Source organism: Podarcis muralis, chromosome 6 (genome assembly GCF_964188315.1).
Source record: "Podarcis muralis chromosome 6, rPodMur119.hap1.1, whole genome shotgun sequence".
In the NCBI taxonomy this organism is placed as follows: domain Eukaryota; kingdom Metazoa; phylum Chordata; class Lepidosauria; order Squamata; family Lacertidae; genus Podarcis; species Podarcis muralis.
Genome location: NC_135660.1, coordinates 60,697,275 through 60,769,363, shown reverse-complemented (window position 1 = coordinate 60,769,363; position 72,089 = coordinate 60,697,275). Strand labels below are relative to the sequence as shown.

The following is a 72,089-nucleotide window of genomic DNA, read 5'->3' as shown; positions in this document are numbered from 1 at the left end:
AGGTATAGGAGTGTATTGTGCATAAACCTTTGCTCCATATTCGGCAATGGAGTTTGGCTAACTTTTTTTCTTTTTTGAGACACTTTCTTTTTTTGTTCAGCTCAGCAAACTGCACTCTGACAAAAAAAGTGCTTACTGACTTCCTCTCTGCTCTTCCACAGACAGTTCTCAGAGCAGATACTACTGCTCAAAGACTTGGGTGAGGCGGATTTTTTTAAAAAACAAACTGTGAGAGGCAGGATTTTTCACATTCTTTCCTTCTTCTGCATGCTTAAATTTGGAAAGAGGCAGATCTTGATAAACATAAAATACGCCACATGCTAGGAGTGACCTGGAAATATAATTTGTGAAAAATGCAAGGCATGAGCAATCTCCTTGGAACTCACAGAAGGGGGGAGGGAACCTAACTTGGCTGTATACTAGAATTATTCATCAAACACAATGTTTGAACTGTGCTAAGCTTTCAGCAGGAAATACACAAAGTCTTGTTATCTTCAAGGGAAATAAAAGAACTTGCTAGCAATAAGCTCATCTTGCTTAAATCTTTTTTTCCCAGGGTAAAAATACTTTTCGTACATGATTTCTATCTGCTGCTGAAAGTGAGCAAGACAACTTGAAGAGAACCGCGTGTGTGTGTGTGCAAGAAAAGGAAATGGAAGCACTCAAGCCCCATTTTCACTTTCAAAGCAATGTCGTCTCATGTTAAACCAGTGGTTCTCAAAGGCTAAGGCATGCCACACTCATGTGGCAAGAGAGGATGGCAAGTGTGACAGAAAGATTCAAGGACAATCAAAGAAACATTTAATCATTTCAGTCTAATATAGTATGTTGTTGTTGGCATCTGCCTGTCTCGAGAGAGAGAATGGAGTGCGCCTCCAGGGGTGAAGTCTGCATTAGTAGCACCAAAGTGACCTTTCTGGGGCACAAGCTGGGGCAGTGTGGATGGAGAGCCTGGGCTGCCCAGACATCAAGACGCCCATCTTGGCATCACTGAAATGCTCCAAAGGAAAGCAGAGCAATGTTTGGCACCAGCTTGGCTGCAGGAGTTGCCGGAAGGAGGCGCACAAGGCCAGGAGCGGAGCAGGCCTCTCAGGCACCTGGGGAGGTGTGCCCAGGGGTGGGGCGAACTGCCCATATGGACGGGACGTGGTGCCCATAGGGGTGTGGCGCGTGGCGCACATAGGTGCCGGGCACGCAGCGGGGCCTCAGCCACCCTACAGTTGGGGGGAGGCATGAGCGGACAGTGTGAGCCTGTGGGCGCTGAGACGTGTTGCTTGTGCACGCTGCAGGCCCCACAGTGACGAGTGCCGCCCACCATTTTGTCACCCCCCGTCAGGGTGACACCCAGGGCAGACCACGCCCCTGCACCTCCCTGTACAAGGCACCATCAAACCATTTTAGGGACTCCACTCTGGATTTGTGTGCGGTTTACACAGTTACCTCAGTTTTTTCTTCTCAGGAAATGTTTTTTTACTCAAGAAATGAAAGTAAGATTGTTCTCCACTTACATTTGTATTGTAAAATTGATGTTGCGTCTTTTTTTAACTTTTTTTTTTAAAAAAACAACACATAAGGTACACTTGATTGGGTTTTTTAAAATATAGTTTTATTGATTTCCTATATACTGTATAACAATTACAAAAAAAGAGAAAAAGATACAAAAGCAAAATCCCAACTCGCCCACTCCCCTTTCCAGGACAGATCAATCTAGTTAAGTTTGCCAAAGTCCAATCTGTGATTTCGTTAGTTGCCATTCTTCAGAGTTATCAGTAAAGTATTTTATAGAAGGATGGCATGTTTCAACAAAATTGTCTACATCACTTGTATTATTCTATGCATGTAATCTCTTCGTTAATTTTTCTGATACAGCAATAGACCATACATTGTTTCCAGTGAGAAATCCACAGATGTTCCAATTTTGTGCCACTACTAGAAGAAAAACATTTAGTTCTTTATAACAAAGGTCAGGTGTCCCTTCTTTAAAAATAGTTAACAATCCCAAACTTGGGGTACATTCCACATGTTGACCCATAATATAGCTTATTTCTATAAACACCTTCTGCCAGAAGGGCTTTATACGTTCTCACGTCCACCACATGTGAAATGTTGAGGTACACTTGATGGTTATGCAGACACAAGACGGTCCATGCATTATCCCAGCAGCAGAAGCCCAGTGCAGGTGTCCAGCCACACTGTCAGCTGCTGGTGCGAAGGATCACCCATTGGGTGTGAGCTGGCAGGAACCATGCCAGAGAAGCCATTCATTACTGATCAGGAAAGAGGGAGTGCTTCTGGGATAGGTCTTTTGGCCATTTGGCAGTGTGAGCCACCCACCTCAGGCTGCTGATCTGGAGCGTCATAAAAGGGCAGCAAAAATATTGTTGGTTCATTATATTACTATAGTATTGCTGCTGCTTACAGGATTTTCTGCCTCAGGCACCAGAATGACTTCACCTAACTTTGGGTGCTATACTATGTGCCTTGACTGGGGCGGTGGATTTCTTTGGTCAGCCAGCAAGAATGTATTGGGCTGGCCAATTGCCTAATCATCTGGTGACCAATGGAAACCCAGACACTTCCTCCTTTGCCTCCTGCAATCCATGTATAAACTCCACCCTTGTGATTAGATTATCTTTGTTAAGGCATAACTGGTTAGCAGGTTATGAAATTGCCTGGCTTCTGAGTAGGACATACCAAAGCCGGCCAATTGTGTTTTATACTGCACACTTGTGGAGTGAACGAAATATGTAGTGTGGACATGGAGGGAGCTGCTTAAACTAACACACTCCAGTGCACAGGCAGACTCCTCCTCCATCCAGTGTCAGGCTATCAGCAGCAACAAGGAGCTTCTCCTGTTTCTTCTGCTGCTCTGGGAGGCCACCCCTGAATGCCAGGCAGGGTGATCAGCATTCCTCCCTCTGATTGCTTAGCAACAGTGATTAAGCATCCTTATCAAGAGTCGCTTCTCTGTATCTGCCTTAGAATGCTGCCTCCATGTTTTGCTTTGTTCGTTTGATGTCTGATTGTCCAACTGACCTGCTTTTTAAAAATACAAAAGCTCAGAGTCCAGGCTCCCTGTTGGCTCATACTTCCTGTCAGCTTCTTTGGTCATGGTCTTCACCACTACAGGGAGAGGTACTGCATTTCTAATTAAGTTACCAACATTATTTCTAAATTTGCACGGATACATAGAAATTAGCACATCCAAAAAGTTATGCAAATTGGTGACTTCCTTTTTTGGTGATGCTTTTTTTTTGGGCAGTGCTATTACAGGCACAGGACAAAGGTCATAAAAAAGGCTGGTGTCTCTTTGTAAAATACATGATTTGTTTATTTATTTTTAAAACCCAGCATGTATCTCTATTACCAGTAAGCTGCTAAGTACAAGCATGCTTAAGATCTGAGATTATAACGATGGACTGTAAAACTTTTCAGGCAGATTTTAAACTTCCACTATTCATTTTCGGAAATGTAAGCAATGGTGTGTTGTATATTTTACGAGTACTCCATTAATCAGTGCAGAATGCTGCCTGTGTGTCATCCAAATGCTGGTCTTTATTTGCTATATGGTGATGTAAGCATCCTTTTTTAAAACAACAACAACAGCACCTTTTCTTTCTAGCCGTGAGGTCAGCAGAGGAAAATTAGCAAAACACAGACATGTGTAACTTAAAATGTTCCAGACTTCAGGAGAGAGGTAGCTGAAATTATTATGCAGCCGTTGCATTAATTGGGCAACGGATGTGGGGCTGGAATGAACACATTCCTCTTGAGCATTTAGTGCAGCAGTGGGGTACCTGTGGTCCTCCAGCTGTTGTTGGCCTCCAACTCCCATCAGCCCCAGCAAATATAGACAATGGTCAGGGATTATGGCTCCATCATCTCTAGCAACACCTGAAAGATCACAGGTTTCCTATCACACTTAGTGCCTCAAGCCCTGTTGCTAGCCTCTTACTAGGTAAGCAAAGGATATTTTTGCTCTCTGTTACAAAAGAGGGTGATGTGTGGGGAGGAACAGGGGGAGATTTCAGCACAGATGCTATGTTGGTTTTGTTTTAAATACTGAAGGTGCATATTCCTACGTACTGGTTATGTACCTTTCCACACTGCAGAATAAAGCAAACATTGCTGGCTGTTTTGGAAGCCAGCAGTTTGTGAACAGGGACAAGGTAATATCTGAGCCATAAATGGAAATATTTATGGCATCTCATGAGGTGATGTCCATAAATGAAGACGACTTTTCTAGGACAGAGTGCATAAGAGTGTGGTGTTTGGAAATTGTGACATGCTTGATGCTGTTGCAATTGCTGACGGCATCGCTGGGAGAGCGTTCTTGGCTAGGTGACAATAATATGATGAAGATGGAATGGTGGCTAAGAAAATAAATCTCTAAAGATTTAAACTGGTTTCACAGGAATTCCCTCTCCCCAAGGAATCTTGGGGAGAATCAGCCAGTATGGCCAATGACCAGGTCTGATGAGAACTGTAGTCTAATAGTATCAGGAGTTCCCCACACATGGCAGTCAAACAAGTATAAAAGCGATATAACTATTTCAGGACCATAGAACACCAGTCCTGAAAGACCTACATCGGCTCCCAGTACGTTTCCAAGCACAATTCAAAGTGTTGGTGCTGACCTTTAAAGCCCTAACTGGCTTTTGGCCCTGCATACCTGAAGGAGCATTTCCAACCCCATCATTCAGCCCAGACACTGAGGACCAGCTCCAAGGGCCTTCTGGCTGTTCCCTCACTGCAAGAAGGGAAGTTACAGGGAACCAGGCACAGAGCCTTCTCAGTGGTGGCACCCTCCCTGTGGAATGCTCTCCTGTCATATGCCAAGGAGTTAAGTAACAATACAATCTTCAGAAGACGTTGGAAGGCAGCCCTGTATGGGGAAGTTTTTTTGGAAAAAAATGTTTTATTATGTTTATATATGTGTTGGAAGCCACCCAGAGTAGCTGGGGCAACCCAGTTAGATGGGTGGGGTACAAATAATAAAATATTATTACTATTACTATTATTGTTGTTATTATTATTATTCTTGGTACCGTTTGACGAGAAGCACCGTTTGCCACCACCAGGTGGTGTTGGACTACAACTCCCATTGGGGGGCTAGAACCTCATCCAACGGTTTCCAACCAGATCAGCCAATTTCCCTACCCCCAGTGCCTTCACCTTGTCTGGATTAAGATCCAGCTTCTTTGCCCTCATCCATCCCAAAACTGCCTCAAGGCATCTGGAGGGAGCAGCTGGGGAATGGATCAAAATGTCAGAATGGCCACATGTGAATATCAAGTGCACAGCATGCAGAGGATGTCCGAGGCGCTTTGCAAAACACACGTTTCATAATAACACCTGAATAGCCTCTGGTTACAAAGAGGCACGTGCGTATGTGGTCACTTTCTGACCACATCACTTTCTTCTTTTGCATCCTGTCAGGAAGGGGTTGATGATAGAGACACAGCTGCTTAAATGCAGAAGCCCCAAGCTTCAATCCCTGGGATCTCCAGGCAAGGCTGGGAGACACCCCTGTTGGAAATCCTGGAAGAGAGGCTGCCAGTCAGTGCAGACAGTGCTAAGCTAGGTGGGCCTATGATCTGACTTGGTATAAGGCAGCCTTCTTTATTCCTGTTGAATGACCATAGTGCCCTTGAGTGACAGACTATCAAGCATGTCTCAAGCATCTCATTTTCCCCCAGGGGTTCTTCATCAGCTCTTCCAGCTCCTTCATTTATTCCATTTCAATCTGTCAACACTAGATCCATTTTTTTTTTTTTTTTAAAAATCTATATGTGAAGGAACAGAACCAGGAGCTGGCGTTTTCTTTATTGTTGCTAGAGCAGCAGGTTTTTACCTTGGAAAATACAAATTGCTATTTATACTGTATGCCAGTTTCTCTCTGTTGCCAGTGAGATTTGTATATCAGCACTGCCAATATACAAATTAAGGCATGAGTGATTCTTCCTCCTCTGCACATATTATCTGGATCCTGGGCAAAGGGAACGTGACAACCAAATTTCGGTTGTCTCTTCACAGAACAGCATGTGCTAACCAAACTTTAAGACATGTTTTAAGCTCTGGGCCCAAAATGCCAGATCATACCCCAAACTATTGTGTGATTTCCTAACCCAAAAACACTAAGCTCATTTTATGATTTGAGCCTTATAACATTGACAGCTTTTATGCTATTTGGTACATGCTGCCGCAGTGATATTGCTTTGCGCTGCGTTTTTAAATTGAGATTTGAGTCACGGAAAATCAAACATGACTATGTAAGTTTAGTTGTGTTTATTTTAGCTTCACAGCTCAAGGCAGGGCCGAACTGGACCCTGGCTATCCAGAAATGTTTATTGAGCTTCACAAGCCCATTTTCTATTTACAAAAATGTCTTCGGAATGAAATGAGAGTCAGGACTCCCCTGGCTACAAGTGATAAACATATACACACAAAAGAGTATGAATAAGGGGGCAGGGAGCTGGAGCTGCTTGGCATTTTGATGCAGTAATATGGCTACTGATCAATGAAATGGCTTGAGAAATTAGATGCTGGCTCTGTTGAGATGCCCACTGTCGAAACCGATTCAGCAGAACGGTGCCTTTTCTGGGATGCCCCTGTCTCAATGGGATTCACATTTGAGTGAATATGGGATAGTGTAGATAATCTGCCCCCCCCCCAATCCTCTATTTTAAAAGTAGTCAGGCAGGGGTCATTCCCAAACATATGGAATTAAAGATACAGTGATTTATGGCTCCGGGCCAGTCACCGCCTCTCAGCCTAACCTACCTCACAGGGTTGTTGTTAGGATTAAATGAAGATGGGTAGAACCATGTACACCACCTTGGGCTCCTGGGAGAAAAAGGTGAGATATAAATGCAATAGAAATATACAGCACTTTTTCCCCCAGCGGGAACTGGCCAGAACTCAGTTCCAGCACCTCTCAGGTGGGCACCATTGGCATTGTAAGAAAACAAGGGAGATGTTCGTGTTGGGTTCCAGCACTGGAGATTAATATAATATAATATAGAACTTAATCCATTCCGAGAGTCCGTTTGACTCCCGAAACCATTCAAAAACCAAGGTGCGGCTTCTGATTGGCTGCAGGAGCTTTCTGTACTCCCAAGCCGCATCGGACATTGAGCTTCCAAAAAGCATTCACAAAACGGAACACTTACTTCCGGGTTTGTGGCATTTGGGAGCCAATTTGTTTGGGAGCCAAAACATTCAAGGTACCACTGTATAATATAGGCAGTCATAATGATGACATGGAACTTCCAGGTTAAGAAGGAGTAGTGTTCTGAATGGGCATTGCTGAGGAACATCAAGAGAAGGCTGTTGGGTTCATGCTTGTACAAGGTATGTGCACCTAGATGCAAGAGATTCAGTTTCAAATGGTGACAAGGACCTGGTGTCCTGACACAGCAGTTCAAACTACTGGCACCAGGTATGGGGACAGTGGGTAGATGGCAAAGGATAACAAGCATCATGTGGACCATTCTGTGGGGGCAGCAGCTGCCCCGCTGATATCCAGTTCCCTGACTTTCATTGTAAGCAGATTGCATGTTTGAATCTGAGATCCAAACTGCCTTGGTGGTGATCTCACCCAAAGTTTTGTACACAGCCTTGAGATGAGTACTTCGCTGCAAACTATGCCCAGGACATGAAAACGAGATGCTCTTTGTGGAGGCTTTTTGCACAGTATGGAACTGCAAAGTCTGCAGCACTAGAACAGGCCAGATGTGCCTCAGTACCACTAAAATAATGAGACTTGAGCACACCCGACTCTCTGTGAGCTGCGCTGGTGTTATTTGGAGGAACTGCGGTGGAAGAGATATTTTAGGTTTGCAACTGCAGCCAAGTTAGCACTGCTGATGCCATTCTTAGCCAATTTCCACATAACTCTGAAGTGCAAATGAGCCATGCAGGAGTTAAACGGTGCCAAAGACAGAGGCACTTCCTATGGCAATACAAAGCTGTCTTAGTAATCTCATGGCAACAGCTGCTTTTTTAAAAAAAACCAAACTGTGACATGAAACTTCCATTCTAATATTAGATAGGATGGAGCTGAGAGCTCCCTTGATCCACTCTAATTACTTGATATCAAGACAAAGGGGGATTAGCACTTATTAAAATTGATAGGCTGTGCTGCACAATGTTGGTGCCATCCTGTCTCAGCCACCCCCCAGTGAGCCCTGGAAAGCTGTGGTCTTGCATCTTAAAATCAGGAGCCAGGAAACAGACCTAACTGCCAGTAATAACGACATGAGAAGAGTCCTGCTGGATCAGGCCCATCTAGTCAGACATCCAGTGCTCACAGTGGCCAACTGGATACCTGTGAGAAGCCCACAAGCAGGGGCCGAGTGCAGCAGTGTTTCCCCCACTCCTCTTCATCAGCAGCTGGCATTCAGGAACCGACTACCTCTGAATAAGGCCTAGAACAGAGGGATGGAAGTAGATCTGGCTAGTGGTCTAAGCCCTGATCTTCTCCATCCTCCTCAGGCCAAGTGGGTGGGGTCACCTACCTGCCAATCACCTGATATCAGGTGACCACTTCAAAGGGCGCAAGCTCCCCAGAAAGCACTTCAGCCTTCATGAAGTCTTCAACCAGGAGTGGAGAACCTGCGACCCTCCAGGTACTGTGGGGCTTCAGCTCCCATCAGAGGCGCCATCTTGTGCCCAAGATTGAGGGGTGGGGCGGTGCGTGGAGCATGTGTGTGATGTCATGCACCCAGTGCTTGTCATGTGTGTGTGATGTTGTGTAAACACTAACTCAGCCTGTGCTCAGTCTTCTCCATTTCCTCAACATCGAGGGGGTCTGGCCCCCTGCCAGCAGATACTGAGGGGGCCAAAGACACCTTTGCCCCTAGGAGTTGGCATGCCTGGCTCCCATCATCCCTGCCCTGCCCTGGCCAGTGCCCATGCTGACTGGGGCTGATGGGATTTGGAGTCCAACAACATGCGAAAGGCCAAAGGTTCCCCACTTTGGGCTCAGAGTATTCCCAAGCTGTGTACTGGAGAAAAACGGAATCTGAGTTGTGAATGAGCTGCTGCTGTACCATAAGGAGTAAGATCAACGTTCCTCTGAGACTCTGATCACAACTCTTTCCGGTTAGTCTCTTAAAAAGGCAGCAGATTTTGCCATGTCTCTGCGCTGGGAAGGATGGAATGATTCCACCACACTTGATACAAAGAGGTGCTTTAATGGCTCTGCTCTTTTATTCAGCATGCTTTAGTTTGGCTGCTGTTATTTGTTTTTTGATTAACGTGTTTACAGGGTGTTTTGACGATACTAAGCCACCTTGAGCGCAATTTGCAGGAAGGGGGCAGATGAGCTTTAAAAACAAATAAAGGAAAGAAATGTGTCATAATGACCTGGCCTCAGAGAAGGTCACAGTTGCTTGCTCTCAGAAACCCTCTTGGGGCTTTGGCCATAAAACACAGAGTGGGAAGGGGGGAGATGCAAGACCTGCCCCAAACACCCCCAGAAATGCATGCATCATGTGTAGGACCAAAGAGGGTTTCCAAGCACGTTCTATGGAACATGCTTAGAAATCATCTACAGACCTTGGGCTACACATGCTAAAGTGTTCCAGTTACAGATAGGTAGCCGTGTTGGTCTGCCATAGTCAAAACAAAAAAAATTCCTTCCAGTAGCACCTTAAAGACCAACTAAGTTAGTTCTTGGTATGAGCTTTCGTGTGCATGCACACTTCTTCAGATAAGTGTGCATGCACACGAAAGCTCATACCAAGAACTAACTTAGTTGATCTTTAAGGTGCTACTGGAAGGAATTTTTTTTGTTTATGCTAAAGTGTGAAGATGAACCTGCAAACCTGAGGATATGGAGGGGGCAATGGTTTGCATTTGGGCCTCTGCCCCACTCCTCTTGCCAGTGCCTCCAACTGAAGGCAAAACCAGCATTCTGCTTCAATCGGAAGCCCCTCCAAGTTTCCAGCTGTCGCTGTAAATCTCATTGGCTGGCGGCACATATTTTCTCTTATGTTGGGATCTATTTTAAGATCACCTAGTATCCATGACAGGTTCACACTTCACTTTGTTAGGGCCAAGCCAGACATTACATGGCAGATGCAGGTAAGAGTTTCCTGGGTTGCTTTTTTTAAAATGGAAAGCAGCCGCAGGACACTGTCAACTTAAGTGGAGGGACAGCGGGTGGGGAAGACTGTGCCTTCACTCTTCCTGGCTGCGTTTCTATCCTGGGGACGGAAATATGAGTAAGGAGGGCAATTTTAATTAGAGAAGTGGCTGGAATGAAAGGAGTGAAGCAGTCCCCTCACCCCAGTTGCCCTGGCTTCCAGTTGCTGAAAGCTTCGAACTCAGAGTTGGAAGGGACCATGAGGGTCATCTAGTCCAACCCCCTTCAGCGCAGGAATCTTTTCCCCAACATGGGGCTCGAACCCATAACCCTGAAATTAAGAGGCCACTGCTCTATCGACTGAACTATCCAGGCCCTAAAGCTTTTAATGCTTAAATCAGTGAGACATATGCAAAATGCTAGTATAGAAGGTACAGAAGGTGAAACCTGCTCCATCTGGTCACACCTCCAGTGGTATCTCTGGGCCCTAAGTAACAAAGGAGATGTCTCTGCCTCCTGAGAGGTGGACAAGGCAGGTGCAACATCCCCCTCTGGAGAGGTAGGGCTAGGCCCACTACCTGACAGGTGGGCAGTCACTATGGGTGTGTCAGAAATGGACTCCATCAGCTCTGGAGAGGGAGGTGGGGCTTGTGACTATCCCCACGGTGATTGGTTGAGTGAGAAAGCTGGTTGTGGCAAATCACCACCACCACTTGGTCCTTCCCTAGTATCAGGTTTCTCAATGTCCTTGGCAAGCCACCCAACTTCATAATCCTGACTCAGCCAGCTCATGATACCTGTGTCTCTTAACTCAACAGGGTAGCATCTTGTGACTGCTTTTTTACTTTAAAATACTACAAATAATACTAGGAGATTAATACTAGATTAATTGCTTATGGTGCTGGAGGAGACTCTTGAAAGTCCCATGGACTGCAAGAAGATCAAACCTATCCATTCTGAAGGAAATCAGCACTGAATGCTCACTGGAAGGACAGATCCTGAAGCTGAGGCTCCAGTACTTTGGCCACCTCGTGAGAAGAGAAGACGCCCTGGAGAAGACACTGATGCTGGGAAAGATGGAGGGCACAAGGAGAAGGGGACGACAGAGGACGAGATGGTTGGATAGTGTTCTCGAAGCTACCAACAATTGTTTGACCAAACTGCGAGAGGCAGTGGAAGACAGGTGTGCCTGGCGTGCTCTGGTCCATGGGGTCACGAAGAGTCGGACACGACTAAACAAACACAATTGCCATGCAATTTCTAGCTTGGCCCTTTCTCTAAAGTGAAGGTATAGCCAACCAGTTGAAAATCAATGCTGACAGAAAAATCTGTTTCCTGGATTACTGGGGAAAGCTCAGGTGGAGAGCGCGCTGTCATGTTCTGGTTCTGCTTACGGGTTTTCCATGGGCATCTGGCTGGTGTCGGTGTGCTGGACTAGACATCCCTTTGGTTTGATCCAGCAAGGCACTTCTTATGTTCTTTTTAAAATGTTTATTAAATTTTCTAATTTACATTATATTCATATTATATTTAATATTCATTTAAACAACCTTAAATCAAGGACTTCCGTTCTTCTCTTTCCGTGCTTCATTTTGCATACCACACATCCCTGCATATTTTACATGAACTAAACCATTCGGGAATCCATTGTTACATCCATCAAAACTTATTTACACTGTTGAATTAATCTTAATGCTACCAGCATTTTTAAACACAATTTTCACCCACAATTTTCAGTAAACGTTTTCCAGTCTTCTTTAATATTCTTCTTGTTCTCTTATTCTATATGTTAAATCTGCAACCTGTGTGTATTCCATCAGTTTAAGTTGCCATTCTTCTTTGGTTGGGACCTTGCTCGTTTTCCATTTTTGGGCTAACAAGACACGGGCTGCTGCAGTAGCATACATAGTCTTTTTTTGACACCTGGGAATTTCCCTCTGAATTATCCCCAACAAAAAGGACTCTGGTTTTTTGGTTTTTTTGAAAGGTACTTTTAAACATTTTTTTCAATTTGTTATAGATCATTTCCCAAAACTCTTTTACCCTTTTACATGTCCACCACATAGGATAAAACTTACCTCATTACAGCTCCAGAACTTATCTGATTTGGACTTATACACTTCTTATGTTCTCATACCCTCCAACATTTCTTGAAAATAGGGATGTCCAGTACTATTTTTCCAGAAAAAGAGGTGCCGGAACTTACAGGGAACGCCTGCCTCGTTCTCTTAGAATGGCAATGTTGCCCACCTAAGAGGTGCCAGAACTGAGTTCCAGCGAGTTCTGACTGAAAAAAAAGCCCTGGGAATGACCTATCCCATAGCTTTCAACATATTTCAGATGAAAACAGGGACATCCTAAGGAAAAGCAGGACCATCTGGGATCAAATCAGAAACCGGAATGGCTTCTGTAAATCGGGGGCTGTCCCTGGAAATAGGGAAACTTGGAGGGTCTGCATTCTTATTTGTGGTGGTGCCCAGAAGTCTCCAACGAGGAAAATGGGCAGCCACTATCTGGTCACGCCCACAATTACAAAGGTGGCGGTAGGCAAAATCTTTTCAATTCCATGGGAATGTTGTCATCATGGAGCGCAAAGCGAAGCAAGTGTGTCTGGAGCCAATTGCAGGTGACCTCCTCCCCACCCCAGAAATCAGTCTGTTCTAAAGCCCAAGTAGTAATCTCTGCCAGCCCCAGGTTTCCATCTCCTACTTGTCAACATGCCCTTTAATCCTTTCATCCTCTTATATGTGACAATGAATCAGGCAATAGAATAAACTGTAGCTCTGAATGCAGTCTTTCAAACACATAAAATAAAAAAATCTAGTAGGATCAGGTTTTGGGGTCTATTTTTGTTTTGTTTTTTTTAAGACTCGTTATTATAAATTGATAATATCTCGTAGAAGGGAGCTTTAATATTACATGAAAGGAGGGAGCAGAACCACAGGGAGACAGGAAACCCATGAGACAGGCACACAAAGAAGATGACCGAGTCTGACCACACTCTCCAAAGGAACAATGGGCTTCATTTTTGGTGTCTGAGAAGCAGGCTGAAACTATGCACGCTGTGGCTTTGCTGAATAATAATAATAATAACAAATCTTCCTTTTGAAAAGCAAACAATAAGCTGCTGGACGGACTCCTTGAACAAACGTTAGTGTTGCTAATGTTCTGATTTATTAACTTTATTTTTAGACCTGTGGAATGCAGTTGTCTCTTACTCTCTAGGTAGGGAGGGAGAGAGAGAAAAAAAAACAAACAAATCACAAGGAGCAAAAGACAGCCCAGCGAGCAGCCCCCTTAGGGCTATTTTGCACTTTGCGTCTGCCAGTGTACCCTGGATTGTGAGTCCTGCAAGTGACATCCATCCCATAATATGAGTGGGTTAAACAAAAGGCTTGTTTCTTTACCAAACCATACACCGCAGCACCCTGACAATAACTTGGCACTCCTTCTCCAATAGGTACATAAACACACACGGTTTTTGCGGAAACATTGTTCCTTAGATGAAATACCCAACTCTTACTCTGTCTTGGTATTGGTAACTAGAAGTAGCCTGCTATACCACAAGCTTCTAGGAATCCAGGGCCTACACAGATTCTGCATTAAGACAATAAATAGCTGGATGTTTTGAAAGCACAATCTATGGAACTGCCTCGGCTCAGTGACACAGCATCAACTTTTGCATGCAAAAAGTTTGCAGGTTCAATCCCTGGCATTTCCAGGTAGGGCTGGGGTAGACCCATGCCTGAAATCCTGGAGAGCCACATCTGTGGGACAGGGTAGACCCTGTCAGGAGCTCAGCCTACACTCGAGTAGGACCCTGGCAGAGACACATGCCCGACTGGCATGTTCTCTCCCTCCTGGTCAATCGTTCGGGAGCTTCAAAAGCTTTCTTCAGCCCGAACATCACAGCGACCAATGCCAACAGACACCAGCACACTTAGGGATCTGCAGAGTTTGCGCACCTTGCATAACAGACCTCAGCAACTCAGCATTTTGGCTAATCTACTTTATTTACATATAAACACACATGGATCACTGCAACATGGCTCCCTCTCTCTCTAGCATCAGACAGCAAAGGGAAAAAGAACAAAGAACAATAGTCCCACTTCACAGAACACAGTAACATAAACATCCTGTCTTTGTCACTTCCCACTCTGTGGAGTCAAAACACACCCCGTCATGTGATAGACAAAAATCCCATGACTGCAATCATGGAGCAGGAATTCTAACAGACCCTACTGAGCTAGAAGGACCAATGGTCTAACTCATATGGCAATTTCCTATGTCTGAGTGGCCAAATAGATGCAAAAAGGAGCAAGGCTTCAATGGTTCTGTAAAACATTCAGTTCATGCAATTTGTCATGTAAAGCACACCTGCTGAAACACATTCCAAGCTCTTAAAAGAGCAGGAAGCCTGTCCTCTTTTATACAGGACTATCCTAACACAAGCTGTGACGGGGTCTTGCTGAATGCCTATAAAACAGCATGACCATGCTGAAAATGCAGCATGAACCCTCCTACACTAGTGGCCAAAACAACCAGAAAAAGGAAGCCAAACTTGCTTAGGCTGACATGAAGCAGCTTTCCTTCATTTGAACGTCGCCAATGAGCATGAGTGTTCAGAGAGCCAATCGGGTGCTATGAGCCATCTAACCTCGGAAACACACTTTTTCCGAAAGGCTTCTACAGTTTTGGCCACTAGTGTATGTTCTTCCATTCCTATAACTGCTGCCCCCAACTATAGCTTTGCTATTGAAATACTTTATTGTCACTAGTACAACTTGTATACAGTGAGATTACACTGTATTATCCCAAGAGCGCCATGAAAAAAAGAAGTGGTCTGCACCCCTTCTGCCCACCCAGGCTTTAAAATCCTATACAGTGGTACCTCAGGTTAAGTACTTAATTCGTTCCGGAGGTCCGTTCTTAACCTGAAACTGTTCTTAACCTGAAGTACCACTTTAGCTAAGGGGGCCTCCTGCTGCTGACACGCCGCTGGAGCACGATATCTGTTCTTATCCTGAAGCAAAGTTCTTAACCCGAGGTACTACTTCTGGGTTAGCGGAGTCTGTAACTTGAAGCATATGTAAACTGAAGCGTATGTAACCTGAGGTACCACTGTACTTTATAGCAGGAGTTGCCAAAGTGCTGCCCACTGACACAATGGCACTTTTGAGGTCATAGAATCATAGAATCATAGAATCATAGAGTTGGAAGAGACCACAAGGGCCATCGAGTCCAACCCCCTGCCAAGCAGGAAACACCATCAGAGCACTCCTGACATATGGTTGTCAAGCCTCTGCTTAAAGACCTCCAAAGAAGGAGACTCCACCACACTCCTTGGCAGCAAATTCCACTGTCGAACAGCTCTTACTGTCAGGAAGTTCTTCCTAATGTTTAGGTGGAATCTTCTTTCTTGTAGTTTGGATCCATTGCTCCGTGTCCCTGGCACCCACAGTGGAGCACTGCTGTGTCGCTTAGACAACAATAAATGGCCTGGCTGCTTGCAGAGGCCTCATACTGCCCACCAATTGCAGGGGCCAATGCGACACACCCCTTTTTCTCCTTTTGCATCAGAAAAGGATTCTGGGACCGGAACATACATGGCTCCAGGTAGCGAACAATGCTAATTTCCAAACTTGTACCATAAGGTTGCTGGCTCAAACACCAGAATCCTTGTCACATCATCACTGGAGTGGTGGGGGAGAGAAAGAGAATACCCACATGCAGACTAGGTGCCTGCCCATTCTACCTCAAAACAGAGCAGCACTGTGACAAATTCTGCCCTCACTGTCAGCTAGAGGGAGAAAGCACACTTGGACACAGCCCAGGCTGGCACCTGCTCCCACAGTGCTATTTGCACAATGCAGGTCCTTTCTAGGTGTTTGATGAACAGCAGCAAAACTCTGCACAATAACCCTTGAACCATGAGCAATATTGCAGTGCTGATATTTCAGATGAGGTTTGGAGACGAGTCATGTTTCCAGCTTTTAAGCCAGAACTGGAAGCCAGCTAAGGCAGGAAGCAAACAAGCAAACACAAACACACACACACACACACACACACACACGGCCAGTGGAGGAGAGTGGGGGGGGGGAGTCATTGACCCTTCTGCCCAATAACTCTTCAAATTTCAGCATGAACACACTCTCAGCTACCCAGAATGCCTTGCATCGGTACACAAGCCTCAGACAAGTCTGAGCAGCAGGTTGGGCCAGGCGGCCTGTAATTCCTCTGCTTGACAGAGTCTGTTTCACTCGGCAGTCATGGAGACGACCAGCTTGGTGTTGGTGATTCAGCTGCTATAGCCAACTGTCACAGCTGACTCTGTTGATTTTGCAGTTAACTGGGACTTTCCAGCCATAATAGGCTTGTTTGCTGCATTAATGCCTCATTAAAAGTTATAACTATCTTTAAATGCCCCCTCCGAAAGCCAGTACTCGGTGAAATTCAGTCAGTGGACTATTTAATTGTTCACAATAGCAGCAAATTGCCAGGAGCTAAATCACATTAATGATGATAATAATAACTTTCATTTATTGCATTATATCCCACCTTTTTCTCCAAGGAGCTCATGGTCTACACCAGACATCCCCAAACTCAGCCCTCCAGCTGTTTTGGGACTACAGTTCCCATCATCCCTGACCACTGGTCCTGCTAGCTAGGGATCATGGGAGTTGTAGTCCCAAAACAGCTGGAGGACCGAGTTTGGGGATGCCTGATGTACACGGTCCTTTGCTTTCTCATATAATCCCCACAACAACCCTGTGAGGTAGATTGGACTGAGAGGCAGTGATTGTGTGACCCAAGGTCACCCTTTGAGCTTCGTGGCCAGGTGGTCTCCCAGATCACAGTCTGACACCCTAACCACCGAAAAAGAATAATATTGAAGACCTGATTGGCTTCCACAACTATTTTTTTTAGAAACAAACAACCCTCTAGATTTGGGGGGGGGGGAGTACAGATCTGCAGTTTTTAAACTTTCTGAGCTGGGACAAGCTTTGGAAAGGAGAAATGAAACAGTCCAAGAGTCCTGGGATACACTCAATATGCAATCCTGTGCATGTTTCCTCTAAAGGATGTCCTATAGTAAACAGTACAGATTACTCACAGGTAAGCATGCATAGGGTTGCAGCCCTATAGATTTTCTCAGAAAACAGGACACGGCCTGTATGTTCATCCATCCACCACAGAATCGAAAAGGTTTAGCTTTTGCTTACTGTTAGAAGTTTCACTTCAAGCTTGTCCTTGCCCTTGTGTCCATTCCAGATAAACTGAAAGAAAAACAAAAATAGGGACCAGAAATCTGCCTTTAGTTTTACTGCATTTTCCCTACATATAGCTGCAGATGTGAGCTGATGTCATAGGAATATTTAGACATTACAAAACACATTTGGATTACTGAACAAACATATGACAGCCAATTAGAATAATTATATATTTTGTGCTGAGGAAAGAAATTTGGGGAGGCTATCCAGTTACTAATTTCAATTTCAGTGTGTTCTGATTACATATTGTTTTATTCATTAAAATGAGTTATTCTTATCAATTGGGGGTGCTGGAATTTGTTAGCATAATGAGGGCTCGGTCAAATGCTTTTTCCAGTTGACCTGCTGAAATCCATTTTTGGGTTCTACATATTTGCCCAGCCTTTCTTAACCAGTCAGTATTTTACTTCAGGTTACTTCAGGTTACAGACTCCGCTAACCCATAAATAGTACCTTGGGTTAAGAACTTTGCTTCAGGATGAGAACAGAAATTGTGTGGCGGTGGCACGGCGGCAGCAAGAGGCCCCATTAGCTAAAGTGGTACCTCAGGTTAAGAACTGCTTCAGGTTAAGAACGGACCTCCAGAATGAATTAAGTTCTTAACCTGAGGTACCACTGTATGATTGCCGCTTTGGCAAAGCAGTTTGCTCATAGTGAACTCTTGATTTTCCTTTCTGTCATTTGTTGCTCTGAGCGATTGCTGCTGCTCCGTGCCAAGCCATTGTCTGTGATATTGAAGTAGCAAATGATTTCCATAACTAAATGTACCCTACGGAATGGCGTCACATTGTGATGCTTCAATTCCATTGACTCCAGTCAGCTTTATGGCTTAAAACTGTAAGCAGTCTAAACGTGTGCAGTGTTGTAGCATGTATATTTCATGGATAGTTTATTACTCTCTTGTGTGGCTATTTAGGCATGATATATCTTGGGTCTTTTCTTTTTTTTAAAAGAGCTGTTGGCAATCAAATAGGGGTTTTACAGGGAACTGAAATTTTCAAGGAAGAATTTTGTTTAGAGCAGGGGATGTTTTCAGGAAGCGTCTGAAAATGGAGAGATGCGGGGAGCAGTAGGCAGACTGGGAGGAGGACATTGTTCCTGGAGGTTGTTTTCCCCATATTACTGGAATGGCAAGATATCTTTGGAATACACAGGATATAGCCTGAGTGGGAAGCAGAGAACACTGTGCTTGTTTTTGCAGAAAGAAACTTGTTCCAGAGAACTTCAGAAGGAGAGAAATTGTTGGCTTGTTGTGAAAGATTTTTGGACTAGGGGGAGGTTGAGGTTTTGTTTATTTTTTATTATTGGTTAATGAATGGTTCTGATGATGGCTTTCCTAACAGTAAGGTAAAGGGACCCCTGACCATTAGGTCCAGTCGTGGCCGACTCTGGGGTTGCGGTGCTCATCTCGCTTTATTGGCCGAGGGAGCCGGCGTACAGCTTCTGGGTCATGTGGCCAGCATGACTAAGCCGCTTCTGGCGAACCAGAGCAGCACACGGAAACGCCGTTTACCTTCCCACCAGAGCAGTACCTATTTATCTACTTGCATTTTGACATGCTTTTGAACTGCTAGGTTGGCAGGAGCAGGGATCGAGCAACGGGAGCTCACCCAGTCGCGGAGATTCGAACCGCTAACCTTCTGATCGGCAAGTCCTAGGCTCTGTGGTCAACCCACAGCACCACCCGCGTCCCTTCCTAACAGTAAGGCCAGACTATTTTTGTGATAAGGACACAGAACCTAAACCCACACGAGAAACTTGGTTTAGTGAAAAGGTCTCAGCAGCTCACCTGAAGCTTAAGGGAGAGATGGAGTCAACTGAACCTCTTCTAGGGAGTCCCACAACTTGGGCCTCTCGCATGAACAGATCTCGGCTCTTGCTTCTTCACCTAAAGGCCTTCTAAGGGCAATGAGCTCCGCCATCTGAGGCAAGAGCGATGTTGACCAAAGAGAGGATATTTTTGGTTGTGGCACCATATCTGTGGAATGCCCTCTGCAGAAAAGCTCTCCTGGCACCAACTCTGCTGCTCTTTAGGCACCAAAAACTTTATTATGCCCAGACTTTCCACATGTTTCATAACCAACTTTAGCTTTGCAGAATAGCCGTGGAGGATTCTATTGGTTTTGTGGCAAATGTTTTTTTGGGGGGCCGGAATCTTCATTCTATGCACATTTTTGTCCTAACTTGTGGTTTGTCTGTTGATGTTTTTTAGTTGTACGTATTATACAGCCTAGAAATAAATAGCTCTCTCTCTCTCTCTTTTACACACACCCAGCCCCACTGGAATCCCCTCCTTCTATGCTTTTGTTTTTTTTAAAAAAAGAACCAGCAGTTCAATTTTTTTTGGCTAAGTCTTTTATCAGTAAGGAGAACACAGTCAACACCAGGGGTCAGCAACCTTTTTCAGCTGTGGGCCGGTCCACCATCTCTCAGACCTTGTGGAGCACCTGACTATATTTTGGGGGAAAAATGAACGAATTCCTATGCCCTACAAATAACCCAGAGATGCATTTTAAATAAAAGCACACATTCTACTCATGTAAAAACACGCAGACAGTCCAGGAATCACTGGACTGTCTGCGGGCCTAATTGAGAAGGTGATTGGGCCGCATCTGGCCCACAGGCCTTAGGTTGCCTTCCCCTGGTCAACACTATCTACAGCCACTGCTTTATTCTCCCTGCCTGGCCTCTTAATTGTTTTGCCAACCAGGAAAAGCTGGATGTTGCATTCCTACCTAATGCATTTCATGTAAAGGAAAAGCAAGACGTCGCGGTAGAAATGGCACAGGGGGCCGAGGGGAGGGGAGCTCGTTTTTGAACTACCAGGACCAACAGATTGTTTTCCTGGTGCAGGGAAGGAGCGGGTCAGAAATGCTATTAAGAGGAAACACAATTAAAAAAATAGGATGATAAGATGTCCCCTTCCGATGTGGAGAAGACCAATCTGCCAGTGCTTTATCTTTGACAGGCCAGCCTTGCTAAGATAAATTGGAAAGCGAAACAGACAGGTACAACCAGCTGCATGAAATGGGAATACAAATGGTTATTTTGGTAAACAGGACGGTTTGGAGACACCAGGTTTTTTCTTCTCTTTTTTAATGCTGAACATAGTCTCCACATTGGAGAGTTAAAACACCACACCCTCTGCATTTCAACACAGTGCTTCCCAAACTCCTACCCCTCAGATCACCTGAAAACTGCTGAGGGTCTTGGTGGACCACATAATGATTTTTCTGCCTGTCGTACCAACTGTAGTGTGCCACGCTAGATGCTGCATGATTTATTAATTCATATGCTTATTGCTTCTTTTCTTTCTCTTATCATAACTTGAATTCCGTAGAGTTCAAATCGCAACATGGAATAATAAAAGAAGCGATAAAAATACAATTGCAAATCAGTGTGGATATTTAGTGCAGACACAACGTGGGCCACCTAAAATGAAGCTCACAGTCCACAGAACTCTCTGTTCAGAAGTGCTGTTAATGTGGTGGTGCTGATCTTCAAGCTGATTAAATTTAAAGTTACATTTAAAAGGGGCCCCACTGTACTGAAAGAAGCAGTTTGGCAACATTACTGAATAGAAGTAGCAGCTCACTGTTCAAAGCTCAATCTCTTCACATTCAACCTCTGCTCTTTCCTCACACTTCAGCTCTCAGTTCCTCCCTTCACAGCAAAGCTCGCTTCTCAAGGCACAGCAAGCACAAGGCAGTAATAGGTCCATGAAAATAGTTTACATTTGCCCTCATCTTTATCAATTAGACAAGTTCTTCTTCACAAAGCATATACAGTGGTGCCCCGCAAGACGAACGCCTCGCAAGACGGAAAACCCGCTAGACGAAAGGGTTTTCCGTTTTGGAGGCGCTTCGCAAAACGAATTTCCCTATGGGCTTGCTTCGCAAGACGACAGCCCATAGGGAAATCTCCGGGACAGCGGGGAAGCGCAGCGCGTCTTCCCCACTGTCCTCGGACCTCCTCCGAAGCCGGGCGGCGGGGCGGGGACACCTCCCCCCGCCGCCCGGCTTCGGAACGATGCTCCCCCTGCATACCCCTCAGGAAAAAACCACTGGTTATATCGTATGGAATTCATCACCACAGGGACGTAGTGCAGCAACGGCCACCGCCTCACAGAGTGCTTTCGGCAAACTATTCTGGAAGGAACTAAAACATAATGAGGGCCATGTTCACACTATACATTTACAGCACTGTAATGCCACTCTGAACAGCCATGGCCTCCCTTAAAGAATTCTGGGAGCTGTAGTTAATTTTGGGGCCTCATGAGCTGTTAAGAGACCTCTATTCCCCTTCCTGAGCTGTAATTCCCAGAGCAGTTTCACAGTCAACCCCTCTTCACAGGGGACTCTGGGAATTGTGGCTTTGGGAGGGGGAATAGTAACTGCAAGGGATTCTTGACCAGGTCAAAAAATGTAGCACCTTAAGAGCTAACCAATGTATTATGGCATGCGTCTTCATGGGTTAGAATTAAAACACAGATAAAGGTATAATGAATAACGACACCTTCCAAGAAACGTGGGCTCCTTTTATTTAACTATGTTAATGACCAAAATCAAGGCCTTCTTATACCAACCGGTCAACATTCTCAGTGGAAGGGTTACGTTAAATAATATGTTTGAATGTGGAATGTGTAAGCGTATGTTTAGAGACGATGGATAAAACAAACACCATTAGATGTGCTGGTGGAGAAGTGTTTAATGGTTATTGTACTTGTTTAAAAGCCAAGAAAATAATTGTTAAAAAAAACAAATAAATGTATGCCTAAAAGTATGTACAAAACTGGATGTGTGCATGTATATGTACACATACACACAGACAAATTCTGAAATGTACATATTCTGCACCCACTGAAACCCCCCAAGAAGACATATGCAGTTTGAAGTGAAGTAATGCAAGTTCTGTAATAAGGGCTTGTCAATAATGATCAATGAAGGGCGCTTGGCCATTGTTTTTGGAATTACTCAGGGGGGAGCAGACCAAGGCAGATGTTTGCGCCTGAATGGTGGCTTTGTTGCTGACACACAGCAATGAAAGGTAGAAGACGAGGCAAGCTATCGATTTATTTGGCCATCTCCCACTGTTTCTCTGTAAGCTGTGCTGCATGCAAGTGAACAGAACAAGGAGGGTGTTTTAAAATAAGTCACGTATCCTATAATAACAACCCTTCAATTTGCTTCGCCATCCTTTTCTTCTCCTTTAGAAAAAAACAACAACACTACGCCATGAGGGACTACTTCTGGAGATTGAGCCATAAAGCAAGCTGAAAATAAAGACGAGTTTATGGATAATCACGTTCTTCCCCAACGGTCTATTGTCTTTTCAGGGTAACTCTCTGTGGAACTAGTTCTAAAGTCAATACCTCAAAGGGGCCTCAGGGCACAAACGGCATGGATTATACACTAAGGCTGCACACTGGGCAGGGTTTCAGACATTGATGTAGGCCTCAGTTATCATTGCCAGATGGTGCTTTCTGCTGCCCCCTTCTTCCACCAGCCATAAGGCTGCCTAGGATTTAGCTGTGCCACGGCTGCCATTGCCCCTGGGCCACTACCATTTAAAGCATAATATGTCTTGTAAAGTGAGCCAGAGGAGGAGAGATAATACTGTTGAGGCAAGAGGAGGGGAAGCAGAGATGAAGAACCTCAGGCTCATGGGTCTTGAGTGTTTCAGGGCAATGTTGGAGGGTATAGTTTCGGGCAGGAGACAATTGCCACACGACACACATTTGCAGAACCTTCCTCTTTTCTTCATTCAGTATAAGAGAATTGTATTGAAGATGAGCCTGCAGTCAGGAGAATAACTGAGGTATGGTCACAGCTATGGTGAAGTAACTATCCACAAAATGAAAATTCTTATAACTAATAGAAACAAGGCTGCTTCTGAGTCTATCCTATGGATCCAAAAGCTGTGCCAAAAAGTGAGTACAAAGCTGTCTAAATGGTGCTCATTAAAGATGGGGGAAGGAAACAAATTGCCCGCTTCATTGCTGTCATGAAAATATAGTCAATCTGATATATTTTAATCAGATCCTTTTCAATTCTCAGCGCTGGGGGGAAAGTGTTTTGCAAAGTAATTTGAGCCAAGTTTTTCCCTCTCTCTTCCTTTCAAGAGACCACATTAACACAGATCCAGCTAACTTTGCAGCTCCCCTTTGTCTTGCACTACATCCAATACAGATTGGTGGCATATACCTCCCACTGGTGGGAAATCTTAAATGCGGCCTCATTTCTCAGTCTGCTGAAAAGTTGGCCGCATAACAGTGCAAATCTTTGGCAGAAATGGGCTTATTGTTCTCTGCAACAACTAACACCCTAGTTTTCAAGGGACCGAAAGCATTGAAACCAAAACTGGCTAGTGCCCCATCTCATCTCTCAGGTCATCTTGGAAATGCATCATCTGAGAAACTTCAGAAGTGCCTGGTTAAGCAAATAAAAGCGTCAACAGCAGCTGCTGAGCCATCCTTGCGACCTCTGGTAGTTCGTGCTGGCTGTTGCCGACACATCACAGGACAGTGGAAGTGCTGAGTAAAAATGGAAAGCCATGCTTAAAATTCCTACTTTGCTGTGAAGCATGATGAAGCATTATCTAGGGAAATAAGGAAACAGAAAAAGAGGGATTATCTGGCCAGCTCCATTATTAGAAAGCATCAGATCATAAGAACCAAATAAGTGAATTATAGGCAAGGGAAGCAGGAGAGTTGAAAAACAAAGAAGGGGGGAAGCAGAGAAAGAGAACCCATCTCTCTGCTTTTGATCGCATTCTATTTTTCAGAGACTCCAAACTGAAACACATTTCTTTTTTAAAAGGACAACAAAAAAAGAGACATGTCATATTTCAGACATGTCTTTTCTATGGTTCCTTTTTGGAAAAAGAGCACTTGGAAAGGTCTAATCCCGCATTCCTATTGCAAAAGTTTAACAGTGCACCTAATCCTATGCATGAAGTTTTTAATGCTTTTTTTAAAAAAGTGATAAACACAAATGCAATATTTAATTAGAGACTGCATTTGGAATTCCAGTTTCCCCAGAAGCCCTGTCCATTGCACAGATCCACTTGCAAGGTAAAGACAGCAAGGAAGGAAGGAAGAAAGGAAGGAAGGAAGGAAGGAAAGAAGGAAAGAAAGAAAGAAAGAAAGAAAGAAAGAAAGAAAGAAAGAAAGAAAGAAAGAAAGGGGATTTTGTTTATGCAATGCTTAGCTCTGACCAGAGTGCCCTAGACCAAAGCCTTCTTTCGTCTTCCGCACCCATTTATTTGAATACAGTTGAGATCTCTTTCCCCCCTTATTCCATCAGTTCAGATTCTTGAAACAAGCAGCTATGTTTGCATATGCTCCAAAAAACAAATCCGACCTTGGGAAGTCAGGGGTTGAGCCTGGGATCTTCTGCGTGCCGAGCATGTGCTCTGTCCCAGAGCTACATTGAGCCAAGCTCTGCACCAGGCATGATGCTGAACTCCCACTCTCTGTTTCTCAGCTCTTGGGATTGCACAGCTGAAGCTTGCAGGAATTAGCAAGTGACATGCTTTTCCTTTGTGAACTGGAAAGACCTCTACAGTGTCCCCTTGGAGAAGAGGAGAAGTTGCTGGTTTCCTCCCATCTTTGTTCCCAGTGTAAATCTTTATTCCCCCCTTGTACCTGATGTAGATTTTCATTTCCCCCTTCTTTCCTGGGGTGTGTGTGTGTATGTGTGTGTGCACATTTTGTGGTTTGCTTCAGGTGCCAAAATGTCTTGAGCCAGCCCTCTATCCAGCACTAGGTTTATGCTACTAAATGAGAAATATAATGTTTATGTAGCATGCCTCCACCTTTTCCTGAGATGAATCCTAATAGCTGGGCTAAGTCTCTATTTCTCTGCCTATGCAGGGCTGCTTCAAGCATATCACATAGATTTAGCTGCTAAAATCATAAAGGCTAACTCAAAAGAACCAGAATCACAAAAGTTTCCAGCTTCCTGGGAGTCTGAAAGCGAACATCAGTCTTTCAAAATTTTTGCATGTTCTTTGTTTATTTAGGGGGGTGTTGTTGTTTTTTTAGCAGACTGCAATTTTGTATCACGTAGATTAAAGATATTGTAGCTGGCCATTCTTTCTCAACGCCTTTCTTGGAATGTTAAGCATTCCTGTCTGTGGACAGTTAAGAGTCACTACAGAGAGAAATTCAGCCTACCATAAAAGTTCAACGAAAGAGATATGAGTTAGGAGTACATTCCTTGAGCAGGAAATGACCTATTGGCCAAGAATGCATTTCACATTTGCCAACTCATCTCACATTAGTCTCTTTGGTCTATATTTCTCTGGACCGTGACAACATACAGTAGCTGGAATAAGAAACCACAGGACCCATTTCTTGGATATAATAAGAAAAATGCTAATGATATCCCCATGAAGTGTAGACATGGAAAAATAAATTGAAATGCAGTGTGTTCCCATTGTATGAGCAGACAATCATAATCCACTGTTCAGTACTAATCCGCAGACCTAATTAACTGAAGTATATAATAATTTTCTGCACCGGAGGAAATGGATAAATATTTAAACAAGGGTGAATCAGATTGACAGCCATAGTTGTTCTTATCAAGCGCAGAGCTACCACCTAAGTCATATCAAATCCTTTCCTGAATGTGGAGTCTTGGGTGGAGACACAGTTAAGAAACATCAAGTGACTATTGTGAACAATATTTAATTCAGTTTTAGCCCTAGCTTTTCGGTGCTGCACTCAAGGACCCTGCTTTTTAACCTCCCATGACATTTTTCAGTAAATGCCCCGCTGAAACTCTAGAAAGAATTGAGGTGCTGAGATCCCCAGAAACAAGATGGCATACTTTCATCAGGATGTTGCCAAAATTGTTCTAGGACACAGAAGTTCTTCTGGGAAATAAGATACAGGTTTCCTACCAGCCATATGCACATCTATGACACATTCCAGATTCCGAGAGTGTTTTCCGGCTGGAACCCAACCACATAATCCCAAGGGTTTCAGGGCTGCTTCAGAGTATTCAGCTAGACATAAGAAAACAAGTATCCATGATATTTTGAAGCTGCATATGCGTTGTCTTCCTGCCTCATCATTTACATATATAAACACATGGCAATAAGATTGCTTAGGCGTATTACAGAATATGAATCATTCCTTATATTTTTGAAAAGTTTCGAAGAACATGCTAGTTCTCCTTCTAGAAGTAAGAGTTCTGCTATACCAAGTTTCACGCAAGGTAAGCGTTTCTTCCTACTGCAGCTCATAATAGAGGGTTGCTGTTGGGCATCCATATTTGGGAGAAATTTGGAGAGAGTGCGGCTGAGTCATATAATCCTAACAGTGTACCAAGGAAGAAACTGATCTCCTCCCTTCTTTAGCTGCATTGACCCATCAAAAGCAGAGCATCCTCATACCTAAACTTCTGTATAATAAGGCAGTAGCTCATTCTGGTCTTCCTGGTCTTCTTTTCTCCTTGCACACTGGGTCTCGTGTGCTTTGCTGCTCTTCAATAAGCCAGCATTTCCCTTTTCCTGTTTATGCCCTCTCTTATTTTCCTTTCCTTCTCTGAATCCAGTATCTCTGAAGGCACAGAGAGTGAGAAACATAGTTCTAATACACATTTTCAAGGTAAATAAGTTTCTGAGATAGGGCAAATTAAGCAGATGATGAGTAACAGGGCGAGGGCAATTAACATATGCATGAGGTGTGCAGTGAAGCAGGAAGCAAAACCAATTGCTTCCATTGTACGCAAGACACAGGGTTAATTAGCAATTGATACATGGGTCTAGAGTTGCCCACTGCGATTGTAAGTGGGTGTTTTAAAATATAATTACCACCATTTTGTGCAAGCTGGCAGTGTATTCATTGTGCAGTGCTGCTCAGGCACACCTGGCTTGTGATCCAATCCCTAGCAGCTCTGAAAGAATCAACTGCGGCTGAAAATACACACAGTGTAAAAACCAAATAAGCAATTCATATTATTTCAGGAGAGGGAGGTCACTTCCAGAAAACCTCTTAACTGAGCATTCGTCCCGACTTGCTTTGCACAAAATTTGTAGAGAGGTTATACAGTGCCTGCTACTTGTTGGGCATTTATTCCAACTGGTTTGCCGGGAAATTATATGACATTGTTATCCCACACCAGTGCATTTTCATATCACATTCCTTACCGTTAAAAATTATTGGTTCGTAACAAGGGTTGCTTCTGTTCATTATACAGTGGTACCTCGGGTTACATACGCTTCAGGTTACACGCTTCAGGTTACAGACTCCGCTAACCCAGAAATAGTGCTTCAGGTTAAGAACTTTGCTTCAGGATGAGAACAGAAATCGGGTGGCGTGGTAGCAGCAGGAGGCCCCATTAGCTAAAGTGGTGCTTCTGGTTAAGAACAGTTTCAGGTTAAGAACGTACCTCTGTAACGAATTAAGTACTTAACCCGAGGTACCTCTGTACTATTTAAAAATTAATCCCCACCCACCCCCACATAATTTCTAAAGAATATTCATGACTAGATACTTTTCTTATCCTCTTTGTTTGGGTCTTAGATAGAAGATAGCGCCTGTAAACTCAACAGCATTTTATTTAAAACAAACTTCTCTACTCACAGCAGCAACCAATAAAAACATTTTTTTTAAAAAAGCAATACCATTTTGAACCCTAATTTACTTAAAATTGGCTGGGACTTGTTCCACTGAAAGCAACAGGCCGTTTGACTTCACAATTAACTTGTTCCACTGGTTTCACATTAGATCCCCCCCCCCAATGTATATTATCAGTTTCAGTTAAAGTAATGGGGAGGGGGGACTTTAGGTCTTTTAACATCCCGCCTAGCAAGCATGCCAACCCTCTTGTAGCCTATCTAGATGCCTTTACAAATAAACACCTTCCCCACCACCACCTCAAGGGCAAGAGAGATGTGCATTTATACACGTAGCAGTCATCCCACAGCCCTAGGGCTGGAGGTGTAAAAGACTTACTCCTTGCCACCGCTGCTGTTTTAATCTCTCATAAAGATGGAAGGCATAGCAGCACCACAAACAGATTATCTCAATGCCAGAATTTATGCAAAGAAACATGCTTTAAAGTTTGCTACCCTCCAGGCTGCAAAGGGTGTTAAAAGATCAGAATCAGTACTTTCAGTGGGTCAGAGGTTAACCAGAGCAGCAGCTGCAAAGTTGGCTGAATGTAGCCACATCTTTCCCTATGAGGAAAGTGGCAGCAGTCTGCAGCATGGGTGGTTTCCAAACCAAGGCCAAGCACTTGAATCATCGAATTGTAGACTTGGAAGGGGCCACAGGGGTCGTCTAGTCCAGCCCCCTGCAATGCAGAAATCTTTCTCCCAACGTGGGGCTCGAACCCACAACCCTGGAATTAAGAGTCATGCTCTTCCGACTGAGCTATTTTAGTATGCCTCTGAATACCAGTTGCTGGGAATCACAGGTGGAAAGACCCTACCTGCCCAGAGACTGTCTCACCAGAGTGGTGCATGCTCTGGTTATCTCCTGCTTGGATTACTGCAATGCACTCTACGTGGGACTACTTTTGAAGGCAACTTGGAAACTACAACTAACCCAAAATGTGGCAGCTAGACTGGCAGTGGCCATCGAGACCATATAACACTGGTCCTAAAGGATCTTCACTGACTCCCAGTATGTTTCCGAGCACAATTCAAAGTGTTGGTACTGACCTTTAAAGCCCTAAATGGCCTTAGCCCAGTATACCTGAAGAAGCGTCTCCACCTCCATCATTCAGCCCAGACACTGAGGTCCTCCTCCGAGGGTCTTCTGGTGGTTCACACACTGCAAGAGGTAAAGTTACAGCGAACCAGGCAGAGGGCCTTCTCAGCAGTAGCGCCCGCCCTGTGGAACGCCCTCCCATCAGATGTCAAGGAAATAAACAACTATCTGACTTTTAGAAGACATCAGGGAAGTTTTTAATGACATTTTATTTATATATATATATATTGCTGGAAGCCACCCAGAGTGGCTGGGGAAACCCAAGCAGATAGGTGGGGTATTAATAAATAATAATAATAATAATAATAATAATAATAATAATAATAATAGCAGCAGCACTAATGGTGCTGCCTGAGGGCTTTCCTCAGGCATCTGGTTGGTCACTGTGAGAAGCAGATGCTGGACTAGATAGTCCTTTGATTTGATCCAGCAAGGCACTTCTTTCATTCTTAAGCAAGCCGTTGAGTCAAAACTACACATCTAAATCTCCATGATGTGTGAACTGACCCATTTCCCAAGTTCAATCAACACAAGCTACCGATCCCTCCGAAACACATGAGAACCTGGCCGAAATGCAGCAGCGGCATCATTACAAATGATACACCTGAAGCAGGCATGCTGAAATCATGAATTTTTATTACCCGGGGGTTTTGCCACGTCAAACTAGGATTTCCCTATGAAAACAAAAAGTGGCTTCTCCCCTTTTAGAAGTAAGTTGTGCAAATTGAACGACAGCTGTAGGTAGTTAAGGGTCAATGGACACATCCTTCTTTTGCTTCGGGGGGAAAAAGAAGCTGCTACAAGCAAGGCTTGCTGCTCTTAAAGGAAGAGCTTTGCTGAGTCTTGGCTTCCCTGGATCACAAAAACTGGTTGAGCAAGCAGGCGAGTTTTCTTTGGAGCCAACGTAGTGGTTAGGGCAGGTGCTGCCCATTGCTGGAATACAACTCCCAGGATCCCTCATCACTGGCCATGCTGGTTAGGGCTGATGGGAGGGGGGAGTCCAGCAACTTCTGGAGGCTCCCCAAGTCCTTCCACACTTTGGTTAGTAGGACAAGGGAGACATAGGTTCAAATCTCCAGTTGCGCCCTGGTCTCTCAGCCAGCCTTCCTCATGGACTGCCGCAGTGCTAAGAGAGGGAGATAACTATGGACACTCCTTGGAAGAATGGCAGGATACAAAACATAGTAAAATAAAATAATACGAAACCGTTGTTGGGCGAAAACGCATGAAGCCTGGGGGAATGGATACAACTGGTGCTAGCCTAAAGGTGGGAAGTATTTTTTCAGGGGAGCAGGGACAAAGTAGAACATTGAAGGGGGACAGGGAGATTAGGGAGAATAGCACCTGTTCATATTGTCTCATATTTCAGGCTCTACATGTTAGAAACTTGTTCTTTCTTCTATGTAAAAGTTGAGAATCTGGGGATTATGGCTCATTGGGAAGGGGTGGGTGCAGGTGCCCTTGATGGGAAGTGTAGAAAACAAGTTCAGCCCAGTCTCTCTCTTTAAAGTGATCAGAATTACTCACAATGTATAATATACTCCCCTGGTGGTGTGACAGGTGCTTTTGATCTACATTTGCACACACACACATTTTGCATTTTTTAATATGTGAAACTGGCTCAAATAATCTGAATATAAAGATGTATCAAGAAATGCACATAAATTTGATGAGTGGTATAGAAATAATTCTGCCAAAGATTTTCTTCCTCGGGCATGTCCTTTGAATATATGTTAATTATTAGCCCCAAAATCTTATCATCTAGCTACTATATCAGTTCCTTGGTGAGACACGCTGCCAATAACCATTAAAGCACATGGGGGGGATTTTATTGTGTGTTGTCCAATCCTAGCTCTCAAATTACCGATCCAGTGTTCCAAGAGAAAGACTGAAAGGTGGGCCTCCTTCCTCTGTCTGAAACATATTTAGAAAATAAAATGCCTCTTTTCTCATATGAATTTCTGTTTTACCTGAACATATGTAACACTAACATATACTTCACACCACTCGTTTTTGTTCTTTCGCAGCAGGATAGGGGGAAATTGGTAGGGGCCTGCTGGCTGTTCTTTCCAACATGGCTTTCATACACTGTGGTCTAACAATCCAGTTTTCCTTTTTTAAAGAAACCCAAAAGGGACACAAGCAAGCACTTATTGTGCCAAAACAGTGATCACATAGCCAAACCCTTTCTGTGAGCTGTAAGGGAAGGATAATTTCTCATTTCCATAGGCCAAACAGTGTCCCTTAAATTATCATTATGTTGGAAGAGAAACGAGACCCTCTCTCTGCTTTGATAGTCGCTTCACCTACCTGTACCTTCAAGAAATTGTGTGATTTTTACAGTCAGGCCATGGAGGGATCAGATAGGGACCCAGAAAGATGGAAAAGAGACAGTATGGAAGCCTTGTACCATTCCTACCCCCATTTCATTTGGGGGTCTGTGGAACCCATGAAATGCAAAATTCAAGTATAGAATCAATGGTTGTACTAATCACCATCGTAAACAGTACAGACTCTGCCTTGAGAAGCATAAAGCAAAACATTTACAATAAAATTACATGATTAAAAAATAATAATTAAGGGGACAGGTTTGCACAATACAGAACATCTTAAAGAGCAATCTTGGCCATTCATGAGGACATGGGGGAAATGTAATGTGCCAAACGCAGACAACAGATGTCATCAGTAATATTTCCTGCAGTGAAACCAATCCATTTTTCCAGATTCAGAGGCCACAGGAATTGTTGGCAGTTCACATATTAGATTTTTGTGTGCTCCAAGGTCACTCCCATGGGGAAGGGGAATATAAAAAGTATTGAGAGAAGTGGCTACACGTTTTAGTTCACTTCCAAGCAACCTAACGTCTATTTACATGAACACCATGTCAAGTTTCATAAACCTTTCTGGAATTATTAACAACCCAGTAATGTAAAGTTTCTATGAAAGTCTTAAAGCACTTGAAGACTTCAGAAACCAACCTGTTTCTTCTTTAAAAAATAATTTAACTTCAGTTTGTCAGAACTTGAGCAGCTGGGAAAGTTTACTCAGCTGAGCAAATATTTCTGCAGCCTGTTTGTGCACCTCTCGACTTCCAAGCTTCTGCAAGATGGCATTTAACTTAATTTGACCAGGATATCTTCATATTCAGGCTGATCTTACACTATGAGTTTGGGGTACGGTAGGCTGTAGGCCTGAGTGATGCAAGCTAGAAGTTGGATGCAAAAGTATCGGGCTGGAAAGGCAGAGAGAGAGAGAGAGAGAGAGAGAGAGAGAGAGAGAGAGAGAGAGAGGCCTAATTTCTGCTGAGATCCAAGGCTGTGACTATGGGAGAAGTCAGACCTTTTTGGGGTGTTAATGCTTTGAGCCCCTCTATCCTAGGCTCAGGTTGTATATATGTGTAAACAAACCATATATCATAAAGACCCCACAGTCATTCCCTCATTCTCAAAGGAAAGACAAACCCTGGACCCTTCGGATCTTGCACAGCTTGGAGACGGAGGTGGCGTGCAACACCTACATGGCATCACAGTCAAGTGGGTGGAGAAGAAGTACATTTTGCACCATTTGCCAAAATGGAACACAGTGTCCATAGCTTTTATAACCCACAATAGATTTGAGTCTTTTTTACCATTCCCTTCAGAGTCTTAAAATTTTTCTTTTTTCCTCCCTGGAACGCTATTTGCAGAGACCAGGCTGCTTGCTCAAGAAGCATTCCCTGCCAGCAAAAGAAGAGGCGGTTCTGAAAACTTAATACTGTACACATCAGAGCTGGATTCCAAAAACTCGGACGTCAGTTAATATGCATCAATGAAAGAGATCCCTCTTTCATATCCTAATGCAACTTTGTACGTGAGCCACAAGTGGTTCTAGAACCCATGGATCATTGCTTCTGAGGTTTTAAATATATTTGGCAGCCTTCAAACAGGTATTTCCCCAAAACTGTGCACCACGTGGGCACAGAGCCGTAACTAGGTCATCTTGTGCCCCTGGCAGAACCGTCCAGATTGCGCCCCCTAGCCATGGACAAATTAGCTCTTCTTTCCGCCTCTTCTCCAACCCACCCACCCACCCAATTCCTCATGCACTTCACCTCACACATATCAAATAAAGACCCTCTATTAAAAACCTTTCATTATGAGGCAATAATCAATATTTTTATTTATAGACATATTTTTAGCCGATTTTGCAGAGAGGGCCCCCTCGCCTGTGCCCCTGGCAGGGGCCTTCCTCACCACCCCTTAGCTACAGCCCTGTGTGGGCAAGGACATTAAGTTACTGACACATTGCAATGCTACACATGTCTATTCAGAAGTAAGCCTTCCGAGTAAGCAAGTGGGGCTTACTTACTTCCTGGTAAGGCTGCAAACAGCTATCCACAATGCGTCACCTACTCCAAGGGCAAGCAATTCTATTGTTTGCAAATGACCAGATCATTCAATTGCTCCTGAAAGAGACAGAGGAATTACTCACAGTCAAAGGAGGATTGCCTTTCACAGAGATGCTGCAGCCACAGGTTGTGGGCTTGCCTCCTTCCAGTCAAGGAGACTCTCAGAACGGGGACTTGGTGCAGAACCATCTGTAAAGCAGACCTTTTAGGTGCAAGAATGAAGTGATGAGGAACGCGTTACACAGGAGGAAATAGAAGTGTGCGTTGGTTATCAGAGGTTTCTGAAAGTCGAATGTATGATGTGCTTACCATGCCTGCCTCTGCAGCAATACACCCTTTTCTGTGCATTTCCAGTGTTTGCACAGAGCACTATCCCTGGGTGAAGCCAAAAAGCAGCAATGACTAAATATAGACTGCGAAGGTGGATGCATGCCTATATCATGTGGAAGACACAGATGTCAAACTACAACAAGACATCTCTACAGATAAAATTACATGTAGGGAAACCACAATCCAGAAAGGAGCCTCAGGCACATAAAAATTTTAAGGGCCCAGATGTCCTAGCTCAGGGATGGGGAACCTGCAGGTGCTGGTGGACCACAACTCCCCTCACAGCCCTGATCCCTTGGCTCATGAAAGGTACAGTATGACTACATAGAATCATAGAGTTGGAAGGGACCCTGAGGATCATCTGTTGTTGTTGTTTAGTTGTTTCTGATTCTTCGTGACCCCATGGACCAGAGCACGCCAGGCACTCCTGTCTTCCACTGCCTCCCGCAGTTTGGTCAGACTCATCTTTGTAGCTTCGAGAACACTGTCCAACCATCTCGTCCTCTGTCGTCCCTTTCTTCTTGTGCCCTCAATCTTTCCCAACATCAGGGTCTTTTCCAGGGAGTCTTCTCTTTTCATGAGGTGGCCAAAGTATTGGAGCCTCAGCTTCAGGATCTGTCCTTCCAGTGAGCACTCAGGGCTGATTTCCTTAAGAATGGATAGGTTTGATCTTCTTGCAGTCCATGGGACTCTCAAGAGTCTCCTCCAGCACCATAATTCAAAAGCATCAATTCTTTGGCAATCAGCCTTCTTTATGGTCCAGCTCTCACTTCCATACATCACTACTGGGAAAACCATGGCTTTAACTAGACGGACCTTTGTTGGCAAGGTGATGTTGGCAAGGATCATCTAGTCAATTATTAACCACTCTCAATTCCACCCTGATAACTGCCACCTGCCTGGATTTTAACTTGTCTGAATTAATTTTAAGATGTATTTTAATTAATTGATGTCTGCTTTTATGCTTATTGTGTTGTTTTTATGATGTTAGCTGTGGGATACAAATAAAATTATTATTATTATTATTATTATTATTATTATTATTATTATTATTATTATTGTCCAACCCCCTGCAATGCAGGAATACGCAGCTGTCCCATATGGGAATTGAACCTGCAACCCTTGTGTTTTCAGCACCACGCTCTAACCAACTGAGCTACCCAGGCCCTCATCTGGAAGGCTTCAGGGTCCCCACCACCCTGGTCTAGCTCTTTACTTGGGACGGCCAAAGTTGTGATGAGAAGGGAAGCTTGGCAAGATTCCACATGAATAAAAGCCACCCAGGGATGATGCGTTGCTTACTTTTCCGAAGTTTAATAGACGCAAAAGTGAGTCCATTTTTAACTTAAGACTACACCGGTTCCATTCTATTGCATTTCCCTTGCAGAAGTGTACATAATAGGAGTAAACAGTTTTGTGGTGTTAAAATCAAAAACAAGAGAGTGAGAGAGATCTTGTTACATAGAAGCAGCAGAAGCAGCAGTGTGTGGGTGGGTTTTTGTGTGTGTGTTTGTGCGCGTGTAGGGGAAGGGGGAGAGGAACAGGGGAATTATCAAGAGTAGCTAACATTTCATAGGTAATAAATACATTCCGAGGTGTTGCATTTCTTCCCCCCCAAGTCCACTGAAAAAGCACTCGCCAAGGTAGCTTTTCTCGCGTTAAGTAGCTTTGTGACTTTTGGTCAGACTAGCCCATGGAGGGCTTTTTACTAAGCAGTCCAGGTGCTTGTTATAACTTTCACAGATTATGAGCTGCGGGCCAGTCCGAAAACTCATCCTGCTGCCACGAGCACGGAAACCTTAAGATTCTCCCAGGGAAGTGTGTGTCAGGATGTTTACAGACTTTGTGAAACTCTAGGACAGCTGTGGTCTTATCTTCTGTTACCTTGAAGAAAGTGAAAGAGGGAGAGGTTACTGAAAGTGGCACTGCACACTCAAACCAGAATTGTCGCCAGAAACGTACACACAGCCACTGGTCCAAATATAGCATGGGACTTCACAGTCTAAATTGGTCGCAGCAAACTTGAGAGAAGGCACAGGGACTCTACAAAGCTGTTCAGTCTAAAGGAAGAACCATAGCTAAATGGAAAAACCACACACTACAGTGGGTTGTGGGTGGGACGTGGGTGGTGCTGTGGGTTAAACCACAGAGCCTAGGGCTTGCTGATCAGAAGGTCGGCGGTTCGAATCCCCGCAACGGGGTGAGCTCCCATTGCTTGGTCCCTGCTCCTGCCAACCTAGCAGTTCGAAAGCACCTCAAAGTGCAAGTAGATAAATAGGTACCGCTCCGGCGGGAAGGTAAATGGCATTTCCGTGCGCTACTCTGGTTCGCCAGAAGCGGCTTAGTCATGCTGGCCACATGACCCGGAAAAACTGTCTGCGGGCGAACGTCGGCTCCCTCAACCAGTAAAGCAAGATGAGCACCGCAACCCCAGAGTTGGCCACGAATGGACCTAATGGTCAGGGGTCCCTTTACCTTTACCAAAAAATTTTTAATTAAAAAAAGAATAAGAACAATCTGACTAATCAAATCTGCTCACGCACATCTTGCTAAACCATGTTTTGGTGCTGGGGAGCTTGCAGCTCTTCAGATACTGCTGGGACTCCCAGCTCCCATCGGCGCCAGCTAGCATGGTCAGTGATGATGGGATTTCTAGTCCAGCAATATCTGAAGAGCCACAGGTGCCTCTTCCCTGGTTTAATGTGACACATGAACACAGGTCGTCTGCTCTTTGTATGTATTGCTTCAGATTTTGTTATACATCTGCAAACACGCTTGAAGATCCATCTGTCAATCCAGCCCTATGACAGACACAACTTTGGCCCTTAGCATTCCCTGTCCCATGATGCAGTCTCTCAAAAACTCTCCCCTCCCTCTCTGTTTACACCGGTAAGTTGATACATATTTCTTCCAGTCATTCATTTTTATATCGGGGTGGGCAATCTGGTGCCATTCAAATGTTACTGGACTACCATTTCCAACAGTCCCGATGGCCAAGCGGTCTGAGGCGGAAGGGAACTGCAGACACAACAATATCTGGAGGAGGCCAGATCGTCTATCCCCCATTTGAAGATCTGTTTTACTGAGCAATGCTGAGCATGTTTTGCAGCACACCACATCACAAATAAGGCTGCAATCACACACCTACATACCTAGGAGAAACCCCTATTGAATTCAACGGGACTTATTTTTGAGTAGACCGATATAGAATTGTGCTGCTTGTTAGGAACAAAATGCACATAACATACTTTATAATATATTAAATACTTTGGAATTTTAAAGCATAACCAGCTTGAGAAACGGAGAGGGAGACCTGACAAGATCCATTTCCAGAAAGAATTTACACTGTAGAGCAATAGAGATTTCTTATTTCTCGAGAATTTCACAAAAAGGAAGCAGTAGCAGCACGCGCATCGAAGTAAGTTATGGTAATCTTCACATGCAATATCAGCTTGTGCAGACAACTGAAAAGAAGCCTTCAAAACACTTAGGATGAAGTTACTTTAATAGTGGAATAATTCTTGCCAGACACACCTGCTGCTTTAGAAATGGAATTAAAATTGAAAACATTTCTGTCTACCCAAGCATTTGATGGCTGAGAGATACTGTTCTTGGCAACCTTGAAATCGTTAGCTGTAAGAGTATGTGATTGTTTTACATGATTTTAATTGTTTTTAGATGTTCTTATTTTATTTTTAATTGTATTGTTTAATCACTGCTGTGTTTGTCACCCTGAGCTCTTTTGGGAGGAAGTGAGAGGGGGGAATAGAAATTAAAAAATTAAAATAATCACAATAATGTACTCCTTTTAGAACCAGTGGCCACTGAATTTTCATTTTGCCTTTCGTTGTTGCTGAGGTTGTCCAGTGTCCAACCACAAAACATCTGTATCTCTTAAGAATTGATTTTAGGATCTGTTTGAACATTTTGTCTTAAATGATTTTAATCCACCCTGAGACCGAATGATGAATAAATGATGAATAAATGTACTCATGATTATGTAACTTTCCCCAGCTTTTCAACATCTACAGAAGTTTAATAAATAACTCTACATTTTTTGATGCCTTAAGTAAAGAGGTCTCTTCCTGAAACAAGTGCCTCTTTCATAAATCCACAGAGATGGATTGAGTCCAAATATTACAATCAAAAGCTAAAGACCATTGTTTTTGACAACAAAAGAACAATTTGGGGTGACCATATTCTTGGAGACAAGCCCTGCGGCTGCAAGATACACCAGATAACACCACTTAAAAGAAAAAGAAATCTAGCTCCAGAGTTCATGATTCATTTCAGTTTATAATAAAAAACCAAGAAAAGAATAATTACATTACTAAATCAGGGACTGGCAGAAGGTAGATTTGCAGTAGGTGAGCTAACTCCCAGTTGTTAAGGCAACAACAAAAAGGATCCCACCCTCTAAATTAGACTGCTGAAACAACGGAATCTTAGGAGAAAAACAGGAGTGGGGTTTCTGTGTTAAAGGACTGCAAGTTCCATTCTGGTGCCGAAAACAAGTTTCCTGGGCTGAACTCAGAGGAATCCTGTTCCTTGATCCCAAGTGCTGAGCTGCTCTGGTTAGTGGACCTTGGGTTCGTAGTGAAACAACCACCACCAAGAACGAAGAAGATCCAACAAGCTTGGAGCACATCAACTGCACTTGCACCGTAAATCACACAAAATACTTATTCAGTTCTGGATCAAATACATAAAGAAAACTTGTGGCCACACAGAACATACAAGTCATCACAGGAGACTCTCCAAGGCTAGCTGTGTTTAGCAATATGTACCTACGCTTCAGAGCTTGGTTTTCTAAACTGTTTCCCAGAAAACCCTATGGCTTCTTGGAAACTTATCAGGTTCCTCAATGAGAAGGACCAGCGATAGCAGAGAAACGTCTTTGGCTGACAGCTTGCTTACTTTTACCAATCTTTTCCTGCAATGCACTACAGCAGAGCTAGACTGCTAGATGCACTCTAGTTCATACTCTCCATGCTCTCTTCATACTCTCCAAGCTGTCCAGCATGCTCCAGTTCAAACCACAAGGGCACAACAAGGAACACCTTGCTCACTGATGGGTTCCTTGGATGTTTTTAAGCAGAGGCTGGATGGCCATCTCTTATGGATGCTGTAGCTGAGATTCCTGCACTACAGGGGGTTGGACTAGATGAGGAGAGAGAGTGGTGGTTCTGTGGTATAAACCACTGAACCTCTTGGACTTGCCGATCAGAAGGTCGGCAGTTCGAATCCCCGCAATGGGGTGAGCTCCTGTTGCTCTGTCCCAGCTCCTGCCAACCTAACAGTTCAAGAGCATGCCAGTGCAAGTAGAAAGATAGGTACCACTGTGGTGGGAAGGTAAACTGCATTTCTGTGTGTTCTGGTTTCCATCGTGGTGTTACATTGTGCCAGAAGTGGTTTAGTCATGCTGGCCACATGACCCGGAAAGCGGCCTGTGGACAAACGCCGGCTCCCTTGACCTGAAAACGAGATGAGCACCGCAACCCCATAGTCGCCTTTGACTGGACTTAAATGTCCAGGGGTCCTTTACTAGATGATCCATTGTCAAGGGACAATGACAGTATCTCTCTTCAACAATTCCCATTAATTTTGTTTCTTAATGAACTTCAGCATGGGCATTTGTAACCCCCCAACTACCCACCCAATAAAGCCAAGATCACTGATTTATCTCCTCAAAGAAACCGGCTTTTTTGTCTTGACAACTTCGATTTCACTCATCTCACTTGTATTACATTTCTCACAATCCCAAAAGCTAGACAGGAGTAGCACTGCTTTTTTTTTTTAAAAAAAGACAACCCAAACTAAGAACATTTCTGAGAGTGCAATCCTATAATACCTACTTAGAAGTAGGCCCCACTGAGTTCAATTGGACTTGCCCCGTGTAAGCTAGCATAGGGTTCTATCCTCAGAAATATGGAAACAGGACAAAAGCTCCACCAGCACAGAGGCCAGTTGGTGTCATATTGGTGATGCTAGAGAGCTCCAAAAGGGAAGGAGGGGGGGAATCATAGGGCTATAATAAAAGAAAGCTTGCACTTCTCGCAAGCATCTTATTCAATGACTGCAGATTTGTGACCAAGATTGCAAAAACAAAAACCAAACGCCGAATCAGTCGACCATAAATTTTGTTTGGCCACCTGCTAAAACACTAATTGGCCTTTCTTCGTTATGCAGCCCTGCATTCTTATTAGCCGCTGCATTCTTATTAGCCTCTGACAGCTACACATTACATTTAGTGGCTGCTTAACAGCAGGACTCCACACTACCAGAGTGCAGCTGGTCATCATAGATTATCTATTTCTAGGTCAGATAACTGCAGTTATTACCCTGACTTCCCACTAAGCATTTTCTTTCCAGTCTTATCGCGTGAAAACCAGTTTGAAACGAATGCATCTGATCCCCTACAACAATAGCCCTCTACAGGGGGGAAAATGATAAAAAAAACAAATTACATTAGCACTTTTATTTCAGCACTATTACTGCCTGCAGTTAGAGAAAATCCCTTAGAATTAAGATATGCGGTCAGAGGCCCAGCCTTCGCTAAGAAGAGAAGCCCTTCAATTTACATGAAGTGATTTCCTCTGGAACTTCCTCAATTTCCTTGCATTCATCCAGCAGAGTTGTTCATTTGCCCCTTTCACGCAGACACTTATTTTCTCCATCCAACTCTCGGTCATCTTCGGTAGCCCTGGAAACAATTTCCAAGGGAATGGTTTTTGCTGAACTGACTGGTTTGGCTGAACAAAAGAGTTGACCAGCAAAGTTTTACAGATCTGAGATAACTCAAGCTAGAGAACAAAAGGAGATGATTTTTCTGGGCAGGGTGGAGGGTAGGGGGAGGCACAGTGGATGATGAAGTTGGGGTCTTTGGTTGCGTTCAATGACTGAAAGAAAGAAAGCTGCTAGAGAGGTAGTTACCATATTTTTCGCCCTGTAGGACGCACTTTTCCCCCTCCAAAAATGAAGGGGAAATGTGTGTGCATCCTATGGGGCGAATGCAGGCATTCGCTGAAGCCTGGAGAGCGAGAGGGGTCGGTGCGCACTAACCCCTCTCGCTCTCCAGGCTTCAGGAAGCTATCCGCAAGCCGTGGGAGCCCGGCGTGAAGTCGCGCAGCTCTCCCACAGCTTGCGGAGAGCTGTCTGCACCCCGAAGCCTGGGGGGGGGGTGCTGAGCTCAGCACGCCCCAGGCTTCGGGCTTCATGCAGCTCTCCGCAAGCCATGGGAGAGCTGCGCAAAGTCGCACAGCTCTCCCACGGCTTGCGGATAGCAGCCTGTTCTGGGGGCTGGGGAAGCTCGGGCTTCCACCGCCCCAGCCCCACGCCTGGGGTGGAAATAAAAATGTTTTTCTTTATTTCCGCCCAAAAAAACTAGGTGCGCCCTATGGGCCGGTGCGCCCTATGGGGCGAAAAATACAGTATCTTCTTCAGACAAAGCCCAAATACCAAAGCATAACAGATTAACTGCTATTCAGAAGCTGAAGCTCCTTCAAAGTGAAGCCATCGCATTTAAAGCAGGTTCCACAGCAATGCTTTCCCCTCTCCACTTCCTTCAGGAGCTGCTGTGGTTGTGAATAAATTTGATTTTCTTTTTAAAGAAAAAAAAATCAATGGTGACTTTTACCTGGAAGCTAGTGGAAGAAAGCTCACTGAGCAAAGTGGGAGTTACATCAGAGTCAACCTGCGCAGAATCAGGCTGCTTACAGGATTACTTCAGCAGGGATGTGTGAGAATGAAGCAAACAACCATGTGGATGGGACGATTGCACCCTGCCCACAAACTTGCATCACCCCCACAATATTTCTCTCCATAGGGTGGGGGTGAGAATTGTTTTAGAATCAGATATGAAAGCTAGGAGCTAAATGGCACCTTAAACCTAGGTTATGGGCGCCACAACCAAGTGCCTAGGCGCACTTTTTTATAACAAGAATACAAAGCTGAAAATGAATGAACTGCAGCTAAAATCCTATGTTCATTTTTTACATGGTCTTGTCCTCATCTGAAGACTGTAAAAAACAAAGACATGCACCCCCTGCCTACCCCCCCTAATATTCTTATGAGGGTCCCTTCTCTAGTCTTCAGAGAGTGGCTGGAAGTAGGGAGGCAGAAAAGGGTCCTCTTTTCCTTCCAGCAGTGGCAGTTTTAATCTGAAATCTTAGGCGCAGTATTGTGCCCAGAGCTCAGAAACTGCTCGCATTAATGAAATTCCCTGTCGCAAAATGCGCCTAGAACAATGGGAGTTTCGAATGCTGGGTGTAAAGCCAGGAGGCGGGGTTAAGTACCCCTTCTCCTACCTTATATTTATTTTCCCCAACCTGGAGTTTGTCATTCTGCCCAAACGTTACAGTTCCCAGTTGTTTTTGTTCCTACCTTGAGAAACCTGGTCTAATTCAGCTAGATACAGAAGGGGAAGGGGGAACTTTAACATGTACCTCAAATAAATTGGATTGCTTTGGGCAGAGAAATCCTTGCTGGACCACAGAGCCATATTCTTTATGCTGGGTAAGCTATGAAGAAAACTAGCCGACAGGATGAACCAGCTGATATCTGCCTGTTGCCTGGCAGCTAATGCACCAAGAAGCTGCAAAAGAGGGTCTGTGCATTAGGTGGAAGGGGAAGCAAGAGAGAAGTGCAGAGACCCACATGGCTTAAGAGCAACTTGCAATGACTATGGCTTAGAAATCAGTTTCCAGATGCCGCAGGTGGGGGGGGGACCATAAATAGGCACAATCCGCAATTACTGCAGCAAAGCTCCAGCCATTTTGCATGTTAGGTTAGATAGGCTGGTGGCAGGGGAATCCTCAAGTGTACTCAATGCTCACAGTGAATGTGCCGACCCAGACATATAATTTAATTACCAATATCCATTTTAAGAAGTTGCTGGTTTTACCTTTGCCTTTAAATGGATTGCAACAGTCCATATAAGTGGTGTACAAATAAAATTGAAAATATTTGTACGCCACTCAGAGATTTTTTGATTTTTTTAATTGAGCAGACTACATTTCCCCTAAGTTTATTCACTAAGTATATTTCTGGAAAAAAGGATTTTAGAAGATATGCTGAAGGAATGCGAAAAAAGAGAGAGGCTAAGAAGCTTCTCCAACAGGATGCATAATACATAAAAATCTCTTTTTGACACAATTTTATAGAAATATTTCATAGCAGCCATTTAATGCTGGCCATTTAGCAAACATACGATGTAAGAGAATAAGGACACACACACACACATACACCGTCCTTTTTTTCTTTTTTAACAGGTAATGTAGACTTGCAGAGCCTAATGACTGAAGTGAGAAATGATGAAAAAAACAATATAGCATTCCCTGTAGCCCCTTGGTTAAGTATGTTTGGGGCCAGAATATAAAATAGGTTAAGGAAAAAAATGCATGAAAACCAAGCCCAAATTCTGCATTAATAATAATGTACACCCTGATGGGAATTTAGTTTGCAGAGATCTGCAGAGATTGGTTTGGAACAATTTATTCTGAACCTGAATTCTGGCAACAATGGACAGCTGCTGAAGAGAAATAACAAGCCATGGCAGCAGGATGAATACGAAAGTGGAGAGCAGGAAGAGACCCAAGGCAGGGGGTGGGGGGGAATAAGGGCATAGATGTCCCTTCCAAAATGGCAGCTTGGTTCCCCAGAATCTGTTTTCATTACCAGGGTCAAGTCCTGTAGCATGTGAAGAAATGATGAAGTGGAATGCACTGAGCATGTGCCAACTCCCTGTCATTCTCCATGGAACTGACACCACTGGCTCTCACATTTTCAGGCTTTATAAACAGGGTTTCCAGGATAGATGGTCTTGTTTCTAAGCAGGCCTGGTCTCCAACACCTCATGTGAGAAATCAAGCACCGTGCAGGTGCTGCCAGCACATTCCAAATGTTGCATCTTTTAAACAAAGATGGAGCTAACAGACAGCAGATTACACCCAAGATCACCTGCATTTCTCACACTGCAGGAAACAAGAGACAGTGTTGTGCGATATAGATGGTCTACAAACATCTGGTATTCAGGTTTTCTCTACCCGGATTTCAAAAAAGGAGGGAAGTAACAAGCTCTGACAAGCTAAAGGATTAGCAATCCTTACTACAGCAAAGAATATAACAGAGGGCAGGAATGAGACAGGCAGGCAAGTCTCTACACGGAGGCATGAGCTGGGTGGGGGAGCACCAATAGTGTGTCCCCCACAAGTGTGTGAGAACAATTTCATCAAGTTTTGAGGGAAAAGCTACCCAACAGAAAAATAGTTTGTTGATGATGATGATACCACAGAAGTACAGGGTATCTAGATGGTACTTTCCACTACAAATTCATTCCCAGTTGTCATTGTTTAAAAAAGACCCCAAACTAAACACTCCAGGCCACACAGAGGAATTCCCTAAATTATATTTTCTATCATACGCATCTCATCAATACAAAGCGATTTGTAGAGAGTGCTGTTGTGTGTTCAGGTTCTGCTTGCAGGCTTCCTGTCAGCATCTCATTGGCCAGTGTGAAAACAAGACACTGTACTACAGAAGCCTCTGGCTGATCCAGGAAGTTTTTCTCAAGTTCTTATTTGTCATGAGGAACAACAAGACCCATACAAGACCAATTCACAGTTGTCTTTCAATAAGGGTATTTGGCAAGCTCTCTAAAAAATGCTGACTTAAATCTCCCCGCATCCCCGCCACCGAAAAAGCTCTAACTCCAAATTTTCCCATTTCAAAAGATGGAAAAGATACTCTGGGGTGACTTGGTAGTGACCAAGACTAAGCGCTTAATATACCCAAACTTTTATATCACAGTGCAAGACACCCCAAAAATGCACACACTTTTAATAGTGTACTATACAGCCCCTTTGATTAATTCCCACTGAAGCAGTCCATCCCTCTCACTTTTAAAAACTCTGAAAATCAAACTCCAATCACACAGGTGCTTAAGTCAGCTTGTGTAATGCACGTGCCGTTTCCCAAATGCGCTTACCTGCAACTGAAGCCAAAATTATGTTTCAAACTGCGTTAAGAGGTCTCTTATTTCTGGGGTCAGGTGTTCCACTGCCTTGGCAGCTTCTGTTATAGCTTTCCGATACATCCCTTTCTTCTTACGATTAAATCGCAGTTTGAAATATTCAGAGAAAGGGGAGAGTTTTGAGAGAGACAAGAAAGATGTCGTTGGAGAACCAAACCATGAAACTTTTGCTTCTTGCCAGGAAGGGTCTCCATTTTCCTTCTGGCTGACGTTTATGTCGAGCACACGGGCCGGCCACCAGGGGAAGCCATGGATTTTGCCCCAAACGATATCCCCGACCGAAATAGTCCTTCCATCTTCAGTGATACACTTTGCGACACTTTGCGTGTGCAGTCTAACTGTTAATGGGGGCACAATCTTTCGCTCATCTTTCGAGGACGAAGAGACGGACGCATCGTCGCCAGGTAAAAAGTCACACATGTCTGGCGATGTTACTTCCGAGCTAGAAGATTTGGATTCGTCTAGGCTGTCATTGCTACACACCGATAAGCTAGAAGAATCCGCTTTCCTCTTACGGTAATTCATAAGGAAAGCCAAGTTATCGTGTCCATCTTTACCTTGGGGAAACCTTTTGAAGTCGTCGTCTTCACAGGAGCTCCCTGAAGACATCTCGGCTAAACTTCTATCCGCAGACTCATCGGTATAAAAAGAAGCAGCACGAGACTCTCTGTGACCGGGAAGGACATTCATCTGGTCGATAAGTTCCGCTTTGTAAATTGAAACGTTGTCCCCTTCGTTGATCCGATGGGGTTTCAGCCTGATCTTGGGAGGTGGAACATCTGCACTGGAATGCACAGGCCTGGTTAACTTTAACTTTGGAATGGAAGCAAGCTGACCGCCTGCAGACTTATCCACAAAACATTTGGTTTCCCGATCCTCTTCCGAGTCTCTGGTCTCCTCTTGGTCCTCCCCTCTGCTCTGAGGACAAAACAGCTTCCCTGAGCCATGAACCCGGGAGGGGATTTTCACCACCTCCCCTTTACCTTGTGGGGTGCTGTAAGATATTTTTATAACCGGAGTCCGGTGCATCAACTCCCTGGGGAACTTCTCCTCCTCCCGCTTTTCTCTTTTGCCCCTTTTCTCTCCGTAGTCGGACTCGCTGTGCCTCTTTTGCTCCTTGTCCTCAATGCTCAGCTTCCTCCTGGTTTTTGTGTTCTGCCTGGCCTTGTTCCCCTCCTCTGGGCTCAGGGTGTTCTTGCACTTCTCACAGAGCACTCGCCTAGGTCTCAGCCTAATGGTGCTCATGATGAGCCGGCCAGGGTCTCTATTGCGGGACAAGCGTCGCTTTGTCCTTTTTATAGTCCTTGGAGGGGGCTGAGGCACCCACTGATTATATGAGCGCCTTAGCCACAACGGAGGGGGGAAGGGGGCTCCCTCAAAATAGGGAGGGTAAGGAAGAACATTGCCTGACGGTGGTGGAGGCAAGAGAGGGGGAACTTGTTCCTCGCCATTGACTTTGGAAGGCTTTTCATCCAAAGGCCACTGCCCAGTCTCCAGCTGTATGGACTGCCTGTCTTCAGACGTCCCGTTAGTGCAAGTTTTATCCAGAGGCTCATCTGTCTTTGGTAACGAAGCTGGTGGAACACAAAACAACCCAGACCTAGAGCAAGGTGGGTAGGGAACAAAAGGTGGGGGAGGGGGAGAGAGAAACACAAGATCAGGGTCAATTTAACCATCCCTAAAAATTACAGAGAGAACAGTTTGAAAATATTTCTACACAGCAGAATTTGAAAGCATCCTTCTTATCTTACAACTCTGAAGAATATCACCTTCCGCTTTAGAAAGGTAGTTTTGCTCTTTGTATGGAGAGCCCAAGCAAAGCTATGTGCTAAAGATTCCTCTCATGTGTGGCCAGTGTTAGAAACTCAGGTATATAAGCTAGGGGCCAAATGGTTCCTAGGTTATAGTCGCCAAAGTGGAATGCCTAGTTACCATTTTGGGGCCCGGCAGCTCTAAAGTCTTATTTTTAAAATGATGGACCAACTGTGACATCTGGCTAGTTCAGATGACAAGCTTGAGCTAGGTTAAGAGCTTTGAGAACTTAAAGAAAAGTCACTTTATCCAGGGGCAGTCTACACATATGTTAGCCAATTCCTACCTCTTTTTTCTTAATGGTGACACGAACCATACATAACATTAAGAATATTCTGTGAGCTGGGCAGTGGGGTGGGGTAAGTGAAGACAAGCTATAATTGTTAACTATAACATTTTTCACTGCTCCTGCTCAGCCTGAACAGAAAAAGCATTTTGGTTCCTGAAATTCACTCTTGATTGTGCAGATAAAATATAACTGACAGAATTCTACAGGATGGGGTATTAGCGTGTGAAAACAGTCAAGATCCAATTATCCCCAGGAATGCACCTCCAGATGGTGGAGGTGTCCAGGACCATTCTGGCACCCAGGCATCTTCACTTGGTTGCAAGTGGACAATAGTTAGGTGCAAAATGCGCCTGGCTAATTTCGAACACTATGTGTTGCACACTAAAAAGTTCCAATGAAAAGCAAGCACAACGCAGGAAGGGTGAATTGTGCATAGCCATCAAATTCTCAAGATAGACTCTTATGCTGTGCCCCCCCCCCAAAAAAAAACCCCTTAGCGTTGCTTGGGAACTCTCAAGGAAAAGCGGTCCTCTTCACACAGCAGTCATTACGGTGCCAGGTGACAAAGCTACTTCTTGTTAGAATTCCTGCTCCATAATTGCGGTCATGGGATTTTTGTCTATCACATGATGGTGTATGTTTTGACTCCACAGAGTGGGAAGTGACGGAGACAGGATGTTTGTGTTACTGTGTTCCGTGAAGTGGGTCTATCGTCCTTTGTTCTTTTTCTTTTTGCTGTCTGATGCTAGAGCGAGAGGGGGCCATGTTGCAGTGCTCCATGTGTGTTTATTTACATATAAAATATAAAAAATAAAGTAGATTAGCCAAAATGCTGAGTTGCTGAGGTCTGTCACTCAAGGTGTGCAAACTCTGCGGATCCCTAAGTGTGCCGGTGTCTGTTGGCATCGGTCGCTGTGATGTTTGGGCTGAAGAAAGCTTTTGAAGCTCCCGAACGATCGACCAGGAGGGAGAGAACATGCCAGTCAGGCATGTGTCTCTGCCAGGGACCTACTCAAGTGTAGGGACAAACTGCATATGAATAATTCCAACCTGTGGTGAAGCATGCTCACACATACAAAACAATGTGGAGAAAGAAGCAAGAGTGAAGAGTGAAGATTGTTGGGGTTACATATTTAGGTACAAAAAAAACCCCATGAAGACAAAAGCTTTTAAACCGAGGACAGCAAGGGCTGTGATATCTAATTTATTGGGGCATTCATTTGATGATGGACTTCTGCACCAGACACAAAACTCATTACTCAAGCAATAAACCAGTTGTTCTTCTAGGTGCCCCAGCATTTCTGAGTAACTGGTTCCCAAGGAACATACTGGCTCTCTTCCTGTTACTCAGCTCCCATGAGGAATCCTGAAGTTTGTAAATTATATTGCACCTGAAAGAAATGAACTAGATGTTCTCAGGCCACGTAAGGGTGGAGCAGAAAGTTTTCTAGTGAACTCTCTGGCTCAAAAGGCGACAGGTAGATTGGGATGTTAGAGGAGGATCGGGGAGAAGACACGGAAATTGAACCTTACTTCTCTTTTCTGTGGCCTGTTTGTTGCTGCTGCTGCTGCTGCCAGCACCACAGACCTGGTGTGATTTGCTGCCCTCACTAGTCTCGAGGGCAGTAAGCTCTGACTTCTGAAGCCAAATCAGAGCAAAGGCATTATATAGGCCAACCTCATTGGCTATGTGGCACCATCACAAAGCCAAATCTGAGTGACGGCGGTGTTCTCTCCCCACTATTTCAGCATCATGGGAGCAGCAAGGGGGTCATAAGTACCATCCTAGAGGAATGGATGTTCTCTCTTTGTAATTTATGAACACAATGGGGAAGAAGTAAGGGCAACAGTCATTTCAGCTCATGCTCTACATTCCGGATACCCAGCCTTTTAAAATGCAATTCCTGTTTATATCATATCATTAATGAGTAAACTGAGGATGGACAAACATGGGTTTGTTTCATTAGAACGAAAAACATACCTTTGTCTATTTGATGTCGCTCACCTCCCCCACATTTAGACTAGATTAGCCCACAGGAAATAAACCCAGACTGTTGAAAATAAGGCTTATAAAATAAACCTTTTTTTGGTATAATCTTCTTTCAAGTAAAGCCCTTAATAGCAAGCAAGAGCTTGAAGCAACTGAGACTGCTGAATATTTGTTTAGAAGCAGGCTTTTGATGAAGGTCAGAAAAATGCTTAGAGACGAAAAATTTATTTTAAAGCAGCCGGTCAGTTATCTCATCCGCTTGAGGAGAAGGCAGGTTTTAAAGGCATCAAGGAGGATTAGGGTAAAAGTGTTTAATGTTCAGTAGGTTGGTGGGCAACTGTTGCCTGCAAGTTGGATCTGAAGACCAAGTAAACTCCTCTTTCACCTCTCTCCTGTCCCCCCTACAACCCACCCAAAGCCTCTCTGAATGGTCAAGAGTCCCTCCTGAACAGCATGGTGCCATGGCAGGGAGCAGGGGGCTTCGGGGTATGTGTGTCAAATTTGCCAAAAGGAACCTCTTGCCATCCCCAAAGCTGAAATGGCATGGATGTTAACAGCCACTACAATGATAAGTTAAAGGAGTTAAAGAAACGATATACAGTGGTACCTCAGGTTACATACGCTTCAGGTTACATACACTTCAGGTTGCAGACTCCGCTAACCCAGAAATAGTGCTTCAGGTTAAGAACTTTGCTTCAGGATGAGAACAGAAATCGTGCTCTGGGGGCGCGGCAGCAGCAGGAGGCCCCATTAGCTAAAGTGGTGCTTCAGGTTAAGAACAGTTTCAGGTTAAGTACGGACCTCCGGAACGAATTAAGTACTTAACCTGAGGTACCACTGTACTGAAAGTTAGGATTTTCAACAGCCTGGTGCAAACCCATATACAGTCGTACCTTGGAAGTCAAACACCTTGCAAGTCAAACGCCTTGGCTCCCAAACACCGCAAACCTAGAAGTGAGTGTTCCGGTTTGCATGCAGCTTACGCGGCTTCCGATTGGCTGTAGGAGCTTCCTATGGCCAGTTGGAAGCTGTGTCTTGGTTTCCGAATGTTTTGGAAGTCGAACAGACTTCCGGAACGGATTCGACTTCTGAGGTACCACTGTACTCTATAATCTGTGCATGGCATGGATATTAATATAACTTCTACATTTGCCCTGAAGTTAAAAAACGAAACAAATATATACATAATTATTCTTCCCATTAACCACCAAATTATTAATATACATAGGCCTACAAATGAGATTTAAGCAGCCAGAATGTGTGGCATTTCCAATTGCTCTAAACCAATTAATTTTCTCATTTGGCAACTTGTCTTGCTCTAAAAGTTCCCTCTTTGAAGGCCTTCCTGTTTAAATGTCAAAGGTTTAGGTGCAAAGGTAGGAGGGCAGGTGGGATGTTGTAAATATGGCCAAAGTACAGCGTTCTTTAGTTTGGGATGTGGCCTAAATGTGACCAACTGACTAATTTTCTTTTAGAGATGATGAGTCACCATCTAAGCTTTTACTCAGAAGCTCCTCAACCAAACAACATGTACCATATTCCTTCATGTTCCACCTTTGTCTCAAGTGGCTTCCAAAATGGCCGCCACTCTGGTTGTAATAAGTTAAAGGAATCATTGACTTACTACAATTTCTTCAGGCACCCAATAACTAACAATCTCTGAGCCATGCACAGTGCAATAGAAGGACAAAATACAAAAAACACTATTCTAAAAAGCAGCGCAGAACAAAGAGAAAACTAAAGTCATGCTTTTATAATGCAACTGCAATTCAGTTGTATATACCAAGTTCTCAGTGCTCTGCATAGTGGAAGAGGGCAGGATCGTGTCAACCGCACAATACCTCTATTCCAGAGAGTGAACAGAGTTAGACAGGATTGCCAGCAAATCCACAAGAACATTCAGGAATCCCATCAGAAGCCATTAGCCTCCAAGGGCAGATCACCTTCATGGATCCTTTGTCCTTGCAGAGCGGAGAGGCCATCATGTGCCTAAATTTCTACAGGAAATTATCTGACCGGGATCCAAAATGCTCAAGTCAGGAGGTGGCCTGTTTGAAATTAATTTCACTACACTATGTCTGGTGGAACTGCCCAAGGGTTCAAACCTACTGGCAGCAAGTCTCTTAGAGCCAAAGCCAACAAACACAGAGAGACAAGCCCCCAACTCCCAAACAGTGCAAAACATTGTTCAATTTAATACACAGCAATCTCAAAACAAATAGGGAGGTGAAGAGAATCAGGATCGCAATGGCTGTCCCTGCTCCTGGCTTCAGTTTGTTCTCCCAATTGTCTACAGCAGTGTTTCCCAACCTTGGGCCTCCAGCTGTTTTTGGACTACAACTCCCATCATCCCTAGCTAGCAAGACCAGTGGTCAGGGATGATGGGAATTGTAGTTCAAAAACAGCTGGAGGCCCAAGGTTGGGAAACACTGGTCTACAGTAACCTGTGGGGTGTGTGTGTGTGCATGCATGTGTACAGCACTTGTACAGGCATGGCTCTTTCCGAATGACCTAGAACCCTAAGAAATTTCAGATTACTGATCACATGGAAATCTGTACATGTTGCAGATGCTTAGGCTATGTACACATAATCAAATGAATTCGTGGAACAAGATTGAGATGGCATTTCCTGATCCAATCCTTTATTGTTCTTTTAATTCACTCTGCCACTCCTCCCGAATTCCAGTTTAACTGGAAAAACTCTAAGCTTAAATCCCAGAATTAAAGAGCATGCTGTTTTCACTTGCTTCTGCTTAATTGATCAGTCAATTAATTGGTGGGGGGGGGGCTTGATCCATGAAAAAGGTACATGGTTGCACGTAATCTTGAAGGGAAGCATTTTTATTTCTCTCACACAAAGGAGGGACTCTAAGATTTATTCTTTTCCTTACATTTACACACCACCTTTCCCCCAGAAACTCAGGGAAGCATACATTGTTCTCCGCCCATTTTATCCCCATGTCAACTCTGTGAAGTAGGTCAGTATGAGCAGTGATGAACGAGCCAAGATCATCCAGGTGGCTAGACAACATAATAAGGATTTGAACCCAGGTCTGCCCAGTCCTAGCCAGACACTCAGCATGTGTACATCATCAAAAAAAAAAGCATCCCTCTTGTTTCAGAAATCTTGTTTCTACTCATTTTTGATGAATCTATATTTCAGAGAGCTATCAAAATGTCTTTGGTCCAGTTGCAAGCCTAAATCAAGTATTTACCATTCTCATTTATATTTCTACAATCAATCCATATACAGTGGTACCTCGAGTTACATACGCTTCAGTTTACAGACTTGGGTTAAGAACTTTGCTTCAGGATGAGAACAGAAATCGTGCAGCGGTGGCGCGGCAGCAGCAGGAGGCCCCATTACCTAAAGTGGTGCTTCAGGTTAAGAACAGTTTCAGGTTAAGAACGGACCTCCAAAATGAATTAAGTACTTAACCCGAGGTTCCACTGTATACAGAAAGTATATATATGTTACAGCAAAGAACTCCCGAGCTGTTGCAATAGCAGCAGGACACCAGAAAAGAGGCCAGCACGACATTTGGCTGACTGAAGTCTAGCGCAGGGGAGACTGAAGTAATATTGGCAGCCAGCTTTTGAAGACTCAGCTCTCTTGCATGGGAGACTGCACCAACCACTTTGTACTCAGGTCTGCAATTTAGGGGTCAAATCCAGGCAGCAATAGCACTCCAGAGTGCCGTTTCTGTGCCTGGGGAAAAGATTTGCATGCAACATGGGTCACAGGTCTCCATAAAAGTGCCACCTGGAAATTAGTCTACTAAGATACATTATATGGCCTCAAGTGCAAGGTCATTTTAAAAAAAAACCAAAACATGACCCACAAAAGCCCTAATGTTGGCACTTGGGTTCTTTTTGAATCAATGATACCTAGCTTCCACAAACTCCCCAGGGATGGAAAGCTGCTTTTACAAAATTTTAATCAATCTTGATGGGCGCAAAGAAAAGTATGCAAGCAATGCAGAATCGTCTTTTTGAAAGTTATCAAACCATATTTGCCATCCAAAACTGCAGTCTAGTGCCTTGGCTATTTCAGATAATTTTTTTACTTCTGATTAGCAGGGTGCCATTCAAATCACGAGCTCAAATGCTTACAGAGATGCAAGCAAGCAGCTCCATTCATTTCAATGGAAGGGCATGATCTGTGCATCTGTTCCTTGGCATTTATAAGCTGCTTCCATCCACTGAATAAAAAGGTTTTCCAGATAGGAGCATATTAGTGCCCTTGGACAAGGAACAAGTATACCAACTTGACCCAAAAGGTTCACTGAACCTGTCTACTTCATGAAGATTTTAACTTTCATTTTCCAAAATATTTTTTTTAAAATGATCACTTTTCAAATCTTCACTGCAGCACAAACTGAAACATAACTTCAGTCTCTTCTTTCCCATATATTTAGCATGTTCCCTGTCAAATCTTTCACTAGTCCCTTATTGAGGGGGGAAATATTTCCTTTGCAAAGCTTTCATTTGGCAAAATAAAAACTGAAGCCAGAATTGAGCAAATCTGATTTCTACAGTAGAGAATGTGTGTTTTCTTGGTTCAGAATCCCATTTATTATCCCCCCCCCCCCCCAGTGTTGCCATCTCTGGCTATTGCATTTGGGACAGCAAGTAAATGTTCAGAGACAGCAATTGTACTCCTTATAGCACTGGTCTACTTCTGAAAGTGTCAGTGGTATAAAAGAGAACAATACCCTCAATTGTTCCTCAGTATGCCCTGGGAGGGGGAGAGAAGAATACTTCAGCCGGAACTATTTTAATCCCAAGAGGATATTATTGCCCCGATCTTAACAGAGATTTTTGAATTAAAGTGGTGCTTTGCAGAGAGAGGAGGCTTTCGCTGCTGCCTTCAAGAAAGTTGCCATTAACACCCGCAACCAAAACGATATCTCCTTGCTGTTGAGAAGGCATCTCCTAAAAACTTCTGGGTAAACACAGACCTGCCCTCTCCAAAGCCAAGCCTCCTTTCCCATCAAATATAAAGATGTTCAACATCTACTATTCCTTCTCAATGCTCAGAGGAGCCAGTTACCAGAATGGGAATGCTATACTAAAGCCAGGACAGGCCACACACATCCGTAAAATCTTATTTGTGTGTGACTGAGTACTGACTGACAAAACCCCAAGCACTCAAGCTTTACAAAGACCAATTTGCACAATCCAAAATGGAACTAAGATGAGACAGTCTTCCAGAGCACCTGATGTCCTCCAGCTGCTTTAGGCCACAGTTACCATCAGCCCCTAGCAGCGTGGACAGAGGTCAGGGATCATGGGAGTTGTAGGTCAACAACATGGGGAGAGCCTGGGTTATATGGGGTAAAGGGATAGGGCACTCACCTCACACACATTCCCAGCTTGGAGACAAACACACTCAATCAGTGGCAGCTAGACTGGTGACTGGGAGTAGCCGCCGAGACCATATAACACTGGTCCTGAAAGACCTACATTGGCTCCCAGTACGTTTCCGAGCACAACTCAAAGTGTTGGTGCTGACATTTAAAGCCCTAAACGGCCTCGGCCCAGTATACCTGAAGGAGCGTCTCCACCCCTATCATTCTGCCCAGACACAGGGAACCAGGCAGAGGGCCTTCTCGGTAGTGGCACCTGCCCTGTGGAATGCCCTCCCATCAGATGTCAAGGAAATAAAAAACTATCTGACTTTTAGAAGACATCTGAAGGCAGCCCTGTTTAGGGAAGTTTTTAATGTTTGATGTTTTATCATATTTCTAATATTCTGTTGGGAGCTGCCCAGAGTGGCTGGGAAAACCCAGCCAGATGGGCAAGGTATAATTTATAAATTTTTATTATTATAATTAGAACCTCCTACCTCAAAAAAGAAATTAATAAGTAGCATGCTCACTGGCTTGATATTTCACTTCATTAGACAGATTGTTCTAATGAACTTTTCGGCAGGGAAATATTTTATTTTATTTTAAAGGAAAATTGAGACTAAAATATCTGAAGGGCAGTCACATGGAAGATGGAGCAGGCTTGCTTTCTGCTGCTCTGGTGACTAAAATTACAAAAAGGAGATTCTGAATAAACATGAGGAACAACTTTCCAGAAGACATCTGAAGGCAGCCCTGTTTAGGGAAGTTTTAAATGTTTGATATTTTATTGCTTTTTTATTCTGTTGGGAGCCACCCAGAGGGGCTGGGGAAACACAGTCACATGGGCGGGGTATAAATAATAAAATTACTACTACTACTACTACTACTACTATCATCATTTCTGATGTTAAGAGCTGTTTCAACAGCGGAGTGGACTACCTCGCAAGGCGGTGGGCTCTCCTTCACTGGAGGTTTTTAAACAGATGTTGGGTGGGCATCTATCAGGGATTCTTTATCTAGGATTCCTGCATTGTAAGGGGTTGAACACAAATCAAGAAGGAGAACACACCAGGGCATTCAGATACATTATACAAAATACTGGATGCTACGGATAGAGGCCAATTTTCATCAAAGCCACAACCATGCGTTATCAGTTGTCGCTTGGTATATATGCGCAAAACGCATGCAGTTTAGTTTATGCAAAATTCATGAAGGTGTGCCCATTCTATGCAGCCAAGAAATACCTTAGTCAGCTGAGGCCCAGCATCAAAACAACATTTTCCATTAGGCCCTTAGAGCTGAACAAATACGCCCTGGTATTCAACACGCCTCCAGCTGCCTGATCCTAATGCTGAGGCAAAGCTGTGCTGGGCTGAGCATCAGAATCCCAGGACAAGCCATGCTCAGTCCTCTTCCACTGACAGTGGAATCAGTGTCTGGAGTAAGTCAGAGGGCATCATCTGTGACGGTGGCTGGGCAAGTGTGGGTGGGTAGGTGTATTTAAGGAGCAGAATAAAGGTGGGAGAATATGGTTAAAAATAGACATGTAAAATGAGACATTTAGCTCATTGCGATTTTAAGTTTCCACTCAAACCTAGCTTTTTTGTTATAAAAACAAACAAACATGAAAAACAGTTTGCCGTCACAACGAGGACACTATTTTTCCAATTCTGTATCGTGTTTACCTACAAGATAGCGATATTGGGAAACAAAGCCAATTAATTTACACACAAGAAAGAGAGAGACCATATAAATAATTTACATGGTATCTGAAGAAGTGCGCATGCACACGAAAGCTTATACCAAGAACAAACTTAGTTGGTCTCTAAGGTGCTACTGGACAATTTAAAAGAAATTATACATATAAATAATGTAACCTCAGATGACATTAGATATAGAGTGAAACTTAGTTGCCTTTTATCAGGCAAACGCCACAAAATAAGCGTCAACCTGGGAGACAACGATACAAAAAGATCTGTGGTGAAACATTCATTTCAGTGCGAATGCGACCCCAAGTTACTCCACAGCCCTCCTCAAGGCTGGAACAAAATTTGCCACACTGGCACTATGAATTTGAGATACTTTTCCAGCTCTGTTTCAGAGTCCTTTATTTAGCACATCTTACAGAGCCTTGAATTAATACCCTCATTTTTCTCATCAGATTATACATGCCATATATTGAAGTCTATGGGCACAGAGTATATAGGGTTTCCAATGATGTGTTATCCTATACATTTTCAGGGGAGAGTTGTCTGGTGGAAGAAGAGGCCTTAGCCTTTACACCAACTGTGGATTCTCCCTCGCAAAGGCAGTTTTAATTTGTTCAGTCCTTAAGTTGGACTATGGAACAGGCTGTAAAGCACCACCAAACACAGATGTATCTCACGTAACAACTGGTGAGAAGAGAGTTAAGTATCTTTCTCATAAATCCTCCTCTACAAATGCCCCCTCCCTTATATCTGAGAGACCGCAGAGACTTTATCTTGTGATGGAGTCAATATTATTCTTCCCAACGTTAGCTGCCAAGGGGTGGCAGAGGGCAAAGGCAAATCCCTGCAAAGCTAAATAGCTACAGGAAAGACTTGACCAAGGGCACATCTGAACTCCTACCTGCCAGATGACTAAGCCTGCTAAATAACTAAGCCCAGACTTTCCAAAGGGCACTTCCCTCTGCTCCATGAATGACTAACACAAGCATGGGCACTGCTAAGCATGACAATTCAATAAGCAGCTGTTAACTACCTCTTTAAAATAGCAGGCTTTCACTTTCCTAACACCTGCTCCCTTCTTCTTGGCCTGGCCTCCATTTTGGGTTTTGTTCGGTGCGCTTAATGTCAAAATAAAGATGTTCCAGAGACCAAGCTGGCTTGGAACAAGACACCCTTTAACTGGGAAAGAATCCCATACTCAGATTCATTCTCCTCATTGTAGCAAGTGCTTCAGACTGGTCCCTGGAAATTCAAAACAGTTGGGCCTTGGCTCTCCTCTCTTTCTTTCTCTCAACCATCCATTCTTAAGACTAACAGAGATGGATGAAACCCTGCATGCCCTTAATACCGATCTTCTCCCAACACAGTTCTTCAATGATGGAAGTATCTGCTGAAACAGCACAGAAGGCTACATATTGAAAATACCCAGTTGCCTTTCTGGGCCAATATGCTCACACCCTGGAGATCACCAAAGCGAGCAGAACTTGTTGGGTTTGGGGCACATCAGTCCCTGTCTTAATATGTACACTTGCAATGCTTGCATTACAGAGATGTTATACTGGGTTTGTTAAACAGGGCTAGATTTTGGCATTTAAGAGAAGAGCAGCTTGCCAGTGGAACCAGTTACTCAGAGGGCTGGTGAGTTCTCCCCATCACTCAAGGCCTTCAAGCAGAGGCTGAACGGACAGAGGGCTGGATCCTGAATTTCTTGCACTGAACATGGGGAGATGCAGCAGGAGGCCTACAAGGCTCCCTCCAACTCTAGGATGGAGCCTTCTAGCAACTGGTAGATTCAGATGCACAGCATCTATACTTGTGTGCCGTATAAACCTATTTACCACATTTGCATCCTGAAATACAGCCTGGAGGGAGCAATGAGATTTATTTCATCTTTGCAACAACTTCATTGGAGCAGAGGTGAGTGAGTTAGGAAGATGTACCTTCATCAGCTTTTAAACAGCTCCATTCAACTCTTGAGTACCTGCTCCCAAGAATCCCTTTCAACTGGCAGAAGTTTTCGGCCCTTTGTTCTGCCATTCCAAACCCTCAGGGCTTTTTCTCCTACTATACTATGTTATCCATGTCTCATCTGTCCTGTTGCTGCCCTCCTCCCCATTCTCACTTGGTTCTCTGCAACCAAAGTTGCTACATTTCACAAAGCACTGATGGCACCCCAATAAAGCCACAGTCTTATGCAAACTGACTTGGGCAGTACATCCTACGCCTTGGTACTCATCCATTTTGGTTCTTGAACGCCGCAAACCTGGAAGTGAGTGTTCCGGTTTGCGAACGTTCTTTGGAAGCCTTGGTTTCCGAATGTTTTGGAAGTCGAACGGACTTCCAGAACGGATTCTGTTCAACTTCCGAGGTATCACTGTAGATGGCAGGAGGGGAGGGGAGGGGAGGCAGAAGTATTTACAATCTGTGGTTTCATAGAGATGGAGAGCAACAAAAAATTGTAACTTAGTAGTTGCTCAAAAAATTGCAGAACCTTTTTAAAAAAATAAATAAATAAACAATTGGGAACCAGAAAAAAGCCCTCCCTGTTATCATATTATTCCTGCCCAAAGCAAATACTTGTCAAAACAAGGCTAAAGAAAGGGATGGGCAGCACACCTACTTTTATCCAAAATTTAACCCCATAGGCAGAATATTTGGTGTTGCAAGTGGGTGAAGGGCAAAGCAGCTGGGTGCATTGTAAAACAGGCTCAACATGCCTCTGTGTGGACAACCAATGTTCAAGCGACTGCAAATCCATCCAACAGCTTACCAGGGGATGCAGCCCCAGCCTTCTGGTGACCAGGACAGCGAGCAGCACACAGATATCCTCCACAGAGATTCCATTTGCTATGCTGCTTGGAGAATATAATAAACACCAGGAGTCTCTTCCACACAGGAGAAACCTCTCCTTTCTTACCTTCCTCAGCAGCACAAATGAGAGACACCCCCCCTTGTTCTCTCTATGTGCCAAGAGAGGGATGGGGGACCTCAGAACAATAACAAAGTGGTAAGCCAACCCCGTCATTTGTGGATACTTAGCTGCAATACAAGCACAGTTTCATTTCTTTAAAAAAATCACTGTAAAACATACAGGCATTCAGATACTGAATCTAACCATGTAGGAAAACAGCAAAAGGACATGCAGATTTGTCTGCCACAATAAATCAGGAAGTCAAATGGTTGAGCTGGAAGTCCAGCTGCTTTCTGAGGTCCACTCCCCTCCCCCTTTCGATTTCAACCTCTTGATAAGTGCAAATTAGAAACTCCAGCGCACATCAGTCATTTGAAAAGAGAAGCCGCTCTTCTCTTTCCCAACCCTCATGATGCAGCATTCAGGCCATAACTTCTCTGTGCAGAGACGAGGGCTTCCTTCTCTCTCCCAGATCTGTTCTTTATAGTCATATTTGTGCATCCTTCCTTGGGCTTTTAATTCTTCTTGTATCTTGTTACATCTTTTACACAGGTTTGACTATTCTTACTGTTTCCAATTGCATTGATTTCCACATGCAATTCTTTTCCTTCGTCTCCCACCTATACTTTTTGCTCTCTAGTCTAGCAAGATACTGCAGCTTTTACTTATTTTGGGTTCTTTCCCTTACTCAGCCATTCTGCAATCCTGTGCACATTTACTTGGGAGTAATGCCTATTGAACTCCATGGGGCTTACTTCTGAGTGGACATGGGTAGGAGGACTGCACCATCAATATCTTACGCTCTTCTCCAGGATGCCCCTTCAAAGAAATCTTTCAGGTAACAACTTTAAAGCTCTTGGCTTGACCAGGGAGTGTATGAAAAGGGCAATTATGTTAAACCGGCCAAATAAATCAACCTGCAACAGATGGCAAGGCAATTCTGGAAGCATTTTCGATAGCTGGAAAGAAGTATATCAAACTGAATATGAAGTATCTTAGTCCTATTGAAAAGAAAGAGTAGAAAGAGGTTAAACAAACCAGAAGGAGGAGGAGGAAGAGGGTGGGGGATGGGGCCAGGAACTGTGCTCCAAATGGATAGGCACCAAGCTTTTGAACTGCCTGGGAGGTTTGGAAAAGAAAACAATAGATAAGCTATTTAAGCCTTGCATTAAAAAGCAACCCAAAAGGGCTGGTTTACATTGCCTTTACCCAGGAAAGTCTGCTAGGGGGAAACTGTCATCCAGCCAAGGCAAGAAAATTACAGAGACCCCTCGATCCTGCCCTGTTATTTGGGGGGAAACATTTATTTATATCGAATAAGCTCAAGCGAGCAAGCAGATGCAACGCGGAGGAGTTAAAAAGATTGTAACAAAGGCACCTGGTTTGAGAAGTGTGACAAGTTAGACAACAATACACTGCACCAGGTACATACACCAATAGCCAGGCTTTGATTTACTGTCATTTCATATACATATAAGTATATGAAGCCCATAACATATGGGTTGAATGTAGCCTTTAGCACAAGGGTAGGGAATGTTGGGATGCGGGTGGCGCTGTGGGTTAAACCACAGAGCCTAGGGCTTGCCGATTGGAAGGTCGGCGGTTCGAATCCCCACAACGGGGTGAGCTCCCGTTGCTCGGTCCCTGCTCCTGCCCACCTAGCAGTTCGAAAGCACGCAGTGCAAGTAGATAAATAGGTACCACGCCGGCGGGAATGGAAACGACGTTTCCATGCACTGCTCTGGTTCGCCAGAAGCAGCTTAGTCATGCTGGCCACATGACCAGGAAACTGTACGCCGGCTCCCTCAGCCAAGAAAGTGAGATGAGTCGTCCGTGACTGGACCTAACGGTCAGGGGTCCCTTTACCTTTTTAGGGAATGTTATTCAGTCTGAGGGCCAAATTCTGTGCAGGAGGGGCACATGCCACTGGTGTGCAGGGCCAAAGGCAGGGCAGTGAACATGAATACAGTGGCACCTCTAGTTACAAACTTAATTAGTTCCGGAGGTCGTTTCTTAACCTGACACTGTTCTTAACTAGAGGCATGCTTTCACTAATGGGGCCTCTTGCTGCCGCTGCGCCACCTGCACACGATTTCCGTTCTCATCCTGGGGCAAAGTTCTCAACTCGAGGTAACTCTTCCAGGTTAGCGGAGTTTGTAACCTGAAGCATTTGCAACATGAGGCGTTTGCAACTCGAGGTACCACTGTATTAGCTTTGTACATTAAACTGGTTTCTACAAACACGCAGACATCAGTCTCTGTCCTCCACCCAGCCAAGCAAGTAGCATGATCACAGCACAAGGACACATCCCAGCTGGGCAAGAACACTCAAGGAGGGTGCAAAGCAGAGCGAGTTAAGGGGTGTGCCCTGGGGAAAGTCCCATGAGCCAGAAGAAAGGTTGGAGGGCAACCAAGAGCCACAGGCCCACAGGGGATGCAATGCTATCAAACTATTCAGCCTTAATTCTGCACCAAGTTAAATAGCAAGCTTAAACTGAGTGGGTTACAGTAGTGTGCTTTGTGCTAAAAAAAAAAGGGGGGGGGGAGGTGGTGTAACTTGAAATAATGCAACAGCCAGGAGAGAAAAAGAGTGAATCTCAGAAACCAACATTCAAAGGGCTGGAACTGCCTATATAGAGGAGGCGGCAGAATGGCAGAGAAGCAACACAATGTACAAACAAACACGAAAACTGCTCATTTGGTTGTCTGGTGGAAACTCAAGGGGCTTTGGTGAGTGAGCACCTGCCTTCCAATGCGTTCCAACAGGGATTGCACGCAAAAAAAAAATCCCAGTGCACTGTGGCCCATGTTAATTTGCTTCAGAGTCTCAGGTGCCAGGAAGAAATCAATACAGCTGCAGCAATGGCTGGACACATAATGCAAGCATTTCTGTAGCTATTTTGACAATATCAGAAGCATTAACTTAGCTACCTGGACAACGAGAAAGGTGGGGGAGGGAGGAGAAGAGCCACAGAAACACACCATTAGACTGAATATAATGTCTCCCGATGAAGCAAATTTTACATTGTTTGGTCACGGAGTGCATGTTTACATGCTGAAAATAATGAAAAATATTCACTGCGGGGGTGGGGTGGAATGCACATGAAGCCGTATGTTAAAATCACATGCCATTTCTATTAATGGCTCCTGGCATATCTAATTATGAGATAACGCCTGCAGGATAATTGTCAAAGGCTAATGGCTGCACACTGCCTGTGGGTGGGGGGAACAGTGAAGCTGTCACCAAGATCAAGTCCTTATTACAGAAAATGATTTTGGGGCCTCCAGAAGTGGCAGGTGTTTATTTACAATTTCTCATCAGAAAACAGAATGGCCCATATTTGAGGAGTGCCTTGTGATCACTGCTGTAGAGACTCTCGATTTGCAGTTTGGGGTAGTGGGTGTATTCCAAAGAAGTTTTGGCTATTTTAGGACAAAATAATGTGTGCACAAGGGAGAGAGAATCAGTGCCATTTCAGGTTATTTAGAAAGGAGTGTTTCAATAACATGGTTAAGCTCAAGTTTCTATCATTGGTTGCTTTTCCAGCTTTGGTTTGGCCAAGACAAGGCTCCTTTATTAGAGGACCTTATATGTGCACTTTAACAAACCTTTAGGAGCTTTATTTATTATGCACATGAAATTCTTTCATTTTGATAATCCTGCAAAGCAGGCAATTTTATACATACTACATGTGGATAACATTATTCTCTACTACAAACACAAAGCACCAACCTTTGTTCATTTGCAGGGATTTCACCAAACATAATAAACCCTAGATTGGGAAGGGGGGGAGGGCTTTGCTGCTCCCCTTTATATTATGTACCTATGAGGTTTCCTTCCTACACACACACACACACACACACACACACACACACACACACAGTCCAATGTCGGTACTTTTGCTAAATTCAGAAAGAAAGAAAAATGACAAGCTGAGGCTGTTTCAACTCAAGATAAAGGCTTTCTGAAGTGTGCAATATTTTTGAACAAAGAAGTCTGTAATTATGGCAACATGTGACATCATGAGGTTATCATGTTGCTGCACCAGCAGCCACCCATAGGCAGCACAAAGTGGGGCTTTATCAGGGGGGAAAGGAGGAAAAAACTTTTAGCAAAGTTGCAACATTTGGAGGCAACCCCCCTCCCTCCAACATAGGAAACACAGAAGTTTGCTGGTTTGAAAGGTGAAGGCAATGCTTCTCCTCTACATGATGCACATTTTCAAAAAGAACATGCACCCACAGAAATTATGGCTCACTGCAGAAACCTTTTCAGAGGACCTGAAAGCCTTTTGCACCAATCTGAAAACTGGCTTTCAGAGAGGAGAAAATATTTCTTCCACGAGGAATTTCGAACAGAAAATGAAACCAGAACCTGCTGCTCAGAAGGGGCAAGAAAAGCCAACCTCCCCGCCCCACCCCCCCTCTCTCTGCACTTTCCTCCCCTCCCCCACTGCAACGTGCCATGCAACTTTAACTCTTTAATCAGATTATGGCCTAATCCCTCCTCCTGCCCAGCTGCTCTGCCCTCGCCCTGCAGCAGGCCCCGGCGGGGAAGGCAAAGTTCTCCGTTGCAATCCCCGCTCCCCTCCCCCGCGTTTTTGGAAGTTTTGCGCGTGCAGTGGCGGTGGCGGGGAGGGGGCGAGGGGGGAGGAAATGGGAGAATAAAGCAATTCGCGTGCCTACTTTTTAGTGCAATCCAGGAGGATCCCCGTGAAGCGCCTCTCCCCGCAGCTCAAGGTGACCACCAGGGTGTCGTTGACCATTTGCTCCACCAGCACGGGTAGCCAGGAGCCGACCTGCAGCTCCTTCGCGTCGGCCTCCTCCATGCTTTTGCGGAGGAACTCGGCGGCGGCGGCAGCCTCGGGTTGCAACTGGAGTGCGGCTGCGGGATCCCAGGCGGCCTTGCTCGGGCCAGCTCCCCTCCCCCCCCCAACCCCGCCGGCCTCCGAAGCTGCTGCTGGCGCTGCTACAGTGGCCGCTGCGATGACCTCATGGCTCCAGGCTCCCCCTCAGCAGGGAGGATTAGTAGGTGCGCTGACGTCACAATGCTTCCCTCCCGGGAACGTTCCACGACGGAATCCTGAAACAATTGGCTACATTAAGGTGCTGATTATAGAACAAGGGGGTGCTTTGGTGTCCCGCCCCCTCTGCCTCCCCGCCCCACTTTAAACGGGGTGACCCCTTGAAAGGAGGACTGCCCTCTGCCCCCGCACTTGTGCTCAGAAGCACCACGCGCAAGACCGGTAACGTGGAGGGTCAAGTGACCGTCCAGAGCTAAAACAGCTCCCGTCTCTATACTGCAACGTTTTCAAGCGAGCGAGCAGGAAAAGCAGATTAACCTCCATGCCTTCCCCACCCCCACCCCAACAGATAACAGTGGCTGAAAACATGAGATTTCCTCCCCCAAGGTAGATATTTACCTGGAGTGGGTGACACTGCAACACACGCCTCTCTGCGTCCAGTAGGTTTCCGAACAAGCTCACAGTTAAAGTGAATTATTTCTTATTTCCCTTTAGATACCTGGGTTAAGCAAGGGCAACCTTTTTTTGGTTTGCAGACCAGACAAAGGTTCTGACTACTTCAACACCTGGGGGGCCGTGTTCGAGTTGCCTTTAAAGTTGATAACACCACTTTCGCCCTTTCAAAGCTGGGAAGTAGCCAGGCATGCTCAGAAATGAGTCACATTGAGTTCAGTGGGGCCGAATCCTAACCCTGTCTACTCAGAGGTATGTCCTATTGAATTCCAAGGGGCTTATTCCCAGGTAAGGGAGGTCGAGAATACAGCCCTTGCCATTTACTCCAGGTGAAGCTGTACATTTCAATGGTGCTTTGGGCAAAATGTCCTGGGACAAAGGACTTGTGTAACCAAATCCCCAAACTTTCCGCCTACATGGACAGAAACATTTCCCACTAGCACAATTCAAAGTCCTCGGATTTGTTGGCTTAAAACAGATGGTAGAAAAAGCTGCAAGTTTGCATTTGGTGGGCAGGTCAGCCTCTGAGCTCCTTTTTCCCCTTTTCTTTTTCCTTTTTATAGAGTTTGAGGGTGGACGGAGTGTGATGACAAGAGGTCATCTTCTCCAACTTACATGGGAAATTTCCAATGCCAGCTGCAATGCAAGATATTTCATATGAAGTATGAGCTGTTCCCAAAAGGCATAAAGTCATCCCAAAACAGGATGCATGACTTTAGCTCAACCCGCCTGCGTTTGGAAATACAGATTTATGACCTGCTTTCTTCTTTGCGACACAGATTCCACATAGCTGTCTTATTAGCAGTGTACATTTACTCAGAAGTAAGGGGCTGCTTGCTTTCTGCCAAGCATCCTTAACCCTATATGTACTCACCTGTGAATAAACACAACTTAATACAGTGGGGTTGACTTCTGAGTAAACATGCACAGGGTTACATTTACAAGAATATTTTTCCCCCAGTGGTGCAATCCTATGCATGCTTACTCAGAAGCAAGTCTCGGGGTGTTCAACAGACTTACTCCCTCTTTGGTGTTAAGGACAGCAGCCCTAAACCAGGTTACAGTCCACACACTACTTTTTGTCTAGGCTCAACAGATGGCACTCTGAATGGGCAGTGTAGCTACAAAATCCTAACTTGCAAGGTTGCTACATGCAGCCAGTATTATGCATATTCACTCAAAAGTAAGCCCCACTAATAGGATTTACTCCCCAGTAGTAAGTGTGCATACAATCATAGGCTTTGAATTGCTAATTTAAAAGGGAGGATAATTTAGCATTCTAATGCATCTATGAATCTGCCTGGCACCCTGATCCACATGGGTAAGTAAGCAACACAAATTTATGTGGGCGGGGAGGGGGATTAGACTTCCAAGTATAACATATTCAAGACCAGGGAATTTAAGTGTCCACCCGCCTCCCATCACTTCGTCAAATAAAATGCTTTTAGAAAACATGCTCCGTAAGAAAACCAGGATCATGATTCAGCAACAGTCTTGCTTTTGGTCACAATCAATGGAACAAAAATAGAATGGGCAAAAGACCAGGCCGCTCTCAGGGCCTGCTTTGGCAAAAACAACAAGGAAGTTAAAAAAGAAGAAAAAGGAAGGTTGATAAGGAAACACAGCGATTTGAACAAAAAGGGTTAAACTACTGGGTGTCTGTACTGTACTTGTGGGATTGGGGGGAAGGGTTGGGGAAGAGATCCAAAGATTTCTTGGAACTGAAGGACTCTGCCTGGTGTTGTGTAGAACTGCTTTCTGAGGCCTGTACCCAAAGGGAAACAAAAAGAGGGCAACTGCCTTTGAGAGGGGTGCAAAGCCACCAGCTCCTCCTGCCACTCTTGCAATGGCTCTTTGTAGACAGAAATCTCCAATGCTGTCAAAAAAAATCTGTTTACTAGCACAACCTTTAACACAGTTTATCACATGAATAACACACCTAGATGGGCTGCAAGCTGTATTGAAAGGCAGCCTTTCTACCTCAACATATAGTGTTCTATCCTTTGGAAAGAAAGGGGGGGGGGTGTTTAAGCCCATTCAAAGGAAGTAATTAAAGGCAAGCAATGAGGCCAAGACAACAACAACAACAGCCTTCGAACAAAGCATTTAAAGCAAATTTCACTTCCTTGGCAGTGCAAGCCTCTACATGCCTACTCAGAAGTAAGCCCTATTGAGCTCAATGGGACATACTCTCAGGATTAAGTGGATTGCAACTCTTAAGCATGCTTTTTTCCCCTTCAAAGAACAAAGTGTTTGGCATAATTTGGAGACAGAGTAAAGAGAATGTATGGCAAACGCCACCATTTTGATAAAATAAAAATGGGTGGATTTCTTAGTCAACCCTCTTAATTTATTTTTTAAAATTGTATTTGAGTTGCATAGTTTTGCTTTTGGCTCCAGGTATTCAAGCATACTGAAAACAAATGTGATTTAGAAATACAGTGTGCTGGTTATTTGAAACATTCGCTAGAGGCTTCTCCTCCTCCTCCCCCCCTCCCCAAAGCCCTGTTGTCCAGAAACTGTTTCTGAAGCAGGGCCAGGCAAATTCTGCACAAGTCAGGAGAAACCTTACATCCGCCTTGCCACATTTCAAGCCTCCTAATTAACCTGACAGCAGATCTATTCAGGGTGCGATCCTAGAGCCACACTTACCTGAGAGCAAGTTTCATTGAACTCAAAGGCCTCAGTTGCTGAGCAGACATGTATAGCAGCACTGCAGTCTCAATGGACTTTCTCTCTGCAAAATTATGCTCCTGGGCTTCTCGCCCCCGCGCCCCCGCCGCTGCTTCAAATGCTCTTAGCCCAGACTGCAAGCAGGAGCATCGAGGATATTTATGGCCACGCTTTAATCATTCTCTCTTTCGGTGGAAAAATGGTTTTGCTTTATTCGAAGTTATCCCACCGTCTTCTGCAGCCTGGGTCGGATTTTATTTGTTGTGGTTGTTATTATTATTGTTATTATTAAAAGCGGCTAGAAAAACGTTAGAAAGGCAAGATGGGCGCAGGGGTGGGGGGAAGAGGCTCCTAAGCAAGTCTGAATTAAACCTTTTCAAACGAGACTAATCGGAATGCCCGGAAATAACGAGGAGGAGAAAGTCTGCGGCTCTCACATTACCTGAGCGATCACTGTCTCTCTTCAGCCCCTTTAACCGTGACAATGTTTGACAATTCAGCGAAGTTACTATGCGCGGCGTTTCGTTTCCACCACGCTCCCCCTAGCGGCTGCTTACTGCCATTGCCTCGGTGGCCGCTTGGAGAGAGGAGGCGCCGCCCCCTGCTCGCCTGACAGGCGGCTTCGGCTGGAGAGGCTTTTCTGACCCGAGATTGTGCTCATACATGTTGAAAATTCACCTGTGCAATTCTTAGACCTCTAAATCAGGGGCCAATGCTCCTTCCGGTTTGGTTTATGTTCCTGCATTGCAGGGGGTTGGACTAGATGACCCCTGGGTGCATCCCAGCTCTAAAAATTCTATTATCCTATGTGCACTGGGCTGTTCTTAATGTTGGCGCCTCTCCTGTGTAAAAAAAAGCTTACTACGCTGGTGCTCCATATGCATTCCTCTCCGGGTGCAAGGCTCTTCACAATCTGGATAACCTCTGAATGGGGCATATAAAAACACAGCTAAGCCTTAACTCTGCCTTTGCCAACCCGGTGCCCTCCAGATCTAGGGCTGATGAGCGTTGTAGTCGGAAACATCTGGAGGGCGCCACGTTGGCGAAGGCTGCCTTAGGCAGGCAGGGCAGGACGCCACCTTGAATCTCAGGCGCGCCTCCTCCTCTTCCGCCGGCTCCTGAACGCATTCCTAGCAGAGGATTTGCAAAAGCAGCGCCCGCCCGCTCCAAAACCCTCCAACAATAGAAGTAAACGGCCAGGCTACTTACTGCAGGGGTTGGGCAGCCTTCAGGCTTGCGGGATCTGCTTTTTCCCCTGTTACCACTGAAACTCTGGAGATTCACCCACGGGAGCCAGGTGCAAAATGCTCAGGCAGCGGACAAACGCTTAGAACTAAGACGTGCACATGCTCATAGCAGGACTTTCTGATCAATACCAGAAACCAAGATCACAAATCCTTTAAATTAATGCAGAAACTCACTCCTGGTTTCTCTCTCCACCCTCACCCCAGTCTTCTTCTTCTTCTTCTTTTAGTTTAAGGGTAGGGCAAGCTTTTTAGACAATTGGAAGCCGATTGCTTAATCCATTTGCAAATCTCTCGGAGATCTTCTCCCCACCTCTAGCTATTGAATAGCAAATGATAAATGCTTGTCACGTGGGGGGGGGGGGACCCGCTGCAGAAACTAGTGAACAGCTGAACTAGTAAATAGTGGCTTAGTGATAAACTTTGAAATGCAGGGGCACATCCTGACAGCACTCGCCACCAAGGAATGTCACTCATACTCACACACACAAAACACCAAAAGGCAGCCTGTAGCATAATACCCAGTTTATTAGGGTCAGCTATCCTATTCACAAGGACGCGGGTGGCGCTGTGGGTTAAACCACAGAGCCTAGGACTTGCCGATCAGAAGGCCGGTGGTTCGAATCCCCGCGATGGGGTGAGCTCCCGTTGCTCTGTCCCAGCTCCTGCCCACCTAGCAGTTTGGAAGCACGTCAAAGTGCAAGTAGATAAATAGGTACCAGTCTGGCGGGAAGGTAAACGGCGTTTCCGTGTGCTGCTCTGGTTTGCCAGAAGCGGCTTAGTCATGCTGGCCACATGACCTGAAAGCTGTACGCCGGCTCCCTCAGCCAATAAAGCGAGATGAGCGCCGCAACCCCAGAGTCGGTCACGACTGGACCTAATGGTCAGGGGTCCCTTTCCCTTTCCCTTTACCCTATGCACAGTTTCCTGGGGAGTCTGCTCCAGTGAACACAGTACTGCAGTGCTTTTTTCCTGAGCTTGTAAAATGTGTTGACATTCCTCTGCCATACACAAAGCATCTTCTATTAGTTGCCTTGTTTCTTAGAATCAGGGAATTGTAGAGTCGGAAGGGCCCACCAGAGTCATCTAGTCTGAGCCTCTGCAATGTGGAGCTCGAACTCACAGCCCTGACACCTGCTGATTGAGCTAGATTCTCCCTACCCTCTCCCAGTAAGATCAAACCTTGCTACTGCTGAATTTGTGTCCTCACCTTCCTTACTTTGGTTTTTATAATGCTGTTTCACAGTTTTTATTATATGGTTTCCATCCTATTATTTTTTTAAAAAATAACCACTGCATGCACCAGGAGACACACACGCAGCGAAGGAAAATAAATGCACACAATCATCACAAAAACAAGGCAATCTACAGTTTCCATGCTTTCTCAAAGTGGAAATGCTGTCTTGTTTAGGGAAAATGTGTTAGCCTTTCCCCTAATTGCCCAGTATGCATGTAGCCACTATGCTATCATGTAGCCTTGTGGGAGTGACGAAGCTTTCTCATTCCAAGGATTCCAAGCTTCTGGGAGCCACATGCCAGATTTTTTTTGTGGATGGGGCCAGAGACAAAAGCGGGTGGATCAACAGATGTGACTGTACAGTGGGCACACAAAAGCCAGATGTTTCTACATGCATGCTCCATCCTCCAATCTGGCAGGCGTGATCACAGCTCATGTCCCAGCAAGGCAAATGTAAGGAGGATGCTGAGTAGGTAAGCAGGGCCCTGGGGAGAGTCCCCAAGGGCCAGGCAGAGAAGCGGGGGGGGGGGGCACATTTCTGCACCCCTGTCACATTGCAGTTACTTCACGTGGAAAGTGGAAAGGGACAGGCACGGATTTCCCAAAACTCTGGGTCACACAGTGGATAAAGGCAAAGGACCACAAGGAGTGACAGTCATTGGTGGCTATTTGGTCGTTGTGGTCCACTGTGTGTTTTGAGATGCAGTTCCCTGTCTCAAAGCCAACAGAATGCCATTGTGCCTAGGAAGCCGGGTAAAGAAGGAAACAGTGGTTAATATCCTGTTCCAGCTGAATCTGGTAACACCCACAAAGGGCATGTTGTGTGTACACAAAATACAAATTACATTTGTGTAGGAAGGTGCTCTTTTAAACGCTGTTTCCATCTCAGCTCCACTGCCTGGTTGCAACTGATTTTTATCCCTTTTCGAGAGGGGCAGCTGCTTCTCCAAATGCCTCCTGGCTTAATAGTCTTATGTCAAACAGACATAGTCACAGCTTCTGAAGTGACAGAGCAAACTGATCCTTGACACTGTTGTAAGTGAAGCAGCAGAGATCTTTCCATGTGCAAATTAAGGGTTAGTTCTATTAGGGTTAAAGTCAACTAAGCAAGAGGGGTGGAGGTGCTGTTTAGCAACCAGGTAGAGTGGCATGATGTGTGCTGGGGTAGCTTGGCTGTGTCGTTCTGAGGGGGTTTTCCTCTGTATGTTTGCTTTAATGTCTCCCTGCTATATACAAGGCCAGAAGTAGGAAAGACATCACCTCTCCGTTCCTTTCTCCTCCAGTTATACACTGCTTTGTTTAAAGCTTGCTCAGTGCGGTGTTATCAGGACTTTTCTCTCTCTGGATTCCATCTGCGCTATTGATGTGGCTTTGCTAACGGACACCAACCAAAGGAGTGGCAATACCTGGGAAATTTGAAAGACCCGATCTTCCGGAATCTTCTTCCACACCCTCCTCCCCAGTGGATTTATCTGAATGGGAGTTGAGCAAGATCGCAGCTGTGCTCTTGCTCAACAACTGCATTTCATGTAAACGCAACAGGGTTTGGATACAGAAAGTTCCTGATGGATTGTGCCCCCTGCAGACCCTTCCTTTGAGGAGAAGCTCCATTGCTCGCTTTGGCTGGGCTGTTCCGTCGCACTTTCTCTTCTGTTGCTGCAGTGGAATCACATTCCTTGCGAGTCTGTCCATGTTGCTGCATAGATATTTGGCAGGTGCTGCACAGCACACTGTAATAGCTTTCCCTGCGGTTGCTGTGCAGCCACAGCCATCAACGTTGCTCCTTGGCAGCAGAAAACAAGGCAACTTGCTTGGAGGGCAGCACATTTCACATGGACTAGCTCAAAACTCCAACGATGTCTAAACACTGTTCCTAAGCTACCACAAAGCGGACTTTGCGAATGTAGCATAAGCTTGTGTTCCTCTGAAATCTATTCTCACGCTTGGCTTCCCTCCTTGGATTCAACCCAGAGAACACTTAAGAACAAGATCCCCGCTGCAGATTCTCATTTTATGGATGATTTATATCACAGGCAACTGAGGAGGCTAGGATGGGGAAACCTGTGGCCACACCAGATGCCAGTGGACTACATATCCCACCTGCTATGTATTCAGTGGTCTGTGTTTGCCTGAGCTTGAGTCTGGACTAAGGATTCTGAGCTCCTGTGTTCTGATTTTATACATGATGTCCAATCATAGAACAATTCAGAATTTGGGCCTCCGCCATTGGCCCTTGAACTCTGGTCGTGATTTGCAGCTTGGAAGTTTAGACAGCCAATCACGTTGGGAGTGGGAGTGGCCCAGACTTTCAGGAGTGTATATAAGCAGTTGCTTTGCCCCTGTTTCCCAGTTATGTTGTTCAATAAAGGTTCTTGCTGTTATTGCCATGCCTTGCCTCGTGGGAACTCACCTACACTTCACCACCAGTGCTATTTTTCTAGAAAAAGAGGTGTCAGACCTCACCATGAATGCCTCCCTTGTTCTCTGATAATGGCAATGGCACCCACTCGAGAGGTACTGGAACTGAGTTCCAGTGATCCCGTGTATTTTTGTGTGAACCGCCCTGT

The 72,089-nt window shown here is 44.7% G+C and overlaps 1 protein-coding gene across 5 annotated transcripts; it reads right to left on the bottom strand.

Moving 5' to 3' along the window:
- Positions 1–16,796: 16,796 nt before the first annotated feature.
- PWWP2B (PWWP domain containing 2B) lies at positions 16,797–67,563 on the bottom strand. 5 transcript variants are annotated; one of them, XM_028729863.2, is made up of 4 exons: positions 64,315–66,715; positions 63,578–63,974; positions 44,785–46,429; positions 16,797–17,367 (listed from the first exon to the last, which is right to left on the bottom strand). In XM_028729863.2, exons 2-3 carry the CDS (start codon positions 63,718–63,720, stop codon positions 44,803–44,805), a joined length of 1,770 nt encoding a protein of 589 aa, XP_028585696.2. In that variant the 5' UTR covers positions 63,721–63,974; positions 64,315–66,715; the 3' UTR covers positions 16,797–17,367; positions 44,785–44,802. The 5 variants fall into 5 exon arrangements, with proteins under 5 accessions (XP_028585696.2, XP_028585693.2, XP_028585695.2 ...); XM_028729860.2 differs by lacking the exons at positions 16,797–17,367; positions 64,315–66,715 and adding exons at positions 35,099–35,684; positions 67,484–67,563; XM_028729862.2 differs by lacking the exons at positions 16,797–17,367; positions 64,315–66,715 and adding exons at positions 35,099–35,684; positions 67,021–67,141.
- Between the last annotated feature and the right edge of the window lie 4,526 nt (positions 67,564–72,089).

Coding starts and splice junctions, on each gene's coding strand:
- PWWP2B (XM_028729860.2), bottom strand. CDS start 63,720: ATGGAGGAGGCCGACGCGAAGGAGCTGCAGGTCGGCTCCTGGCTACCC. Junction 46,430..63,577: donor CTCCTGGATTGCACTAAAAA/GTAGGCACGCGA, acceptor ACCTTGCTCTAG/GTCTGGGTTGTTTTGTGTTC.